This window comes from Bufo gargarizans, chromosome 1 (genome assembly GCF_014858855.1).
Source record: "Bufo gargarizans isolate SCDJY-AF-19 chromosome 1, ASM1485885v1, whole genome shotgun sequence".
NCBI lineage: Eukaryota > Metazoa > Chordata > Amphibia > Anura > Bufonidae > Bufo > Bufo gargarizans.
In genome coordinates, this window is record NC_058080.1 from 668,553,180 (window position 1) to 668,625,268 (window position 72,089).

Genomic DNA, 72,089 nt, shown 5'->3' on the forward strand with positions numbered 1-72,089 from the left:
GACTTGCAGCAGCCCTGTCACTGCCGCCATATTGATCACGCCGAGGGGCCCTATCCTCTCCGGGACTTATAAGGGGGCCCGCTGTTCCCGATCCAGCTCCCACGCTGCTCCCCGCCGCTGGTTGAGGGGACCTGGCTCGGCCACCTAGTGGCCTCCGCCTACATGTGGGATTCCTTCCGCGCCTGGGCATGCAGGAGGAAGCTTTCCCCACCACCTGCAGGCGTGAAGGGTCCTTGGAAGGGCTCCTTATGTGACGCTGAGCCCGGGGGGGTGATGACCGTTGGCTCAAGTGCGCCGGTAGGCGGGCCTGCCGCGGGCGGATTGCAGAGGGCTGAGGCGATACAGATGCCTCAGCCTCCCCCCTCAACAACTGTTGCACCTTTTCCTGTACTCAGCCAGATTGCAGAGGGCTGAGGCGATAAGGATGCCTCAGCTGCCCCCCTCAACAACTGTTGCACCTGCTCCTGTACCCAGCTGGAACCGCAAACCTCCGCTGCTGCCCTCAACTTTGGGGCTTTGGGGTTCCTAAGATGGACGGTGGCACTAAGAAGGTAATTTTTTGGGGGGACTGTAAAAAGTGTTTGCTTTCCTCTCCCTCTGAGTGCAAGTGGCTGTCTGAGACAGAGAAGCATTTGGCCCCTCTGTTTTGGGCAGCCCTCTACGGTCAGAGGTAGCCATAGCATAGAACCTGGATGCAGTATTTGAAGGCCAATTATATATTTTTTTCCTACAGAACTGCCAGCAGCACTCAGGTGCCTGACCCACCTCTTAAGGCGGACCCAGAACCCACTGCCACCCATAGCCCTCCTGTCGGTCATGCACCTGCTCAGGACAATCCCGGTCCCCTACCAGGTCCCTATGTTGAACAGAGGCTCTTAAATTTCTGCCAGAATTTGAGAGCCCTGTTGAACAGCCAGAGATCCGGTAGGAGCCGTCACAGTGATTTTGTGAACCTTGTAGAGATCGTGTCTGAATCTCTAGAAGATTTTGCAGAAGAAATAAAGTTAATGAGGGATGACTTAATAGTCCGCTGGGAGGGGTTGGAGTCGGTGTGTCAGCTCAGCCCTCACCTCACCACCTTTATGTGCTAACCTTAATCCCTGTGATGGACCAAATGTCTCCCGAGCAGGTGCATGAGTTCAAAAACATGGTTGAGAACGGGTCGTGGGAAATCGTGCACTGCCCCCCATCCCCTTTCTGACAAACCTTCCCATTCACGGCAACCTTCCCATTCCCGACCACCATAACCTTTCCCACCCCTCCGAGCATGTGTTCCCTTCTACGAAAAAGAGACAAGGGCGGCACTCACCAATACTTGCAGAAGTAGTTTCTTTATTCCATTTTGATATAAGGTAGGGAGCAGACTACATATGTGCGTGCATCAGCAGGATAAGGCAACGGCCGTTTCGCACCTCAGTGCTTCCTCTGGCCTATAATCAGGTGATAAATGTCACCTGCTTTTAAAAGACGCTGCTATGACGCGCCTCTCTCTGCGCCGCTCAAGCGCAGCGCTCACCTGGCGCTCACCTGGCGCTCACCTGTGCGTCACAGAGAGAGGGTCGTGTCACTGTGTGAAAGATACATTACATTAAAAATAATACAAATCAATCATGCGAACAATATTATGTGCGCAGAAAGGCACTTACAAAAAGATCCCCATATTGATCTTATCATTGAGAGCTAACGGACCCATTGCGCCTGCGCGCAAGATCCACTTGCTCTCTCTCCTGAGTAATTCCTTATGCCCTATCTCCCCCTTGTGGCAGACTGCGTATGACTTCTATTCCTGCAAAGCTAAGTGTCTGATAGCTTCCTTCATTTTCCTGTCTCATGTGTTCGATCAGGCGTGTGCAGCCCTTGCCAGTAGTGAGTGAGTTAATGTGTTCTCTAATCCTTTCTTGGAGACATCTAATTGTTTTCCCTATGTAGAACCTGCCAAATTTACATTTCAGCAAGTACACCACATATCTGCTTTTGCAAGTGATGAGAGTGTTAACCCTATGCTTGATTTCTCCAAAAACCAGGGTATCCCATTGCGGATTAAGTTTGCAACATGAGCAATGACCGCATCTGCGGTGGCCCCTGGGGCCCCAGTTTTGGAGCCATGTTTCATTTTTTTCTTCCTGGAATCTACTTCGGACCAATTTGTCCTTCAAGGTATGGCATTTTCTGAAGGCAACAATTGGTGCGATATTTTTTATCCCTGTCAGGGATTCATCTCTTTCAGGTATGTTCCAATTATTTGTAATGACCTTTTTTATATGAGGGGCCATTGGTCCAAACTTGAAAGAGAAAACAAAGGGGTTAAGATTTTGTTTTTCCTTTTTTTCTTCTTCCTGACCAGTCAAGGTCACTTTGGGATTTTTTGGGAGTCTTGTGAGTGCAGCCTTTCTCATGGCTTCATTAAGTAATTTTAAAGGATAACCCCTTGCTAGGAGCCTGTTTTTTAGGTCCAAAGCTTGTCTGTCATAATCTTCCTCAAGTTTATTAATACGTTTGAGTCTATCAAACTGACTGTAAGGTATGGCTCTTTTAACACTGGGGGCATGATAGCTTGAGTAGTGCAACAGTGAGTTGGTGGCCATGGGTTTACGGTATCCCTCAGTCACCAACTCGCCTTGTCTCACAGAGATGTCAACATCTAAAAATTCGAGGTGTGAACCTCCGAACTTATATGTACATAGCATATTAATATCATTCGATCATTCAGGTGTTGTACAAAGTGAGTGAAATCAACTTCTGTGCCTGTCCACACTATAAACACGCCATCAATGTATCTTAGCTACGTGTATATAAAAGGTAGGAAGGGATTGGAAAGCGCATAGATAAACTTGTCCTAAAAATTTGTTAGGTACAAATTTGCTAAAGTACATGCGACCGGTGTGCGCATGGCTGTGCCGAACTTCTGCCTGTACCACGTGTCCCTGAATCTAAAGGCATTGTTTTTGAGGATAAGTTCCAATGCATCATGAATAAAATTGGAGAAAGCCTCACTTTTGCCGGTGTTGGCCAAAATGTCAGTCACCACCTCAATGCCTCTATCTTGGGGGATACGCGTGTACAGGTTTTCAACATCCAGTGACACAAGTTGGAAACTCTCCTGCCACTGTATAGCATTCAGTGCCAGCAGGAAATTCGATGTGTTCTTCAGGTAAGAAGGTGCAAACCTGACCATAGGTCTGAGCAACCAGTCTACATAGCGTGACAGAGGTTCAGTCACTGATCCTACCCCAGACACTATGGGATGCAAGGGAGCTGGGTCAGTGACTTGTGCACCTTAGGTACAAAGTACCATGAGGGTTTTGAAGGAAACAATGGCAACAATTTTTCTGCAGTCTTCCGTGACAGAATGTTAAGCTCAAATTATTTATGGAGTAATCTCCGTATCAGGCCCTGTACATAATGTGTGGGGTCTGTCTGTAATATCTCATATACTTCTTTATTGTGAAGTTGTCGATGAGCCTCTGTCACGTAATACTGTGTGGTCATTAGGCCACATTGCCTCCCTTGTCTGCCGGCTTTATAACCATGTCATCGCGGGTTTGTAGCCACTTCAAGGCTTTTTCTTCCCCGATGTCTAAATACTTATTTGCTGTGGGGTACACTAGGGCTTTCACCCCTTCTAGCACTTTTTGTTGAAATATATAAATGGAACTGCCGGCAGACAAGGGAGGATTAAATGTGGACCTAACAACCCCCTGGAAACCACCACCGGTAGGTTGCTGGGTGGGAATATCGAGTGACGACTCCACTGGAGGCAGGCTACCTCCATAGGATCAAAGTTAGCTGTTGCACTAAACCCTAGAGGACCTATGAGTGCGGGTATTTCACCTTCCTTATTTTCCTTTTCTGTTGTGGGTTGGACTCTACTGAATAACTTATTCAGTGTCAATTTCCTAACGGCTTTGTACAGATCTATTTCAAACCCAACCGGGTCAAACTGCTCCACCAAACTGTAGTTGAGCCCCCTATTGAGGACCCTCATACAGTCTGGTGGTAGCATGGAGCCGGTCAGGTTAATGACCAAATTGTGTAAAAGGCTTAAAGCGGCTTGATCTGCTATTGTCTCCAAGACACTTGTTTCCTTTTGTATCCGTTTTGTATTTGTTTTTCCCTTTCCCCCTCCCCCTTCTGGTGTGTTTCCTAAAGGGGACGGGCTATACTGGTTGCTACCAGTATCTGCACTGCCCTGAGCCATAGCCTCATCAGAATCGCTGGAGTCCGAATCGGTAGTCCGGTAATCGCTTCTTTTGCGTTGTTGTCTGCGTTTCTTGGGTTCCAATTGACGATTCTATCTCCATCGAAGTCCTGTTTGTCCCGGAGAAATGTATCCCTCTTTTTTTCTTTTATGTCTCCTTGGATGGTGATTTCCTGCTGGCACTGAATGCTATACAGTGGCAGGAGGGTTTTCAACTTGTGTCACTGGATGTTGAAAACCTGTACACGCGTATCCCCCAAGATAGAGGCATTCAGGTGGTGACTGACATTTTGGCCAACACCGGCAAAAGTGTGGCTTGCTCCAATTTTATTCATGACGCATTGGAACTTATCCTCAAAAACAATGCCTTTAGATTCGGGGACACGTGGTACAGGCAGAAGTTCGACACAGCCATGGGCACACCGGTCGCATGTACTTTTGCAAATTTGTACCTAACAAATTTTGAGGACAAGTTTATCTATGCGCTTTCCAATCTCTTCCTACCTTTTATACACACGTATCTAAGATACATTTGTACAACACCTGAATACATCGAATAATATGAATATGCTATTTACATATACTGTAAGTTCGGAGGTTCACACCTCAAATTTTTTGATGTTGACATCTCTATGAGACAAGGTGAGTTGGTGACTGAGGGATACCGTAAACCCACGGCCACCAACTCACTGTTGTACTACTCAAGCTATCATGCCCTTAGTGTTAAAAGAGCCATACCTTACGGTCAGCTTGTTAGACTCAAACGTATTAATAAACTTGAGGAAGATTATGACAGACAAGCTTTGGACCTAAAAAACAGGCTCCTAGCAAGGGGTTATCCTTTAAAATTACTTAATGAAGCCATGAGAAAGGCTGCACTCACAAGACTCCCCAAAAATTCCAAAGTGACCTTGACTGGTCAGGAAGAAGAAAAAAAGGAAAAACAAAATCTTAACCCCTTTGTTTTCTCTTTCAAGTTTGGACCAATGGCCCCTCATATAAAAAAAGGTAATTAGAAATAATTGGAACATACTTGAAAGAGATGAATCCCTGACAGGGATAAAAAATATTGCACCAATCGTTGCCTTCAGAAAATGCCATACCTTGAAGGACAAAAAACATGGCTCCAAAACTGGGGCCCCAAGGGCAACCACAGATGCGGTCATTGCTCATGTTGCAAACTTAATCCGCAATGGGATACCCTGGTTTTTGGAGGAATCCAGCATAGGGTTAACACTCTAATCACTTGCAAAAGTAAATATGTGGTGTACTTGCTGAAATGTAAATGTGGCAGGTTCTACATAGGGAAAACAATTAGATGTCTCCAAGAAAGAATTAGAGAACACATTAACTCACTCACTACTGGCAAGGGCTGCACATGCCTGATCGAACACATGAGACAGGAACATGAAGTAAGCTATCAGACACTTAGCTTTGCAGGAATAGAAGTCATACACAGTCTGCCACAAGGGGGCGATAGGGCATAAGGAATTACTCAGGAGAGAGAGCAAGTGGATCTTGCGTGCAGGCGCAATGGGTCCGTTAGATCTCAATGATAAGATCGATATGGGGATCTTTTTGTGCCTTTCTGCTCACATAATATTGTTTGCATGATTGATTTGTATTATTTTTAATGTAATGTATCTTTCACACAGTGACGCGATCCTGTCTCTGTGACGCACAGGTGAGCGCCAGGTGAGCGCTGCGCCTGAGCGGCGTAGAGAGAGGCGCGTCACAGCAGGGTCTTTTAAAAGCAGGTGAAATTTATCACCTGATTATAGGCCAGATAAAGCACAGAGGTGCGAAACGGCCGTCGCCTTATCCTGCTGATGAAGGAAGCTATCAGACACTTAGCAAGTGACAAGCGCAAACTACAAAGGGTCATCAGCTCGGCGGAGAGAACTACCCGACTGCCACTACCACCCCTTGACTCTGTCTTCTCCGACAGACTGCGCTCCGGGGCTCTGAAAATATCCAATGACCACTCCCATCCGGGCCATCATCTCTTCAGACGTCTAAAGTCCGGCCGCAGGTATCAGGCCATCCCTGCAAGGACATCGAGGAGGCTGAACACTTTCTTCCTAACGGCCGCCAGACTGCTGAACTCACCACGCCCCATCACCCGCTCATAATCCTTCGCCCCTGTTGTGCCCATCGCAGAACCTTACTACCCCTCCCTCCCCGTGTTCCCCACCGCCTCTTGTCAACCACTAGTACTATGCCAGTACCTGGGCCTAACCCAATTCCGGGCAGGATCGATTGTGTCGTGTTTGGCGAATAAAGCTGATTCTGATTCTGATGCACGCACATATGTAGTCTGCTCCCTACCTTATATCGACATGGAATAAAGAAACTACTTCTGCAAGTTTGGTGAGTGCCGCCCTTGTCTCTTTTTCATACAAGTTATCGCAATAGTAACAATCTAGTTACATGTTGGGCTGAGCACCACTGTTAGCAGTATATGCTGCATATATCTCCGCCAAGTACTCTGGTGATGTTTTCTCCAAAATAAAGGGACTTACATCGTCAGTGCAGTGCCACTCCATCTACTCTACAGCTCCCATGTGTTCCCTTCTGCCTCATTCTTCTTCTCTTTCTCCTCCACACCATCTTCCTCCCACTTCTTTCCAAACTACCTCCTCCACACATGCTTGGGAACCCTCCAGTTCTGACCCTTCCTCTCTCCACACCCCACAAATTCGTCCTGTATTCTTTCCTGGGGCCCGTCATTTTTATTCAGCCTACACGGAGGACAGGGGGGCTAGCATTGCCAGAGAGTCCACACTTCGACAGTCCACCTCCCCTTCCAAGTTTCACCAGTTGTATTTTTTATTTTTTTTATATTTATCTATACATTGTTAGATTTTTCAGTAATAAAAAAAAAAATGTTTACTTGACTGTGTGTGTTTTAATTGTCCAGTACATGGGATCAGCAACCTTGGGCACTCCAGCTGCTGTGAAAGTAAAACTCCCATCGGCTCACTACTCTGCGTTTATTATAACGCCCTTGGGAGTTTTAGTTTCAAAATGGCAGTAGTGCTAAAGGTGGCTAAACCTTGAACATTACATGTTGCACAATCAATAACGGGCTTTCTTTTAGCTCCTTATTGATCATATTCCCTATGATTGGCACAAACAAGCAAATGCTTGTTCATTAGTCAATCTTGTGCCTTTTGTGGAAATCACGGTCCATGTGAATCAGCATCATCCCGAATTCATTAGCTACAGAGCGCTGAATTTCAATTTCGCTCTTCAGTTAGTGATTTCCAGATAACGCTCTCACATAAGTAGCGTGATTAGCACAAGGGACACGCTGCTGTTAAAGAATTAACTAGAATTTCACCCGGGCAGCTGCCTTGATGTTAGCAACAGAACATTTCAAACTCCAATGCTATCCCTTGCCCTGAGCAGGAACGGGCAGAACAATTCCTTTTTTCTTTACAATAACACACTGCTAGGCGGAGGCTAGTAAGGCTATGTCACCGATATAGGTGTAGGTCCCAGCGTTGGGACCCACACCTAAGTGGGGCATATACTAGCAATATGCGCCAATTGTCTAAGATGAGACAACCCCTTTAATAACCATATGTGTGGCTACTACCCTTCACGTTTATTTCACAAAAGCTAATGCCACCCATGAGGATTAGGACCATGTGCATGTTCACAGGAGTGATGCTACAACGTGAACTATGGCATGGGGTGGCATTAGCTTGTGTGAAAAAAATAAAATATTTCACTATTGCTGAGTACAAAAGAAGAAGAAGGTGGATACAAAAAAAAACTTTAAGAGAAGATCAGAAATAAACAGCATTAAACAACAGTATCCTGCCAACTCACTCTGCCCGCTTCAGAAACAAAGTAATCGGCGAAACTGTTTCTCATTTAGGCCACGGCAAGGGATGAACGATATCCCAGATGCTGCAGCCTGGTGAGTGTGCAATCAACCTCTTGGTTCCTCTGATAATCGATAGTTATGTAGAACTACACAAGCTTTGACTATATCATCTACAGTTTCAACCTTAAGATTAATGGCTCTGGTGAGAATACGCAACTTTGCAACTAAAATGCCAAAGGCGCACTCCACCAGTCGTTTAGCTTGTGTCAGTCTGTAGTTAAACACGGGCTTAGCTGTGTTCAAGTCACAGCTAGAGTACAGCTTGATGAGGTTCTCGCACACATTTGGAACGCCTCGTCCCCTACTACCACAAATGGCATTGGAGGTCCATCAGTACCTGGCAAAGGTCTCGGAGGTGGCAATCCAAAGTCCTTTGAATACAGGAGGTGTCCTATTGCTGAGTTTTTGAAAGCCATCAAGTCATTTGTCCACCCATAAGCTCCAATGTCAACAGCGACAAACCGATAATTGGCATCCACAATGGCCATCAAGATAATTGAAAAGTATTTATTGTAGATATAGAATTCAGAGCCGCTTCCGGAAGGTTTTATAATCCTTATGTGTTTCCCATCCACAGCTCCGACACAATTAGGGAATTGGCAGGTTTCCAGGAACTTGTCTGCAATCTGAAGCCACTGTTCTGTAGTTGGATATGGGATGTAATCCTCATGCAATACCTCCCACAAGGCACGACAAGTATAGTGGACTATACTGGAGATCGTCAAAATTCCCATCCGATACTGGTAATGCAGCGATGACAGACTTTCTCTCGTAGCAAGAAACCTGTGAAAAAATGAAAAAATATAAATAAATATAAAAAAAATCATATATACAGCTGTACCAAAAAACATTAGGACAATCCTTACCTTATTGTCAGCATTAGCCACTCTGCAGGAGAAAGTTGCCCTTCTGAAGCGGGTATCCTGTCTTTCGATGCGTGTAGAAATGCGCTGCAGTAGCTGGTCGTAACTCTCAACAGTCATGTGCATATAGTTTTCTGGATGCGCAAGAAGTTCCAAATACAGGACAGAAAGAATGCCTCTGGTCATCGGGTGGACCCAAGTTATCGGTTGGACCCAATCCCGGCATCTTCTTCTTTCCTGGGCACGTCTTCTCCATCTCGCTTTCAGGATTAGTAACATCAATCGCAGACATAAGTGTGCAGGCAACATGGTCCCAAAATACAAAGAGCCTAAATGGAGGTTTCCCTGCTTAAATACACTGTAAAAGTGGGTGTACACTTGGAGACACGCGTTCTCCTTAAAAAAGGATCCGCTAAACAGAAGCCAAAAATGGAAACAAACGTGATGAACGGATCTGCTTTACAGACGGATCCGTTCAAACGGATCCATTTAAATGGTTTTCGTTCACCTCCGTTATTTCATTTGTGCGACGGATCAATTTCAAACGGATCCGTAAAACGCTAGTGTGAAAGTTGCCTAAGTCAGTTCTACTTTACACCAGTTTGATAAATTACCCCGATAAAGTTTTCCACTTGCCTTGCTGTGCTGCCATGTGCTAATTAGGGAGATGACCTCTATGATTTTATTCACCTAAGGCCGAATGCACACGGCCGTGTTTCACGGCCGTGTGCGGGCCGTGGAACCGCGGCCTGGATCCCTGCTGAGAGCAGGAGCGCACGGCGTCATGGGTTGCTATGACGCCGTGCGCTCCCTGCTGCTGCCACAGTACAGTAATACACTGGTATAGATCATACCAGTGTATTACTGTATTGCGGCGGCAGCAGGGAGCGCACGGCGTCATAGCAACCAATGACGCCGTGCGCTCCTGCTCTCGGCAGGGATCCAGGCCGCGGTTCCACGGCCCGCACACGGCCGTGTGCATTCGGCCTAAGGAAGTCAACACCACCGGGGAGGAGACACCACATGACTTTCATGTATATACACTAGGCATTCACACTTGGATAGTGGATAAGCCATGAGGAAGGATGATGAGTTTTTAACCTCAAGTGCCAGAAGATTTGTCCACGATTTACAGCATTAGGCCCCTTGCAGACGAACGTGTCCGGATTAGGTCCGGATGTGTTGTGAATGCGTTCGGTGAAAAATGCACGATTTCACAGGCAAAGTCATTCGGTTTTTATTGCGCGGGTGCAATGCGATTTAATGCATTTTGCACGCGCGTGATAAAAAATACTGAAGGTATACAAACAACATCTCTTAGCAACCATCCGTGAAAAACGCATCGCATCCGATTTTCACGCAGCTGCATTCACTTCTATGGGGCCAGCGCTGCGTAAAAATCGCAGAATATAGAACATGCTGCTATTTTCACACAACGCACAAGTGATGCGTGAAAACCAACGCACATGTACACAGCAACATTGAAATGATTGGATCCAGTTTACGTGCAGGCGCAATGCGTTTGCATCACGCGTTGCACCCACTCGCTCGTGTGAAAGGGGCCTAAGGGGTGGACTGAACTGACACAGCCAAGCCTGGGTTCCTCTATCTCCTGTGGAGATCCAAGAGGTGCGGTACTGCTGTAAAAGGGTGAGCGATTACACGTCTATCTACTTTTTTTTTACTTTTCCAAGTAATGGCTGAAGGCGAACACTATGGGGGGAATTTATCATGAGGGAAATATTTGAAGTCAGTTTTGCTTGAGTCTGTGTTGGAGAACTTTATGACACATTTTTCAAATGTCACTTGTTTGATAAATTTGTCTCGTTATTAAACTCTAACACTTCTGTCTAGAAAAGCTGCTCCAGTTTTCCTACTCCACCCTCCTCCTGGAGTGAGATTGCGACTATTTTTAAAAGTCGCCATGATAAATCTGGACTGACGCTCATTAACATGGCTAACCACACCCACTTTCCCACCCATATTACAAAACTGGAGTAAGTGGTGTCAAAACGCAAAAAGTAGCAACATTTTGTCACAAGTACGTGTAAAAAGTCGCAAATTGTTGTGCAATGGCTTCAATTTTGAGCAAGTGAATGCAGAAAAGTCGCAAAAGCCCTATGGCCCTGATTTGGACCTTCATTCCAGAATTCTGGTGTCAAAAAGTTTAAGCGATTGCGCAACAATTTGTGACTTTTTTTGCATTTTTACACCACTCACTCCAGTTTTGTAATATGGGTGGAAAAGTGGGTGTGGCTAGCTATGTTAATGAATGTCAGTCCAGATTTATCATTGCGAGGATGGAGGAGGGTGGAGTGGGAAAACAGGAGAAGCTTTTCAAGACGTGGATTTATCAAACAAGAAGTAACATTTGATAAATGTGGCACAAAGTACAGTACACCAATGCAGACTCAAGCAAAACTGATGTAACACCCCATAGATTTTGTGCAATGATGATGTTTAATGCTAAACCTTTTCTTTCCCTCATTAGTTGCAGTGCACAGTTCTGCCCACTAGGGGTGCTCTTAGAAAAGATTGCTGCTTCACACTAGGAATCAAGTTTGGAGAGGACAGTTCCAGAGGAGGAGGGTTTTGTTGGGTGTGCGATGAAGGCTGGAAAGAAAGGATGCAGTGTATGCTGTTAAATATAGAGTTACTGGATTGTCTGGCCAGACAGAAGATCAAGCATTATACTGCACTGGGACCAGAGAGAGAGTGGATTGTTTCTTGGAAGGAGAAAGACTAAATGGTAGTGAGCTGCTGGCATTTTCTGCTCTCAGAGGTAACAGATCTGCACACCATATTAAAGTATTATGAACATTGCATCCAGGAGAGTGTGAGACCAACACAAACTAATACCCTGCATTCACCTCCAGCTGCAGTTATACAAGCTGTTTGTCTGGAAGACACTGTGTGGACTCTGCTAGTGTATATTTCTCATGCTGATATTGAAATCTTCACAAGACAAATGCTTAGAGCCTAAGGACCCCGTTCTGAATCATATAACTTAGTAAAGTGCAGGGAATCATAGGTTCTGGACTTGGACACCAGTTAAGGATTTTTCTGCACAAGTGAGCTACACTGTCCGCCACTGTTATAAATATTTAACCGAGAAGACGGGCCCCAACGCATGCAGCTGCCAACTATTTTCCCTTTTCTTTTCTGCTAACGCAGGGACTATATTTGTGTTTCCTTTGGGTATATTTAAGCGTTGGAAGCTTTATACAGGGTTTAATATACTCAGCTGTTGTATTCTTATATGATTAGAGTCAATATCTAACTTTTATTCTATTCTCACCATAGTTTATCTTAGCAGTGAAACTTGTTAGAGAGAGACACCCTGTGGAGAAAAGTGTAATTGATTGAGATTTTTGTGCAAGAAGCTGTTTGATCGCGCATTGCATGTAATACTGCAGTAATTTTATAACTAGTAATATTCTGTGCAAGTTTTACTGCTTACCAATATTATGTTTAGGGTCACATTGTTGAAAATAAACGGGCCCATTGTTAATATAAACTGTGTCTGAGCATTGGGGAAGAAAAAGGGAGTTCACCAGAGCAAAGGGAAATCTGAACCTGCTATTCCACTTCTAAGGCACACCCACGGGTGCGCTACACTGACTTCAAATATTCCCCTCATGATAAATTTCCCCCCCCCTATTTTGCGACTTTTTTGACAGCAGAATTCTGGAGTGAAGGTATATAATTGTGGTGTATAAATCAGGGCCTAAGCTGAGTAAACATTTCTGTGTGAGGTTCCCTCTCACCCTGGGCTCCATGGCAGCTGCGTGGTCTGCCTCCGTGGTCTGTATGCAACTGGATAGATGGATGTGTTCGATATATCTGGGTTAGAAAACGTTGTACTCAATCATTCACAATATCGTGCATATATCATTTTATTCACAAAGTAAAAAAAAGTAAGAATATAAATCACATTACAGGTTAGCTATAAGGTAATATTACCAACCATAGAATACTTTTGATATGTTTATGCCTGAGTCCAGGTTCACTACAAAATTGTAAACTGTGCAAGCAACCAACTGAAAAGGACAAGAAGGAGGAGCCTTCTGAGGATAGTAATGTCTGCTAGCAGCTCTCAGCCAATCAGAATAATTGAGAACAGCCCCCCTAAGTTATTGATTGGCTAGGAGTAGCTGATAGGGTTCTTCTTACAATGCTCCTCCCTTATGTCCTTTTCAGTTAGCTGCACACCCATTGCATGATATAAGAGCTACCTTTTACATTCTCCTCCATGTTAAATAGTATATTCTAAAAAAGAACAACACCCATGCAGTATTTTGTGGGCATGCACTTGGGCACTGAAAGTACAGTAATAATTCCAGTACCACATTTAAATCCATATATTCATGAAATATACATAGCAAAAACTTATAGCCAAATATTAAACTTCATTTACTTAAGAGGTGAACTTTCTGTAGATGAATCTTTGATTGCATGGGACTGACCGGTCTTTAGTTTATCGGACATCTTACAGCATAATAGGCTATATACATATTTCCGACACCTCGATGACACATAGTAATACATTAAAGGATCCAGACAAGTACTTATGCTGCTGATACAAACACACAGAATGTAGGCAAAATATAGAGAGTCAGAATGTCCAGAATGAAAGTGCAGATAATGCATTAAAAAGATGATATTTGTTGGGCCAAAGCAAATCATGAACACAGAAAGGACTATTATGGATAAGAGAATAGCTCTCTTCTTCTTAGAAGAAGAATTTTTAATGTTTTTGGGGTTTTCACTCAAGGCCCGAATAACCTCAGCGTAACAGAAGATTGTAATGATTAATGGAAAGAAGAAAAATATAGAAGAAAAGGCAGTGAAGTAGTACATGTAAAAGCTCTGCTGCTCTTTTAAGTCCAGTGCATCGTGGCAAGTTGTAATGTCCAATCCGTCAACGTAAAGAGTTTGATTGGTGATGAGAAGAGGCACAGTGCTAGCAATAGATACAAGCCAGATGAAGACACACACCAGCCAAGATCGTTTTTTTGTACGCCAGGTAAGAGAGTGAATTGGAAACACCACGGCCATGTATCTGTCCGCACTCATACTTGTCATGAGCAGGATGGAGCAGTACATGTTACAGTAAAATGCCGCAGTGGCAAAGCGGCACATTCCTTCTCCAATTTTCCAGTTGTTCCCTGAGAATCTATAAACAATGTTGAAAGGCAAGACGGCAACAAAAAGCACGTCTGCTATCGCCAAGTTCAGCATATATACCACCGCCGGCGTCTTGATTTTTATCTTTGATAGAAATATTACAATTGCCATCAGATTTAGAGGCAGAGCCACAGTGAACACCACGATGTAGATTGATGGTACAAACTTGGTCAACCACTGACTGTAGAGGTAGAATTTTGTGACTTCTTTTAAAGTGTAAACAACTAAAAAAAAAAATATTTATATATTTTTCAAAAGTTTGAATGTTTAGGACATGTAAATATAAATTTCTATCTTAAAGGGGTTGTCCAGCTTATTAAGTGGTAGCCTATGCTCAGGATACACACCCACCAATCACCCTCACCTCAGCTGTTTGGGTGTAGCTGCATGGATAGACGTCGGCACTGGAACCACACAGCACCTTCAACATTGTAGTGGAGGGAGCTAAATGCTACGGTGCTGCTCTCACTGAAGTCAAGTACACAACTGATGGTGCTGCGGATTTCTGGCACTGACATCCGGCGACGGAGCTAGACCTGAATAGCTGATAGGAAGGGGTGCAGCCTGTCAGACCCCGAGAATCAGCTACTGATGACCTACCCTAGGGATAGGCTATCACTTAATAAATGCTGGATAACGCCTTTCATTTTTTTAATATATGGCTCACCATGGTTTCAAAATGAAAAAGAAGCTTTGTTTACCCTCACCCAGGGGCGTAACTACCATAGCCACAGAATGTGCTACTGCTATGGGGCTCAGGGCAAGAGGGGGCCCAGTCTTAGTTGGAATTATCTCCTTTTCTACTGGGGGTGAAAAATTTGGTCAGGACTCTACTCTCTGAAGGAACAACTTTTAGCAAATGAAGCAAGGTCATTGTAAAGGGTTTAGGCAGAAACCCTTCTGTCCTGTGTGGGAGGCCTGGTTTGATCTTTGATATGGGGCCCTTACTTCTCTATGTACGCCACTGCCATCGCCAATTCCGTATCGCTGCTCTGCTGATGCTGCTCTTCATTTCCTGGTGCTGGCTTAACATACAAAAAATGCCAGGAAAAAGCCACTTAGCCAAAGCCTTGCTTAGGTGGGTCTCCCTTATTGGCTGAGCAGGCATTGCCTTTTTTTTTGGTTGTTGAGCTGGGACCACAAAGTGGAGAGGAGCACTGGAACAGCAGTAAGGTTGAGTATGGGTGAGTATAACTTTTTCATTTTTAGTCCACTGTGAGCCATAATGTATATAAAAAACACCACCATTATTTACAGAGAATCTCTACCTTTTAGGCCTCATGCACACGGCCGTTGTTTGGGTCCACATCCGATCCGCTGTTTTGGCGGCTCGGATGTGGACCCATTCACTTCAATGGGGCCGCAAAAGATGCAGACAGCACTCCGTGTGCTGTCCGCATCCGAGGCTCCGTTCCGCGGCCCCGCTAAAAAAATATAACATGTCCTATTCTTGTCCACGCTTTGCAGACAAGAATAGGCATTTATATTGCCGGCGCCCGTTCCGTTCCGCAAATTGCGTAAGGCAACACGGGCGGCTTCCGCTTTTTGCGGATCCGCAAGGCCTCATGCACACGGCCGTGTGCATGAGGCCTTAACCCCATAAAAACTGTCACATTGTTTTGTGTTTTTGTTTTGAGGGCCATAACTTTTTTCTCATACTGTAGCACTTTTTTTTGTGGGACAAGTTGTGTTTTCATTGTACAATTTGAATTAAGATCAGATCAAAGAAGGAGCATAAGAATAAAGGATATATTAGGGTAAAACCACACGTGCAGGATAATCTGCAGCAGGTCAGGCCAAAACTTGCAGTGGTATAATCTGCATGAAATCATAGGAATTTTGCTGTGAATTTAACCCTCCACATCCATGTCAGATATCCACAAACTTAAATTGACATGTTGAAGATTAAAAATTCACACAGTATGTATAGTTATGTTAAGATTTCAATGCATAGGACAAAGGAAAAAAATACTCTGCTTTTTGAGTAATGATTTTTAAAGGGTTTACATAGAAACATAGAATGTGTCGGCAGATAAGAACCATTTGGCCCATCTAGTCTGCCCAATATATCTGAATCCTATGAATAGCCCCGGCCCTATCTTATATGAAGGATGGCCTTATGCCTATCCCATGCATGCTTAAACTCCTTCACTGTATTTGCAGCTACCACTTCTGCAGGAAGGCTATTCCATGCATCCACTACCCTCTCAGTAAAGTAATACTTCCTTATATTACTTTTAAACCTTTGCCCCTCTAATTTAAAACTGTGTCCTCTTGTGGTAGTTTTTCTTCTTTTAAATATGCTCTCCTCCTTTACCGAGTTGATTCCCTTTATGTATTTAAAAGTTTCTATCATATCCCCTCGGTCTCTTCTTTCTTCCAAACTATACATATTAAGGTCTTTTAACCTTTCCTGGTAAGTTTTATCCTGCAATCCATGTACTAGTTTAGTAGCTCTTCTCTGAACTCTCTCTAGAGTATCTATATCCTTCTGGAGATATGGCCTCCAGTACTGCGCACAATACTCCAAGTGAGGTCTCACTAGTGATCTGTACAGCGGCATAAGCACTTCACTCGTTCTACTGCTTATACCTCTCCCTATACAGCCAAGCATTCTGCTTGCATTTCGTGCTGCTTTATTACATTGTCTTCCCACCTTTAAGTCTTCTGAAATAATTACTCCCAGTGGCGTAGCGTGGGTTGCCAGCACCCGGGGCGAGCCATGTATTGCGCCCCCCCCCCCCCTCCCAACCTGTGGACACGCCCCTTTTACAGCTAATGTAGCAGTCCTATGTAACACCACAGATAACATGGTGACAACGCTCTAAGTACAGATGATGTAGTAGATGGGTATAAGGCCCCAGAATTCAGAACACGCACAGTGTGACCTGAAGTCTGGGGCCAGGATGCAGCAGGGATGCGCCAAATTCTCAATCCACCCCCCCCCACCCCCGAACCCTACCGTATAACAAATATGTGTTTGGACATTACATACATCACTACAAAATATACAGTATAATACAGCACCACATACCTCATCCATCCAGTGACGTCTCCTGTGATGTAGACTTTCCTCAGCATCTTCATTCAGAGATAAGACCGCCATGACACCTTCTTTCAGCCACGTCACATCTCTGCAGAGTTTTATTAATATTAGTTATTATTATTATTATATATAATGCCCCACTCTGTATAATGACCCCTCTGTAATATTAGGATATATAATGGGCCATTATATATCCTAATAATACAGAGGGGGCCATTATATATAATAATTATCCAGAGGGTCCATTATATATCCTAATATTACAGAGGGGTCATTATATATAATAATTATACAGAGGGGCATTATATATATATAATATTAATACAGAGGGGGCCATTATATATCCTAATATTACAGAGGGGTCACTATATATAATATACAGAGAGGCCATTATATATTATAGTTATACAGAAGGGGCCATAATAAATAATAATTATACAAAGGAGCCATTATATATTATACAGAGGGGCCATTATATATTATAATAATACAGAGGGGCCATTATATATTATAGTTATACAGAAGGGGCCATAATAAATAATAATTATACAAAGGAGCCATTATATATTATACAGAGGGGCCATTATATATTATAATAATACAGAGGGGCCATTATATATCCTAATATTACAGAGGGGCCATTATATATTATAGTTATACAGAGAGGCTATTAATAATGGGCCCTCTGTATAATTATTATATATTATGGCCCCCTTGTATAATTCTAATATATAATGGCCCCTCTGTATTATTATAATATATAATGGCCCCTCTGTATTATTATAATGGCCCCTCTGTATAATATATAATGGCTCCTTTGTATAATTATTATTTATTATGGCCCCCTCTGTATAACTATAATATATAATGGCCTTCTGTATAATGTATCATGGCCCCTCTGTATAATATAAAACGGTACCCATTCTTTAAATATACTGGCCACCTCCATAGTGCCCCCAGTATGGCCCCCAGTACTTACATAAAAAAAAATAAAAAGTACTCACCTCTCTTCATCACCTCTTGCAGTCTTTGCTTGGGCGTCCCGGCGCAGGCAGTCAGGAACACATCACCGTGGCCTCCTGCGCCGCGTCATCGCGTCATCTCGCGAGACCCGGCGCAGGCAGTCAGGAACACATCACCGTGGCCTCCTGCGCCGCGTCATCGCGTCATCTCGCGAGACCCGGCGCAGGAGGTCACGGTCATATAATCACGATCTCCTGGACTCCTGCGCCGCTCTACTGCGTTTTAAAGCTTGATGCCAGGCGGAACGGAGGGGATGGGAGCCATAGGCTTCCATCACCCTCATTTTACTGCCTTCTGCCTGGCGCCCCCTACAATTTGGCGCCCGGGGCAACGGCCCCCCTGGCCCCCCCCCACGCTACGCCCCTGATTACTCCTAAATCCCTTTCCTCAGATACTGAGGTCAGGACTGTGTCGAATATTCTATATTCTGCCCTTGGGTTTTTACGCCCCAGGTGCATTATCTTGCACTTATCCACATTAAATTTCAGTTGCCAGAGTTCTGACCATTCTTCTAGTTTTCCTAAGTCCTTTTCCATTTGGCGTTTCCCTCCAGGAACATCAACCCTGTTACATATCTTTGTGTCATCAGCAAAAAGACAAACCTTACCATCGAGGCCTTTTGCAATGTCACTTATGAAGATATTAAACAAAATTGGTCCCAGTACAGATCCCTGTGGAATCCCACTGGTAACATGACCTTGTTTTGAATGTTCTCCATTGACTACAACCCTCTGTTGTCTGTCACTCAGCCACTGCCTAATCCACTCAACAATATGGGAGTCCATGCTCAATGACTGCAGTTTATTGATAAGTCTTCTATGTGGGACAGTGTCAAAAGCCTTACTAAAATCTAGATATGCGATGTCTACTGCACCTCCACCGTCTATTATTTTAGTCACCCAGTCAAAAAAATCTATAAGATTTGTTTGACATGATCTCCCTGAAGTAAACCCATGCTGTTTTTCATCTTGCAATCCATGGGATTTTAGATGTTCCACAATCCTATCCTTTAATAGGGTTTCCATTAATTTGCCTACTATTGATGTCAGACTCACTGGTCTATAGTTGCTCGATTCCTCCCTACTACCTTTCTTGTGAATGGGCACGACATTTGCCAATTTCCAATCTTCCGGGACGACTCCTGTTACTAATGATTGGTTAAATAAATCTGTTAACGGTTTTGCCAGCTCACCACTAAGCTCTTTTAATAATTTTGGGTGTATCTCATCAGGCCCCTGTGACTTATTTGTCTTCACTTTAGACAGCAAACTTAGAACATCTTCCTCTGTAAAGACACATGCATCAAACGATTTAATAGTCATCCTTTCTAGTGGAGGTCCTTCTCCTTCTTTTTCTTTTGTAAAAACTGAACAGAAGTATTCATTAAGGCAGTCGGCTAGCCCTTTATTCTCTTCTACATACCTTCCGTCCTTTGTTTTTAATTTAGTTATTCCTTGTTTTAATTTCCTTTTTTCATTTATATATCTGAAGAATGTCTTATCCCCTTTTTTCATAGACTGAGCTAGTTTTTCTTCTGCCTGCGCTTTAGAAGTTCTTATAAATTGCTTGGCCTCTTTCTGCCTAATCTTGTAGATTTCCTTATCTTCATTGCTCTGGTTTTTTTTATAATTACAAAATGCTAGCTTTTTATTTTTAATGATTTGGGCCACTTCTGCCGAGTACCACAGTGGTCTCTTCCTTTTTTTGCTTTTACTGACAAGTCTAATGCAATTTTCTGTTGCCTTCAATAATGCACCTTTTAAGTAGTCCCATTTCTCCTGGACTCCATGTAATCCGTTCCAGTCTGATAAGGACTCATTTATGACTAATTTCATTTTTGAAAAGTCTGTTTTTCTAAAATCTAAAACTTTTGTTTTTGTGTGGTGGGACTCTTTCACAGTTCTTATATTAAACCACACTGACTGGTGATCACTAGATCCCAAGGTTTCGCCTACAATGACATCATATACCGAATCCCCATTTGTGAATATCAAATCCAAAATGGCCTCCCTCCGGGTTGGCTCCTCAACCATTTGTTGTAGGGATAACCCCAGTAGGGAATTTAGAATATCTGTACTCCTGGTAGAACTTGCTATTTTGGTTTTCCAGTTTATATCTGGAAGATTGAAATCTCCCATAATGATAACTTTTCTGGGATTACTATAGATAGTAATCATATAGTTGCTTACCTCATGTACATCTTCCCTATGCTTTTTCTTTTTCAGTTTGGATTCTCCTCACCTGGTTTCACCATGTAAACCCATCACTCTGGTTTATTTCCATCCCATATGTTGCACTTCCTGATGCTGTATCCAACCAAACCCATGATGCACTTCTCCTTTCTCTACCAGAGCTCCAGCACCATGCCTAACAACACTCAACTAGTTTATAGCTTTTCCCACTCAGCTAGTAATGTAGACAATCCCCTATCAGCCCCTGGACACAGTTGACCTGGATGGGGCAAGTAAGATGACACCCTGCCAAGGTCCGGGAGATAGAGTTGTAGCTGCGAGGATTGAGCAAGAGCTTAACAACTGGTGGTTTCAACTCTTAACTTTGACCCTGGGTAGTGAGGCCAGTACATCTTTTGGACTGCATATGGTTATAGAAACAGTGCCTCTCCATGAGAACCAACAAGCATGTTGGCCTCTTAGTGAGTGAAAACACCATACTTACTGTACTTTTAAGGGACTGTGTGTTATGATGTGACATTCAAGTATCCATGCCCTCCTGAGGAGTGATTGTATGTAAATACCCATACAGTATCTAGACTAAGAAGGTGGACAAGAGAGTATTCCCATCCTATCAGAGTGAATTAAAGAGACTAGTTCTGTATGGAGACTTACTGGGAGTACTCCATGGTAAGAAGACTTATTGGCAATGCTCCATGGGAAACAAATATGCAAAGAGCTATATCCCAAGAAAGAAAACCATTTCACCATTACCACCTATTGGAAGTGCCTCCTTATGAGTCTTAGGGAGCCACTTCCAATAGATGGAGCTGGTGAGATGGTACTCCAACTTAACCAGGGAATTATTGTAATTTGTCTGTATCACTTTAACCCTTTCGTTACCAGGGACGTACATGTACGGCACTGGAGCTATAGGCAAACTTGGAGCCCAATCGCAATAATTAAAGCCTGTAGATGCCATGATCAATTGAGACCATGGCATCAAGTATCAAAAACCCGGAAGCTCGCGCTTCAGCAAATCCTACTGACACTCCTGGCGGCCAATGGGGACTGAGGAGACGCAGAGTATTAATATTTTGGCCACCAGATAGCAGGTCAACATAAGAAATGTACAATAGACAGTAATAAACTAGTTTTAAAAATACATGATTGTTCAAAATTTTAAATCAGATTTTTTAGGCTCATATGAGCTTGAAAACCATTACAGAAAATTAAAATGTTTTAAATATATTAAAAAATTTATAAATATAAAAGTTTAAATCGCCCGCCTTTCCGTATAATAAAAAAAAATCTAAATTGCAAAAATATAAACATTATGGGTATCACAGCAACTGAAAACGCCCGTACTATTAAACTATAAAAATATTTTTTCAATACGGCGAATGGCGTAACGGTAAAAAAGGGTCAAAATGGCCAATTTGCCATTTTTTCATTGCTTCTCTTACCCAAAAAATTTGATCATTTACACACACTCCAAAATGGTATCAATAAAAACTACAGATTGTCCCGCAAAAAATGAGCCACACACAGCTCAGTAGATATAACTATAAGCAAGCAAGCAACTCCAAGCAAAAGGGACCACCAGAGGACCAGGTAGCAGGTATATCAGACGTTGTTAACAAAACAGCGTCTGATATACCTTTCAGGGGTTAAAAATTGCATCTACCGCCTGCCAGCAAATGATCGCCGCTGGCAGGCTGGAGATCCACTGGTTTACCTTCGGTTCCTGTGAATGCGTGCTCCTGTGTGCGCGCGCGTTCACAGGAAATCTTGCCTCTCGCGAGATGACGCGGCGGCGCGTCTAGGAGGAATAACAGGGTTTCCGCCTGCGTGCAGCGGTCCTGGGATGGTTAAAGGGAGTCTTTCACCTAAACTGACCATTATAGAACACTAACCCCATGATCTGCATTATAGTCCCCATATTGGAATGCTTCTTACCGTATAGCTGTCCATTGCTTATTTTCGCAAAAAAAAAACACTTTTATTTGATATGTTAATTAGGTTCTGAAGGTACCCAGGGGTGCGTTCAAGCGGCCGGAGCCAGGCCCCTCATCGCTTTTCATATGAAACCCCTCCCCTTTTACCCCTCTGGCCCGCCCTAGGTTCTTCAGAAATCTTCAGAAATCCAGCGCTGTTCACAAGATTTGCCGCGCCTGCGCACTTCATCTCCCCTTATGGGCAGAGGCCTAAGAGCGTTTAATGCGCATGTGCCGGCCCGTACATCTAGCCGGACCATACATCTAGCCGGCCTTGTGCCTCTGCCCATAATGGGGAATGAAGTGCGCAGGCGCGGCGAATCTTGTGAACGACACTGGCGCTGGATTTTTGAAGAACCTAGGGCGGGCCAGAGGGGTGAAAAGGGAAAAGATTTTTATATGAAAAGCGACGAGGGGCCTGGCACTGGCCGTTTGAACGCACTCCTGGGCACCTTCAGAACCTAATTAAGATATCGAATAAAAGTGTTTTTTTTTGTGAAAATAAGCGACGGACAGCTATACGGTAAGTAGCATTCCAATATGGGGACTATAATGCAGATCATGGTGTTAGTGTTCTATAATGGTCAGTTTAGGTGAAAGACTCCCTTTAAACATGTGAACAAATTGGATAACTTTGAAGAATATACAGTCGTGGCCAAAAGTTTTGAGAATGAAATATTAGTTTTCACAAAGTTTGCTGCTAAACTTCTTTTAGATCTTTGTTTCAGTTGTTTCTGTGATGTAGTGAAATATAATTACATGCACTTCATACGTTTCAAAGGCTTTTATCGGCAATTACATGGCATTTATGCAAAGAGTCAGTATTTGCACTGTTGGCCCTTCTTTTTCAGGACCTCTGCAATTCGACTGGGCATGCTCTCAATCAACTTCTGGGCCAATTCCTGATTGATAGCAACCCATTCTTTCATAATCACTTCTTGGAGTTTGTCAGAATTAGTGGGTTTTTGTTTGTCCACCCGCCTCTTGAGGATTGACCACAAGTTCTCAATGGGATTAACATCTGGGGAGTTTCCAGGCCATGGACCCAAAATGTCAATGTTTTGGTCCCCGAGCCGCTTAGTTATCACTTTTGCCTTATGGCACGGTGCTCCATCGTACTGGAAAATGCATTGTTCTTCACCAAACTGTTATTGGATTGTTGGAATAAGTTGCCGTTGGAGGGTGTTTTGGTACCATTCTTTATTCATGGCTGTGTTTTTGGGCAAAATTGTGAGTGAGCCCACTCCCTTGGATGAGAAGCAACCCCACACATGAATGGTCTCAGGATGCTTTACTGTTGGCATGACACAGGACTGATAGTAGCGCTCACCTTTTCTTCTCCGGACAAGCCTTTTTCCTGATACCCCAAACAATTGGAAAGAGGCTTCATCGGAGAATATGACTTTGCCCCAGTCCTCAGCAGTCCATTCACCATATTTTCTGCAGAAGATCAATCTGTCCCTGATGTTTTTTTGGGAGAGAAGTGGCTTATTTGTTGCCCTTCTTGACACCAGGCTATCTTCCAAAAGTCTTCGCCTCAGTGTGCTTGCAGATGCGCTCACACCTGCCTGCTGCCATTCCTGAGACAGCTCTGCACTGGTGGCACTCCGATCCTGCAGCTAAATCCTCTTTAGGAGACTATCCTGGCGCTTGCTGGACATTCTTGGACGCCTTGAAGCCTTCTTAACAAGAATTGAACCTCTTTCCTTGAAGTTCTTGATGATCCTATGAATTGTTGATTGAGGTGCAATCTTAGTAGCCACAATATGCTTGCCTGTGAAGCCATTTTTATGCAACGCAATGATGGCTGCACGCGTTTCTTTGCAGGTCACCATGGTTAACAATGGAAGAACAATGATTTCAAGCATCACCCTCCTTTTAACAGGTCAAGTCTGCCATTTTAACCCAATCAGCCTGACATAATGATCTCCAGCCTGGTGCTAGTCAACATTCTCACCTGAGTTAACAAGACGATTACTGAAATGATCTCAGCAGGTCCTTTAATGACAGCAATGAAATGCAGTGGAAATGTTATTTTGGGATTAAGTTAATTTTCATGACAAAGAAGGACTATGCAATTCATCTGATCACTCTTCATAACATTCTGGAGTATATGCAAATTGCTATTATAAAAACTTAAGCCGCAACTTTTCCAATTTCCAATATTTATGTAATTCTTAAAACTTTTGGCCACGACTGTACATATATTTATAGTAAAAGCTTTTTGACATACCTGTGTTATTATTGTATCGTTTAAAGCTGACAAAAACATCAGAACGCTCACCTGCAACATAAATTAAATAAATACACAAAATAATTATATTAATAAAAATGATCAAAAACAGAACACATAGAAACCTTATCCCATAAGTATAAAGCTTTATTTCAACAGGCAAACAAACACAATCCTGGCTAAAACATCCGTGCTTCATGGGTCGCTGAAAAGGTACATGTACCTTTTTCTGGGATTGCCACGTGGATGTCACCCTATTGAAATCAATGGGGCCGCGCGGCAATCATTGTGTGCAATAAAAAAACCAAAAAACTATTATCTATTAGCTTGAATGTCTTTTTGCCAGAAAATTGCATGGGGGGGGGGGTCTAGCCCCCTTATTTAATACCACCTAATATCTGTGTTTTCATGTGAAATATCTCTGTAATTATATGAGATCTAATGTTAAAACCACTTGATCTTACCAGATCTAGCGAAGGCCTATATTAGCCTGAATCAGGGCTTTTTTTCTCAGAGAAAAGGTGGTGGAACTCACCCCCCCCCCTCCCCTGGCCACGCCCCTACCCACCCCTAGGACCGCCCCCTAAAACCACCTCTTTATAGAACAGGGATGCAAGTAAAATATGGGGGGTGCTATAAAAGTCCAGCCCAGCAAAGAAACCCCCCAGATGGGGATGGCACTGTTAATGGTCGATCCGGGGATGGCACTGTTATGGGGTGGAGGATCTGTGGATGGCTCCACAGATCCCCCATCCTATAACAGTGCCATCCACAGACCCCCCCATCCTATAACAGTGCCATCCACAGACCCCCCCACCCCATAACAGTGCCATCCACAGACGCCCCCTTAACAGTGCCATCCACAGACACCCCCCACCCCATAACAGTGCCATCCACAGACCCCCCCCCTTAACAGTGTCATCCACAGACCCCCCATTGCCGCTCCAGTACAGTTATAAAATGTGTAATTCAATTAATAATGATTCATGCTGCCCCCTCTGTAGTATAACATTCAATATATCCTACTCACAGGGCTACTGTTATATTGTAATGCAGGCCGGCCGGGCAGACGAGTGGCAGCGTGACTGACTGACGTCACGTGCCTGCGCTGCCTGCTTCATTCATAAAGTAGGCTGGGCAGGCACGTGACGTCAGTCAGTCACGCTGCCGCTCGTCTGCCCGGCCGGCCTGCATTACGATATAACAGTAGCCCTGTGAGTAGGATAGATTGAATGTTATACTACAGAGGGGGCAGCATGAATCATTATTAATTGAATTACACATTTTATAACTGTACTGGAGCGGCGGGGCCGGAGCACAGTGAACGCACCGGCCCCCAGCTCCTCCTCCCAGTTCCTCCCCGCTGATACATCGCAGCCTGCGATGCTGGAGCATGGCAGGCTGCGATGTCAAAAGGTGGCGGAACGCCGTTACGGTGCGTTCCGCCAGAAAAAAAGCCCCGGCCTGAATGAAATTTTACCAGAAAATGTATGTAATACCAAATATCCATAATATCTCTGTAATTATATGAGATCTAACGTTGAAACCACTTGATCTTAGCGGGTCTAATGCAGATCTATTAGCCTGAGTGAAATTTTACCAGAAAATTGCATGGGGGGGGGGGGCTAATACTACCTAATATCTGTGTTTTAAAGTGAAATATCTCTGTAATTATATGAGCTCTAATGTTGAAACCACTTGATCTTACCAGATCTAACGAATGCCTATTAGTCTGCATCACATTTTACCTGAAAATTGCATGTGGGCGCTAGCCCCCCCTCATTAATCACTTAATAAGTCTGCAATTATGTGACAACTAACAAAACAACTAGTTGATCATACCGGATCTTCCAAAATAGCTAATTGTTTGGTCAATTTTTTGATAAGGAGGGGCTGATGACGGGTTAGCCCCCCCTTCCCCACAAATGACTGTTAATATCTCTACTTCTGTGTGAGATCTAAAGCAAACAACAATTGATCTAACCTGATCTAACTAAGATCTAACCAACTGCATATGTTTTGTTTGATTTTGATATGGGGGCGCTAACACGGCTGAGGTCAATATAGCGAATATTCGAAAAAAAAAATAATATAGAGCAATTTAGCTAATATAGTGATAGAATCTTTGTCTCAGATTGGAAAAAAATGAAAAGATTATAGCTAGGGATGAGCGAACTCGAACTGTATAGTTCGGGTTCGTACCGAATTTTGGGGTGTCCGTGACACGGACCCGAACCCGGACATTTTCGTAAAAGTCTGGGTTCGGGTTCGGTGTTCGTCGCTTTCTTGGTGCTTTTGTGACGCTTTCTTGGCGCTTTTTGAAAGGCTGCAAAGCAGCCAATCAACAAGCGTCATACTACTTGCCCCAAGAGGCCGTCACAGCCATGCCTACTATTGGCATGGCTGTGATTGGCCAGAGCACCCTGTGACCCAGCCTCTATTTAAGCTGGAGTCACATAGCGCCGCCCGTCACTCTGCTCTGATTAGCGTAGGGAGAGGTTGCGGCTGCGACAGTAGGGCGAGATTAGGCAGATTAACTCCTCCAAAGGACTTGATTAATCGATCAATCTGCAGCTGTGCATCATTGAGCTGCTGAAATTCAATTGCTCACTGTTTTTAGGCTGCCCAGACCGTTTGTCAGTCACTTTTTTCTGGGGTGATCGGCGGCCATTTTGTGTCTTGTGGTGCGCCAGCACAAGCTGCGACCAAGTGCATTTAACCCTCAATGGTGTGGTTGTTTTTTGGCTAAAGCCTACATCAGGGTGAAGCTGTCACACCAAGTGCATTTAACCAGCAATAGTCTGTTTATTTTTTGGCCATATACTACATCAGGGGCAAGCTGCGCCCGTCACCAAGTGCATTTAACCCTCAGTAGTGTGGTTGGTCAAGCTGTCACACCAAGTGCATTTAACCAGCAATAGTCTGTTTATTTTTTGGCCATATACTACATCAGGGGCAAGCTGCGCCTGTCACCAAGTGCATTTAACCCTCAATGGTGTGGTTGTTTTTTGGCTAAAGCCTACATCAGGGTGAAGCTGTCACACCAAGTGCATTTAACCAGCAATAGTCTGTTTATTTTTTGGCCATATACTACATCAGGGGCAAGCTGCGCCCGTCACCAAGTGCATTTAACCCTCAGTAGTGTGGTTGTTCAAGATGTCACACCAAGTGGATTTAACCAGCAATAGTCTGTTCATTTTTTGGCCATATACTACATCAGGGGCAAGCTGCGCCTGTCACCAAGTGCATTTAACCCTCAATGGTGTGGTTGTTTTTTGGCTAAAGCCTACATCAGGGTGAAGCTGTCACACCAAGTGCATTTAACCAGCAATAGTCTGTTCATGTTTTGGCCATATACTACATCAGGGGCAAGCTGCGCCTGTCACCAAGTGCATTTAACCCTCAGTAGTGTGGTTGGTCAAGCTGTCACACCAAGTGCATTTAACCAGCAATAGTGTGGTTATTTTTTGGCCATATCCCAGTCTAATTCTGTCAGTAAATCCATACCGGTCACCCAGCGCCTAAATACTAGGCCTCAAATTTATATCCCGCTAAATCTGTCGTTACCGCTGTAGCTGGGCAAGTTATTTAGTGTCCGTCAAAGCACATTTTTTGTTCTGGGTTAAAATACAATTCCCAATTTAGCAATTTCATAATTTAGTGGTTTCTGCTGTATCAGAGCTATTTGAAATCTATCCCTAAAAGGGTATATAATATTCAAGGTGCACATAGGGTCATTCAGAATAACTTCACACACACGCTACTGTGCATTTCCAAGTTTAATTCTGTCAGTAAATCCATACCGGTCACCCAGCGCCTAAATACTAGGCCTCAAATTTATATCCCGCTAAATCTGTCGTTACCGCTGTACTGTTCTGGCTGGGCAAGTTATTTAGTGTCCGTCAAAGCACATTTTTTGTTCTGGGTTGAAATACAATTCCCAATTTAGCAATTTCATAATTTAGTGGTTTCTGCTGTATCAGAGCTATTTGAAATCTATCCCTAAAAGGGTATATAATATTCAAGGTGCACATAGGGTCATTCAGAATAACTTCACACAAATGCTACTGTGCATTTCCAAGTTTAATTCTGTCAGTAAATCCATACCGGTCACCCAGCGCCTAAATACTAGGCCTCAAATTTATATCCTGCTAAATCTGTCGTTCCTGCTGTACTGTTCTGGCTGGGCAAGTTATTTAGTGTCCGTCAAAGCACATTTTTTGTTCTGGGTTAAAATACAATTCCCAATTTAGCAATTTCATAATTTAGTGGTTTCTGCTGTATCAGAGCTATTTGAAATCTATCCCTAAAAGGGTATATAATATTCAAGGTGCACATAGGGTCATTCAGAATAACTTCACACACACGCTACTGTGCATTTCCAAGTCTAATTCTGTCAGTAAATCTATACCGGTCACCCAGCGCCTAAATACTAGGCCTCAAATTTATATTCAGCTGAATTTGAATACAATACATTGGGCCAAATAATATTTTTGTTGTTGTGGTGAACGATAACAATGAGGAAAACATCTATTAAGGGACGCGGACGTGGACATGGTCGTGGTGGTGTTAGTGGACCATCTGGTGCTGGGAGAGGACGTGGCTGTTCTGCCACATCCACACGTCCTAGTGTACCAACTACCTCAGGTCCCAGTAGCCGCCAGAATTTACAGCGATATATGGTGGGGCCCAATGCCGTTCTAAGGATGGTAAGGCCTGAGCAGGTGCAGGCATTAGTCAATTGGGTGGCCGACAGTGGATCCAGCACGTTCACATTATCTCCCACCCAGTCTTCTGCAGAAAGCGCACAGATGGCGCCTGAAAACCAACCCCATCAGTCTGTCACATCACCCCCATGCATATCAGGGAAACTGTCTGAGCCTCAAGTTATGCTGCAGTCTCTTATGCTGTTTGAAGACTCTGCTGGCAGGGTTTCCCAAGGGCATCCACCTAGCCCTTCCCCAGCGGTGGAAGACATAGACTGCACTGACGCACAACCACTTATGTTTCCTGATGATGAGGACATGGGAATACCACCTCAGCATGTCTCTGATGATGACGAAACACAGGTGCCAACTGCTGCGTCTTTCTGCAGTGTGCAGACTGAACAGGAGGTCAGGGATCAAGACTGGGTGGAAGACGATGCAGGGGACGATGAGGTCCTAGACCCCACATGGAATGAAGGTCGTGCCACTGACTTTCACAGTTCGGAGGAAGAGGCAGTGGTGAGACCGAGCCAACAGCGTAGCAAAAGAGGGAGCAGTGGGCAAAAGCAGAACACCCGCCGCCAAGAGACTCCGCCTGCTACTGACCGCCGCCATCTGGGACCGAGCACCCCAAAGGCAGCTTCAAGGAGTTCCCTGGCATGGCACTTCTTCAAACAATGTGCTGACGACAAGACCCGAGTGGTTTGCACGCTGTGCCATCAGAGCCTGAAGCGACGCATTAATGTTCTGAACCTTAGCACAACCTGCATGACCAGGCACCTGCATGCAAAGCATGAACTGCAGTGGAGTAAACACCTTAAAACCAAGGAAGTCGCTCAGGCTCCCCCTGCTACCTCTTCTGCTGCTGCCGCTTCGGCCTCTTCTGCTGCTGCCGCCTCGGCCTCTTCTGCTGCTGCCGCCTCGGCCTCTTCCTCCGCCTCTGGAGGAACGTTGGCACCTGCCGCCCAGCAAACAGGGGATGTACCACCAACACCACCACCACCTCCGTCACCAAGCGTCTCAACCATGTCACACGGCAGCGTTCAGCTCTCCATCTCACAAACATTTGAGAGAAAGCGTAAATTCCCACCTAGCCACCCTCGATCCCTGGCCCTGAATGCCAGCATTTCTAAACTACTGGCCTATGAAATGCTGTCATTTAGGCTGGTGGACACAGACAGCTTCAAACAGCTCATGTCGCTTGCTGGCCCACAGTATGTTGTTCCCAGCCGCCACTACTTCTCCAAGAGAGCCGTGCCTTCCCTGCACAACCAAGTATCCGATAAAATCAAGTGTGCACTGCGCAACGCCATCTGTAGCAAGGTCCACCTAACCACAGATACGTGGACCAGTAAGCACGGCCAGGGACGCTATATCTCTCTAACTGCACACTGGGTAAATGTAGTGGCAGCTGGGCCCCAGGCGGAGAGCTGTTTGGCGCACGTCCTTCCGCCGCTAAGGATCGCAGGGCAACATTCTTTGCCTCCTGTTGCCACCTCCTCCTTCTCGGCTTCCTCCTCCTCTTCTTCCACCTGCTCATCCAGTCAGCCACACACCTTCACCACCAACTTCAGCACAGCCCGGGGTAAACGTCAGCAGGCCATTCTGAAACTCATATGTTTGGGGGACAGGCCCCACACCGCACAGGAGTTGTGGCGGGGTATAGAACAACAGACCGACGAGTGGTTGCTGCTGGTGAGCCTCAAGCCCGGCCTGGTGGTGTGCGATAATGGGCGAAATCTCGTTGCAGCTCTGGGACTAGCCAGTTTGACGCACATCCCTTGCCTGGCGCATGTGCTGAATTTGGTGGTGCAGAAGTTCATTCACAACTACCCCGACATGTCAGAGCTGCTGCATAAAGTGCGGGCCGTCTGTTCGCGCTTCCGGCGTTCACATCCTGCCGCTGCTCGCCTGTCTGCGCTACAGCGTAACTTCGTCCTTCCCGCTCACCGCCTCATATGCGACGTGCCCACCAGGTGGAACTCCACCTTGCACATGCTGGACAGACTGTACGAGCAACAGCAGGCCATAGTGGAGATTCAGCTGCAGCACGCACGGGTCAGTCGCACTGCGGAACAGCACCACTTCACCACCAATGACTGGGCCTCCATGCGAGACCTGTGTGCCCTGTTGCGCTGTTTCGAGAACTCCACCAACATGGCCAGTGGCGATGACGCCGTTATCAGCGTTACAATACCACTTCTATGTCTCCTTGAGAAAACACTTAGGGCGATGATGGAAGAGGAGGTGGCCCAGGAGGAGGAGGAGGAGGAAGAGGGGTCATTTTTAGCACTTTCAGGCCAGTCTCTTCGAAGTGACTCAGAGGGAGGTTTTTTGCAACAGCAGAGGCCAGGTACAAATGTGGCCAGCCAGGGCCCACTACTGGAGGACGAGGAGGACAAGGATGAGGAGGAGGTGGAGGAGGATGAGGATGAAGCATGGTCACAGCGGGGTGGCACCCAACGCAGCTCGGGCCCATCACTGGTGCGTGGCTGGGGGGAAAGGCAGGACGATGATGATACGCCTCCCACAGAGGACAGCTTGTCCTTACCCCTGGGCAGCCTGGCACACATGAGCGACTACATGCTGCAGTGCCTGCGCAACGACAGCAGAGTTGCCCACATTTTAACCTGTGCGGACTACTGGGTTGCCACCCTGCTGGATCCACGCTACAAAGACAATGTGCCCACCTTACTTCCTGCACTGGAGCGTGATAGGAAGATGCGCGAGTACAAGCGCACGTTGGTAGACGCGCTACTGAGAGCATTCCCAAATGTCACAGGGGAACAAGTGGAAGCCCAAGGCCAAGGCAGAGGAGGAGCAAGAGGTCGCCAAGGCAGCTGTGTCACGGCCAGCTCTTCTGAGGGCAGGGTTAGCATGGCAGAGATGTGGAAAACTTTTGTCAACACGCCACAGCTAACTGCACCACCACCTGATACGCAACATGTTAGCAGGAGGCAACATTTCACTAACATGGTGGAACAGTACTTGTGCACACCCCTCCACGTACTGACTGATGGTTCGGCCCCATTCAACTTCTGGGTCTCTAAATTGTCCACGTGGCCAGAGCTAGCCTTTTATGCCTTGGAGGTGCTGGCCTGCCCGGTGGCCAGCGTTTTGTCTGAACGTGTATTCAGCACGGCAGGGGGCGTCATTACAGACAAACGCAGCCGCCTGTCTACAGCCAATGTGGACAAGCTGACGTTCATAAAAATGAACCAGGCATGGATCCCACAGGACCTGTCCGTCCCTTGTCCAGATTACACATTAACTACCTCCCCTTAACCATATATTATTGTACTCCAGGGCACTTCCTCATTCAATCCTATTTTTATTTTCATTTTACCATTATATTGCGAGGCTACCCAAAGTTGAATGAACCTCTCCTCTGTCTGGGTGCCGGGGCCTAAATATATGCCAATGGACTGTTCCAATGTTGGGTGACGTGAAGCCTGATTCTCTGCTATGACATGCAGACTAATTCTCAGCTGACATGAAGCCTGATTGTCTTTTACGGGACCTCTCTCCTCTGCCTGGGTGCTGGGCCTAAATATCTGACAATGGACTGTTGCAGTGGTGGCTGACGTGAAGCCTGATTTTCTGCTATGACATGCAGACTGATTCTCTGCTGACATGAAGCCAGATCCTCTGTTACGGGACCTCTCTCCTCTGCCTGGGTGCTGGGCCTAAATATCTGACAATGGACTGTTGCAGTGGTGGCTGACGTGAAGCCTGATTTTCTGCTATTACATGCAGACTGATTCTCTGCTGACATGAAGCCAGATCCTCTGTTACGGGACCTCTCTCCTCTGCCTGTGTGCTGGGCCTAAATATATGCCAATGGACTGTTGCAGTGGTGGCTGACGTGAAGCCTGATTCTCTGCTATGACATGCAGACTAATTCTCTGCTGAAATGAAGCCAGATTGTCTGTTACGGGACCTCTCTCCTCTGCCTGGGTGCTGGGCCTAAATTTATGAAAATGGACTGTTGCAGTGGTGGGTGACGTGAAGCCTGATTCTCTGCTATGACATGAAGACTGATTCTCTGCTGACATGAAGCCAGATTGTCTGTTACGGGACCTCTCTCCTCTGCCTGGGTGCTGGGCCTAAATATCTGACAATGGACTGTTGCATTGGTGGCTGACGTGAAGCCTGATTCTCTGCTATGACATGCAGACTGATTCTCTGCTGACATGAAGCCAGATCCTCTGTTACGGGACCTCTCTCCTCTGCCTGGGTGCTGGGCCTAAATATCTGACAATGGACTGTTGCATTGGTGGCTGACGTGAAGCCTGATTCTCTGCTATGATATGAAGACTGATTCTCTGCTGACATGAAGCCAGATTGTCTGTTACGGGACCTCTCTCCTCTGCCTGGGTGCTGGGCCTAAATATCTGACAATGGACTGTTGCAGTGGTGGCTGACGTGAAGCCTGATTTTCTGCTATGACATGCAGACTGATTCTCTGCTGACATGAAACCAGATCCTCTGTTACGGGACCTCTCTCCTCTGCCTGTGTGCTGGGCCTAAATATATGCCAATGGACTGTTGCAGTGGTGGCTGACGTGAAGCCTGATTCTGTGCTATGACATGCAGACTAATTCTCTACTGACATGAAGCCAGATTGTCTGTTACGGGACCTCTCTCCTCTGCCTGGGTGCTGGGCCTAAATTTATGAAAATGGACTCTTACAGTGGTGGGTGACGTGAAGCCTGATTCTCTGCTATGACATGAAGACTGATTCTCTGCTGACATGAAGCCAGATTGTCTGTTACGGGACCTCTCTCCTCTGCCTGGGTGCTGGGCCTAAATATCTGACAATGGACTGTTGCATTGGTGGCTGACGTGAAGCCTGATTCTCTGCTATGATATGAAGACTGATTCTCTGCTGACATGAAGCCAGATTGTCTGTTACGGGACCTCTCTCCTCTGCCTGGGTGCTGGGCCTAAATATCTGACAATGGACTGTTGCAGTGGTGGCTGACGTGAAGCCTGATTTTCTGCTATGACATGCAGACTGATTCTCTGCTGACATGAAGCCAGATCCTCTGTTACGGGACCTCTCTCCTCTGCCTGGGTGCTGGGCCTAAATATCTGACAATGGACTCTTACAGTGGTGGGTGACGTGAAGCCTGATTCTCTGCTATGATATGAAGACTGATTCTCTGCTGACATGAAGCCAGATTGTCTGTTACGGGACCTCTCTCCTCTGCCTGGGTGCTGGGCCTAAATTTATGAAAATGGACTCTTACAGTGGTGGGTGACGTGAAGCCTGATTCTCTGCTATGATATGAAGACTGATTCTCTGCTGACATGAAGCCAGATTGTCTGTTACGGGACCTCTCTCCTCTGCCTGGGTGCTGGGCCTAAATTTATGAAAATGGACTCTTACAGTGGTGGGTGACGTGAAGCCTGATTCTCTGCTATGATATGAAGACTGATTCTCTGCTGACATGAAGCCAGATTGTCTGTTACGGGACCTCTCTCCTCTGCCTGGGTGCTTGGCCTAAATTTATGACAATGGACTGTTGCAGTGGTGGCTGACGTGAAGCCTGATTCTCTGCTATGACATGCAGACTGATTCTCTGCTGACATGAAGACAGATTCTCTGTTACGGGACCTCTCTCCTCTGCCTGGGTGCCGGGGCCTAAATATCTGAGAATGGACTGTTCCAGTGGTGGGTGACGTGAAGCCAGATTCTCTGCTATGGGACCTCTCTCCAATTGATTTTGGTTAATTTTTATTTATTTAATTTTTATTTTAATTCATTTCCCTATCCACATTTGTTTGCAGGGGATTTACCTACATGTTGCTGTCTTTTGCAGCCCTCTAGCCCTTTCCTGGGCTGTTTTACAGCCTTTTTAGTACCGAAAAGTTTGGGTCCCCATTGACTTCAATGGGGTACGGGTTCGGGTTCGGGACGAAGTTCGGATCGGGTTCGGATCCCGAACCCGAACATTTCCGGGACGTTCGGCCGAACTTCTCGAACCCGAACATTCAGGTGTTCGCTCAACTCTAATTATAGCACTATATTAGCTAAATTGCTCTACATTCGTTTTTTCGAATATTCACTTTATTGCTATATATTCTTGTTTTAGAATATTACGAGTATTCTAAAAAACGAATATATAGCTCTATATCGAATATATTTGTTTTTTAGAATATTCGTCTTTTTTTTCCATCTGAAGTCATGATTCCTCCCTGCTTAAGTTGCTTGTGGGCCAATGACTCATTGGCCAACAACATGAAGCAGGGAGGAATCATGTTTTTACTCGGCAATTCGCATTACGAAAATTCGCAATGTACACTATCATGACTTCAGATGGAAAAAAATACGAATATTCTAAAAAACTAATAAATAGGACTAAATTCTATAGTGCCATATATTCATTTTTGACCTACATCTGTATTGATTGCGCAATATTCGAATATTGCGCGATCATTACCATGCTGATTTTTGGATTTAAAAAAAATTGTAGAATATAACGAATATTCGAATTCGCAAATATTCGACGAATTTTCTACAAAATATTCGCTAAATATTGCGAATTCGAATATGAACACCGCCCACTCATCACTAATTATAGGTCAGAAGTTAAATCTTCTATTAAAGCACTCGGTCGAAGTTGCCCAAGGTCCCCTGGATCTTTAATAGAAGATTTAACTTCTGACTATACCAACGCCTTAATATTTTTAGATAAGCTGTGAGACTCTTCCATAACCAGTGGTTTAATGTAAGAGGCTGCTAAAGCTACTCTACATCCTCCACATTCTTTATGTTTAGTCTTTCCGGATGATTTCTTTGTTGTTTTCGCTACCTATAACAATAAATCAAAAATAACACCCAAAATTAATTAGGAGATGATAAATCTCACCCATAGTAGAGTCAAGCTTCCCCGCTCCTCAGGACCAATACCAGGCTTGTGGGCCTCGAGGGATCCAGGGGGTCGTTGCGTCTGCGTCACCTGGTTCTGACATGCTGGTGGAAACCCAGATCCTGCACAGCACTGTGCCACAAGGCTGGCTGCCTTCTCCTGCTGCTGATTTGTAAAGAGCGCCTCAGCTCCTTTTAACCCCTAGGCCCAAAAATGCCTAATTCAATAAGGGAGGATGCCCACACCCCTTCCGGAGATGACATCAATGAGCCAGAAGGGGCCATTCCGGCGTGAATGCGCAGAACATAGGAGAAGCGCACGCCGCCATCTTGGAAGCAAGATGCCGGGCATGCCACTGCAATGGACCGGGAGCCGTCTAAACACGGCCACAGCGGCACCCCACAGAGGCTTGGGAGGAGGCAGGAAGAAGAGCAGGCTCAGGCAGCGGCTTCCCAAGGAGACTGACGCCGCCAGGGATGGGTCCCTTTACGGTATAGTAGACCCGGACCTCCCAGGCCTCCTGAGGTGAGAACCAAAATCACGGCAGGAGCCAGAGCTCCTCAGGTACCTCCTATCAGGAGGACAGGAAACCTGAACTGAGGTGTGGTGGGGGTGTGAACCATTTTATCTCTTCAGGTTTCCTGTCCTAGATGGGAGGTCCTAGTCGCATGGGTGCAGTCATGGGTGAGGGGAAAAATTAAGTGTTAATATATGAAAATGAGAATAAGCCCCTAGGAGCAACTGGGAGTTGTTGTTACACCTAGAGGATCAGCTCTCTCTGCAACTGCTGCACCCAGGGCTGCACCACCAATTAGGCGAGGTGAGGTGATTAACTTAGGCAGTGCAGCCCTGGGGACAAGTGGGAAGAGGGCGGCAGGGCAGTAAGAGATGAGCGCTTCCATTGTGGCAAACAAGAAAAGCAACTATATAAGCCTAAAGTGTTGTCTAACAAACAACAAATGGATGCCCAATATATTTAAAAATATATATTTTGTTTGAAGAGTCAGCAGAAAACCCCGGATGCTGCAGTCCCCCTGACGGTGTCTCTGTAACCCACCAAAAGATGGAGCACATGTCAGGTGTGTATAGAGTATGCAGTATGGTGATTCACAGAAAAAAAGGGGGTATGTATATATACGGACCACTAGAAAATAATACTCACTGTGATCATCACCTTAGTGCATAGCCGCAGGATGAGTCTCAAGCGCCGGATCCTAATGTTTCACAAATGGGAATATAGACAAAAGATAATGTCCATATGGGATTCTCAAAATAAATGAATAAATGAGACCCCTATACCAGACCTTCATGAGCTGTAAGCAAAAAAACTCAACCGTGGATATCTGATGGAAAATCACAACATACCATAGAACATGATAGAGGGAGAGACAGCAGGCACAGGACCGGCAAAGGACCCTGACGCGCGTTTCGTCTCAGCTTCGTCATCATGTCCTATGGTATGTTGTGTCTTCTTATGTACCACAAGAGTCTTAGGGCCCCCTCAGGCTCCTGGGTCCAGAAGTGACAGCTACCTCTGCACCCCCTATAGCTACGCCCCTGAATGAACCCCTAATGCAAGTCAATGATAGATGGGAAATTGTAATTTTGTATCAGTTTGGGTTGTGTTTCTCCACTCCACTCTTTCCACAGGAAGGTTCTAGTTCAGCTAGAAACTTTATATAAAGAGAGCAGTAAGAGCCCCTAGTTTTCCGCAGTTAAGGATCAGTGCATAGAAGAAGAGATTCTGCCAGATTACTTGAGTGACCAGAAGACGCTGAGATGGTGATACTCTGCCACAGACCCTGGATAACCAGCCTTTGTCCAAGGTACCAGCCTTCTGAGGAAGAGAAAGAGCTGCACGGTTTTGCACTTCAGTTCCTCCAGCAAAGAAGCACACTGGTTAACTGCAGACCCCGACTCTCTGGATTAGGGTGCACCACATTTAACCATTCCTTCTGTAGAGCAGCAACACATGGTGACACTGTCATGGTGGGGAGTGGGGGAAACCCCCACCGTACAATGTCAGGGAAGAAGGGAATGCCACCAGACCTGCAACCAAGGATAAGGAAGCAGGTCACCTCCTATAGCGTCCCTAATCCTCGCCCTAACTCCTCACCGTTTGAGCAGACCTGGATGGTATCATGGCTCATACCCAGGAAACCTAGAGCCCTACTAACCCTAATGATCCCTGGTAGTAAGGTAAGGGCCAGAGACGACCTGTTCTTCTAAGACACTGAAGAGCAGGAGTCTCTGCAGGCCTAACAGCAAGGAGTGGAGCAGACAGTAAGCAGAGGACAAACTCGACAGGTAAGTGTCCTGTGGCAGAATGACAACAGACTACAGGACCACAATGTCACTTACCTGCCCACAACAACTAAAAGGAACGAGTCGTCCACACCACAACCACTGGATCCTGCTAAAAGAACTGAAGCCCAAACACACAAATCTGGACTCAGTACCAACACCAAACACAGGAGCAGTAGTAACTGCCTGGACCACCAAGGCAAGATGCATGGCAGACCCAGACAGCGCTGCTTAACTGAGTTGTAGTTCCCCCTCTGGGGAACCCCAGGGACCCCCTTCCGGAGGTACAGACACACAGGGGAAATGTCAAACAACCATGCTGGACTACAAACACCAAATGAACCAGATATGGAGCACCAACAACAAGCACCCTGTACATAATACACCATACTCAAAACAACAAGTGAGGATAGGTAAAGGAAAAGAAACAAAGGGAAGACAAGGGGATGACATCGCAGATGACATCAATGTCAAACTAGGATGGCCCACAGATAGCATCCAAGAAAAGAGCAAGCTCCTTCTCATACAAAGGCAGACATAACAATAATATCAGTCTCACAGCAACAGTGCCCCTTACTTTAATTTGCACTGGGTACAACTATACAAATGTTTATTTTGTTTGTACAGTAATTATAACTTGGTGTCCAAATGTAGATCTCTAGACTGAAATGCTCTTTATATGTTTTGTCATTACCTGTTGGAATTTTACCGTAAGGCAACATATTTAAAGTCCGGTTTCCTGCTGAAAAATTACCTGTTAAAAAAAAAAGAGAGACTCTAAAGATAGGTGTATTGTTCACAATAGAGATTTATTGTGCAAAATGGAAAACTGCATGGGGAACAAATGATTGCTGCTACGAAAGTTGGTTCCTTATGTAATTAACATTATGTCAGCAGCACATGTCATGTAGCGTAGAACTGAAGTTCCCAGGGCCCACTTTTTGGGGGATATTTATCAAACTGGTGTAAAGTAGAACTGGTTTAGTTGCCCATACCAACCAATCAAATTCCACCTTTCATTTTCCAAAGGAGCTGTCAAAAATGAAAAGGTGGAATTTGATTGCTTGCAATGGGAAACTGAGCCAGTTGTACTTTAAACCAGTTCGATAAATATCCCCCTTTGTTCATACCTAACAAGTGCACTCCCACTTTTAGGTGAATAGTCATCACCAAAGTTCAGCTCCAAATGAAATTATCCTCTGCTAAACCTTATGTGGTAAGTTCTATTAGGGCTCTTTCACATAAGGCCTCTTTCACACTTGCGTTGTCCGGATCCGGCGTGTACTCCACTTGCCGGAATTACACGCCGGATCCGGAAAAACGCAAGTGAACTGAAAGCATTTGAAGACGGATTCGTTCAGTGTTACTATGGCAGCCAGGACGCTATTAAAGTCCTGGTTGCCATAGTAGGAGCGGGGAGCAGCATACTTACAGTCCATGCGACTCCCGGGGCGCTCCAGAATGACGTCAGAGCGCCCCATGCGCATGGATGATGTGCCATGCGATCACGTCATCCATGCGCCTGGGGCGCCCTGACGTCACTCTGGAGCGCCCCGGGAGCCGCACGGACGGTAAGTATGCTGCTCCCCCGCTCCCCACTACACTTTACCATGGCTGCCAGGACTTTAGCGTCCCGGCAGCCATGGTAACCATTCAGAAAAAGCTAAATGTCGGATCCGGCTATGCGCCGAAACGACGTTTAGCTTAAGGCCGGATCCGGATCAATGCCTTTCAATGGGCATTAATTCCGGATCCGGCCTTGCGGCAAGTCTTCAGGATTTTTGGCCGGAGCAAAAAGCGCAGCATGCTGCGGTATTTTCTCCAGCCAGAAAACGTTCCGGTCCGGAACTGGAGACATCCTGATGCATCCTGAACGGATTTCACTCCATTCAGAATGCATTAGGATAAAACTGATCAGGATTCTTCCGGCATAGAGCCCCGACGACGGAACTCTATGCCGGAAGAAAAGAACGCAGGTGTGAAAGAGCCCTAAGCGGATCCTGTGCGTAGAATCCGCTGCATGAAAGAGAGCCAAGCCCGGTTTCCAGACAGCAGAGACACAGAGCATTAATATGATTGATAATGCTCCGTGCCTCTCTGTGACCTTTTTACTACAAAATCACAGTGACAACTTTATCTCAATGTGATTTTGTAGTAAAAAGGCCACAGAGAGGCAAAGAGCATTATCAATCATGTAATGCTCCATGTCTCTGCTGTCCAGAGCGGGGCTTGCCTCTCTTTCACACAGCGGATTACCCACACGGCATCCGCTTGTGTGAAAGAGCCCTTAGGGATCCTTTATCGTGTCAGAGCTTGGGCCCACTGGAGGAGCCTCTGATACTCCGGTGGGCTAGTCTGACCCAGATCCCGTGTTTATATGGGGAGATATGCTGCTGCTGACCAGTGAACATTTTTTAGCCTGCATAAAAGTTCTGATCAACCAATTTCCCCCACACTGGCCCATATAATAATTTACACCACACTGCCCCATATAGTAATTTCCCCCACACTGCCCCATGAAGTAATTTGCCCCCACACTGCACTCCCATGAATTAATTTGCCCCCACACGGCCCCCCAATAAGTAATTTGCCCCCACACTGCACTCCCATGAATACATTTCCCCCCACTCTGCCCCCAATAAGTAATTTGCCCCCACACTGCACCCTCTGAAGTAATTTGCCCCCACACTGCCCCATGAAGTCATTGTGTCCAACGAACAAGCTCAGAAGCTTACATTTATTGAGAAATTATGTGGCAAAATAGAGAGAAATTGACCACTGTGGATCCTGAACATCTCGACAATGATCAGATTTTAGAATCCTGGTGCACAGAGCGTTTGTCTTTTCATTAAAATAAACTGATTCCATATAAATTAAATCAATACCTTGATCATAGTACATTCTGTCGTTGAAGAAATCACTTATATTCACAATGGATGTAACACCTAAAAAAAAAAAAAAAAAAAGCATATGAAATCTGAGAAAGTATTTGTGATTAAAGGGCATCTTCCATCAGATTTGTACCTAGGAAACTGTCTGACCTGTTGCATGCTGCACAATTTTATTGTTGTTTTATTGTTATTGTTTGATTGTTGTTCACCCCTTGCTGACATCTGCTGTACATGTACCGTGCAGTGCGAAGTGACTTCCCTTCAGTTGCCATACAGGTAAGGACAGGTAAGGGAGGGTTCGCACTAGCATTATGCCATTCCATTATAGGTTCCGTTTATAACGGAATGGCCAGATGGAATGCAAAACGGCAGCCTTTAAGAGGCATTCCGTTTTGCTCCGTCCTAATAAAAGTCTATGGGCAAGCATAACGGATCCGTCTGCTTTCCGTTATGGAGGACGGAAAACAAAATCCTGTCAATTGGTCCTTTAAAAAGTGGATTTTGGAATTTGAAAATTTGCTTCTAAAAATCTAAGCCTACTAACATCCTAAAAACATAAAATTACATTCCCAAAATGTTGAAAATATATAGTAGACGTATGGTGAATGTTAAGTAATAACTATTTTATGAAGTATCCATATTAAAAACAGAGAAATTCAAATTTAGAAAATAGCAACATTTTCCAAATTTTCCATAAATGTTATAAATAAAGGTGCAAAACACTACTGCCTAACTGGCTACTAACCACTCTTGTCCCAAGCAATACCCCTGGGGTAGTGTAGGGGAAATTACTGTATGGGGCAGTGTAGGGGAAATTATTATATGGGGGCAGTGTGGGGGAAATTATTATATGGGGGCAGTGTGGGGGAAATTACTATATGGGTGCTGTGTGGGGGAAATTACTATTAGGGGACATTATTTTTGGGGACACTATACAGGCATTATTACCTGGAGCACAATATAGGGTGTTATTATTACTGGGGGCACTCTAGGGGACATTATAACTGCTGTAGACAGGGACCTTTGGGATAATTTATCAAACTGGTGTAAAGTAGAACTGGTTAAGTAGCCCATAGCAACTAATCAGATTCCACCTTTCATTTTTGACAGCTTCTTTGGAAAATGAAAGGTGGAATCTGATTCGTTGCTATGGGCAACTAAGCCAGTTCTACTTTATACCAGTTTGATAAAAGACCCCAATTATGAGAAATCGAATGTGTTTGTGTAACAAACTCTGCAAAGATGAGATGCGGCGGAAATAATTTGTCATAGTGGTCTGGGTCAAACAGAGGAGAAGAGGAAAAAGAAGGTCTACATGACAGGAGATGTCCCAGGAGGTAAGAGGTATGTTGTGCTGTATTCTCCTATATCTAGAGCGGGCTAAGATTTTAATTTGTAGATGTCACCTACAGTCCTATGTAACAGCCCAGATAACATTGCTAACTTTCTGTGTGCAGATAATGTAGTAGATGTTCCCTGCAGTCCTATGTAACACCCCACATAACACAATAATTCACTGTATTATGTGGGGTGTTACATAGGACTGCAGGTAACATCTATGACATCAGTACAGAGAGTTAGGAGATTGGTGGGGGTCAGACTCCTGGCACCCCCGACAATCAGCTGTTTGAGGAGACCGCGATATTTCAGAGCGCCGCAGCCTCTTTGCTCCTTAACAAGCACAGCGCTGTCATTTAATAGCACTGCACTTGGTATTGCAGCTCAGCCCCAATCACTCAGATGGGATTGAACCTCACCTAGACCACGTGAATGATGAATATGATGTCATATGGCCTAGGAAGAGACCCCCCCCCCCCCCCCGTAAGCAATCTGACTGCTAGCATCCCCCCCTCGTCGGCGATTTGTCTGCTAGCACCTCCAATTCACCCCGTCGGCAATCTGTCTGCTTAGCCCCCCACGTCAGCGGTCTGTTTACTATCCAACCCCCCCCCCCCCCCCCCCCCCGCCTGTTACCGCTTGGGTCGGTCGACAGACTCAGTGAAGGAGGTGAAGGGACGTCAGCGGCGCTGCCACGGCAGGGCGGAGCTTGATGGACATCCCCTACGTGACTCATCCGCACAGAACACGATGGCCACACAAAGAAGCGGTCACCAGAAGAAATTGAACAGCATTTGGTGTCTCGGTCAGCCAGCCAGCAAAAGTGGGGTGCACCTGATATAGGTGAGCTGCTGCCAGGGGGGAAAGGGGGTGCTGGGGCTCTAAGCTTTGGGGGGGGGGGGGTGACACCAGCACTAGCAACGCCACTGCACCTCTGCTAACCAGCTGTTTGTAAGTAGCTTTGGCGCTGGTTACTGCAGCGCTGCTCCCACTTCAATGTTCCAGTGCCTACTTCCGGCAGATCAGCAGGTGCACGGTGTCAGACCCTGAAAAACCTGATATTGATGACTAGCGATGAGTGAAGCGACCTTCCGATCTTAGAACTTTGGTTTCCGACTGGTACCTCGGAACCTGAAGCTGAGTTCGGATCCTAGTTTTAAAATGTTTTTTTCAGTTTAAAAATGAAATACCAAAGTTATTCACCGCAGTCTCGCAAGACTTTGGGAATAACTCACTTTGCCCAGTCGGGGGCTGTACATTTTTAATGCTGTACGGAGATGGCATTTATATTTCTTACCACAAACTCAGATTACCAAGCACAGTCATATACGGTACATCATGCATAGTTTGCCAAATATCATGCAGCGCTGGCCATTTTTGTTCTGTTGGTGGTGGCTTTTTTGTGGCGAATGTATTTTTGCTCACCCGATACAAAAAGGACATTATTTTCACAGATGGCAGGTCCTTGGCAAGCTTGGCACATACTGAACGAGCAATGTGTGCATAGATGGGTCACACACTTTATATTACAGCAAACACTAGGGTTCAGGAAGCTTTGTCTGCTCAGCATTTGTTCTCTGATCCACAAGCCATGGAAAATGGTGCTAATTGACTTTGATGAACAGAAGCTTTGTACTTTAGACCACATTCCAGGAGAAGGAACATACAGAGGTGGAAGAAGGTGTGCACCACATCTGCTGGACGTTTGTTCCAAGCATCTACAACTCTTTCAGTAAAATAACTTTGATTTGCTCAACACTAATTAATATATGGTATTAACTTGGTTCAGGTTCTGGTGATTGTCCCAAGCATGACACATTCCTGATATATAGTAAGCTAATTATACTGGTGCCATTAAGTCTTCTGACAATATATAGTAATAAAGAAGTGATGAGTGTCTTCCAAATAAATTCAGTCTTCCCACAGCTCACTTCTTAACAGTGCCTGGCTGATAATCAGTTCTATAATGTAGTTTCACAATGTCCTACCTGATGATGGATCATCACAGAGCACTGCACACAGGTTGCTAAATGCTCCGAGAAGGTAGAGTGGTAGCAGGGCTGAGGTCCTCATGGCTGGATTCTTATTTCTTCCTGTTCTCTGCTCTCTATGAAGATTGTGCACACTGTCATCAGTACAGTGAATGTTACAGGACTGATGGTATCAGGCAGCTTCTCACAGGCTGGGTGTAGCCTTCCTGCTCTTTAATGGGGGAGGTAGTGGGGGTGTACATTACAACTCCACCTCTGTCCATCACTTGGCTCTCCTGAAATTTCATGAATGCATTGGTGAAGTGATACATTCTTTGGCAATACTCTTTTAAATACACACTATTTTTGCAGAATTTGTAAACTCTCATAAAATATGCATTTTAACATTTTTCATTGTGTTTTAAACAAGTTGTTGCGTGCAAGTTCTATTGAGAATCCTATGGAGAAAAAAAATGCTATATCCAGCTGTGTTCAAACACCAAACCCAGAATTGCTTTGTGTGGAGTGCATTTGTAACTCCCCAGAGTGGCATTACCACCTTTTGTGGTCCTATACTATCACCTATGGTTGATGCTGTGCTATCATGTGTATTTATTGCCAGGTCCTGCATAATGTGAATCTGTATTTCTGATTTTGTAACTGTTAAAGTGTAACATACCTGGTTCACCAGCAGATGGCGGCATCTATGGCAGAGCTAGTTTGCCTCGAATGGAACCTTCTCTCTATTCTGGCCCTCTCTAGAGAGGGAGGAGTTTGAGTTAGTGAAGGTCAGTCTAGAGCAGTGTTTCCCAACCAGTGTGCCTCCGGCTGTTGCAAAACTACAACTCCCAGCATGCCTGGACAGCCTTTGGCTCTGCGGGCATGCTGGGAGTTGTAGTTTTGCAACAGCTGGAGGCACACTGGTTGGGAAACACTGGTCTAGAGTACCCCCTGCAAGGGGAAGGGTGTGCAAGCCTCACAAGCCAGGAGTAAAGTTCCCTGGATAAAGATAAAGACAGACCAGACTACAGAAAGTAAAGTACAGCAGAAAGAAAGGTTTTTATTTAATCTGACAGCACATCAGAGCTAAAGAGGTTCAGATGTAGCAGTGCTGAATGTGTTTGCCTGCCAAAACCTATGCCAAAGCTTGCTGGTGACCAAGATAAAGTTGGAAGATTGTTCTTTGCTGCAAGTTTATTCAAGTAAAGCCGTTTTCAATGTGGACTCAATAATTTCTACAAATCCCTCAACTATTCCCCCTGTTTGCACTGCTTCGGACGACACCACCTGGGGTTCCAGGATATCCAGGTAGGAGCGTCGTGAGACGTGCACAGCCACAACACCTAAAAGGACATTATGGGCTACCCTGCCCCACTCTGGCATTTCTACATCTGGGTACCTCCTTTCACCAACACCATACTTAAGGGGACTCTGTCCCCTATTGCTGAAATGCAACTGACGTCACGACAGAACAAAACTCTTGAAGGGACCCCTGGTAGTACCCTGTCCGTTGCACATTTTCTGTTTTAGTGTAGACTGAAAGGGAGTCTGTCACCTACTTTGGACATCAGGGCGGATTGGGAACTTAAAGTGGCCCTGGGAAAAAAAAACAATACCATAGTGCAAAATACCATATAGCACTGTGCAGCACAGTGTATTGCCCCAAAAGCTGTAATTTTCTGTTCTCCTCCTCCTCCAGTTGTCTTTGAATCAGATATGGAGCAGCGGGGTTAGGATGTGAGATCGGGGCCATTGTTGAATTCGGGAGGACATGTGCGGTCACTGGCTGGGTACATGAGTACTTGATTCTCGCAGCATTAATTATTGCTGAGAGCTCATTATGTACCCGGCCAGCGGCAGAGAGGGGGGCTTGAGTGTCTCCCTGGGCATCGGCCCACCGGGAAATTTCCCTGTAAGGTCTATGGCCAATCCGTCCCTGTTGGGTATATTAAACTGTTATCACTGTCCTGTAGCCATAAACCGTTAACAGATCGTACCTTTCTTTGTGATTTCTGTATCTTTGATATTGAATAAACAAAGTTTGAAGATATATGCAAATGGAATGCAAGTGACGAGAGGCGTTCCTCTCCGAATTCAAGTCCCCATGTCCTCCTGAGAATGCCGTTATCGCTCCTCCCATGTTTCAATGTAAGCCAGCTCAGTGCCCTGACATCATAGACTCTGCTCTCTGACATCCCGCGGCAGTGCCAGGACGCGCCAGAGATGGTTGAGTGTCTCACTCAGCCTTCCACTTCTGCACCCTCCTCATTCTCTCTACCTGCACCCTCTTCACTCTCTGCTGTATGCACCCCCAAAGACACCACCACCACCATATCCCCTCCGCTCGAGTCAGAGGAATTATTTTCCCATCTATTACAAGACCTTACCGATGCACAGCTATTCTTGGCATCGGATCAGGAAGAGTAGGTATCAACGGTCGCGACCCAGCAGTCTGACGACAGTACCCAGATCAGCCCAAGGAGGGTGGTCCCCGCTGTTGCTGCCTACTCCGAAATCTCTAATGTCAGTAGTGGCAAAGGGGACGATGATGACGTGTCTATGGACGTCAAGTGGGTGCCCACAAGAGAGGAAGAGGAGGGGAATTCAGAGGGAGAGACGGAGGAGCAGATAGGGAGGAGAAGGAGGAGAAGCAGGCAGAACTTACAGTGCACAGGAGGCAAAAAGCAGACTGCTAATGTATCTGGAACAAGCCATCCACCATGCACGGTCACATCTGGTGCTCCCAGGATGCCGGCACATGGCTCAGCGGTTGTTGTTTGACCGTGACGCGGTTGCCATGCAACGTGTTGTTGTCGGTTTGCACGTGCATTTCCCCTTTAAGGTGTGTCTTCTTGCGGTTTGGTGAGCGAGGGGTTATTCCTCTAGCTAGTGGGGATTTAAGTGCTGCCATGCACCTTGCGACATGGGGGTCCTGGCGGAGTCTGGTGTGCTGGTTAACTGTGTGAGTTGCTGGTACATTGTCCTTTTTGGTGTTAGGGCTCCGGTACATATGCACTGGTTCCAGTAATGGAGACTTCGGCAGGTGAGTGTCTTGTCTTGTGTTCTTACCTGTCGATCCTCTTGCTGTGTATGGTGTCTCCTTTTCCCCGCTATTAGGTCATTAGAAACTCTTGTTCTTCCGTGTCTTGGATGAACAGGACCACAGAAAAAAAATGTTCCTTTAGACCTAAAGGTTCCTAACAGGGGCGTAGCTAGAAATGACTGGGCCCCATAGCAATTTTTTTTTATGGGCCCCCCCTCCCGGATCTCCCACCCCCACATACCTCTCAGACCCCAACCCCTTCCAGAGCTCCCACCCACCCTTCCAGGACCTACCACCCCAACATCCCCACACCCCTCCTAGACCTCCCACCCCCACCCTAAATCTCCCACCGCCAGTCCCCAGATATAATGGTCCAGACATCAAGTGTCCTGCTCCCCCCCTCCTGCCTACATAATGGTCCAGACCGCCAGGTTCATGCTTCCCCCAACTCCCCATATATAATGTTCAAGACCTCCAGGATCCTGCTTCCCCCTACTCCCCATATATAATGATCCAGACCTCCAGGATCCTGCTTCCCCCTACTCCCAATATATAATGGTTCAGACCTCCAAGGTCCTGCTCCTCCCTATATAATGGTCCAGACCTCCAGGGTCCTGCTCCCCCTAAATAGAATGGTCCAGACCTCCAGTGTCCTGTTCCCCCCTATATAATGGTCCAGACCTCCAGGATCCTGCTCCCCCCTTCTCCTTAAATATAATGATCCAGACCTCCAGGGTCCTGCTTCCCCCTTCTTAAATATAATGGTCCAGACCTCCAGAGTCCTGATCCCCCCCCTTCTCCTTAAATATAATGATCCAGACCTCCAGGGTCCTGCTTCCCCCTTCTTAAATATAATGGTCCAGACCTCCAGAGTCCTGATCCCCCCCTTTCTCCTTAAATATAACGGTCCAGACCTCCAGGATCCTGCTTCCCCCTACTCCCCATATATAATGGTCCAGACCTCCAGGATCCTGCTTCCCCCTACTCCCAATATATAATGGTCCAGACCTCCAAGGTCCTGCTCCTCCCTATATAATGGTCCAGACTTCCAGGGTCCTGCTCCCCCTAAATAGAATGGTCCAGACCTCCAGTGTCCTGTTCCCCCCTATATAATGGTCCAGACCTCCAGGATCCTGCTCCCCCTTCTCCTTAAATATAATGGTCCAGACCTCCAGGGTCCTGATCCCCCCCCCTTCTCCTTAAATATAATGGTCCAGACCTCCAGGATCCTGCTTCCCCCTACTCCCAATATATAGGTGGTTCAGACCTCCAGGGTCCTGCTCCCCCCTCCTCCCTATATAATGGTCCAGACCTCCAGGGTCCTGCTCCCCCTAAATAGAATGGTCCAGACCTCCAGTGTCCCGTCCCCCCCCATATAATGGTCCAGACCTCCAGGATCCTGCTTCCCCCTACTCCCAATATATAATTGGTTCAGACCTCCAGTGTCCTGTCCCCCCCCCCCCTATATAATGGTCCAGACCTCCAGGGTCCTGATCCCCCCTTCTCCTTAAATATAATGGTCCAGACCTCCAGGATCCTGCTTTCCCCTACTCCCAATATATAATTGGTCCAGACCTCCAGGGTCCTGCTCCCCCTTCTTAAATATAATGGTCCAGACCTCCAGGGTCCTGATCCCCCCTTTTCCTTAAATATAATGGTCCAGACCTCCAGGGTCCTGCTCCCCCCTTCTTAAATATAATGATCCAGACCTCCAGGGTCCTGATCCCCTCTTCTCCTTAAATATAATGGTCCAGACCTCCAGGGTCCTGCTCCCCCTCCTCCCCAGATATAATGGTCCAGACCTCCAGTGTCCTGTTCCCACCTATATAATGGTCCAGACCAAACCTCCAGGGTCCTGCTCTCCCCTTCTCCTTAAATGTACTGGTCCAGACCTCCAGGGTCCTGCTCCCCCCTTCTCCTTAAATGTACTGGTCCAGACCTCCAGGCTGCTGCTCCCCCCTCCTCCCCAGATATAATGGTCCAGGACTCCAGAGTAAGTTTTACCAGTCCCAGAGTCAGCCAGCCCTCACCTCGCAGCCACTTGAACGTCTGCGCGCCCACACTCCAGCAGCGCTGCCAGGCCCAGCAGCTTCGCTGTACGCTCTGCATCCTCCACTTTCGGCCACTTTGACTGCCGCCCAGACTGGGAGCGGGACCGCTCCATCTCCTCATTGCAGGTATGCCTCTCTGCCTCCGGCCGTGCCCTATCGCACCGCCCACAGCCTGCAGATAGTGCTTTCTCTGTCTGTCCTGGAGGGGCGTGCGACCGCTGTAGCTACGCCACATGAATTAAAAAATATATATAATCCTCAGCCGGCAGCCCGGGCCCCCAGTGGCGTAGGGCCCCATAGCCATTGCTATGGCTGCTATGGTGATCCCTACGCCCATGGTTCCTAACACAAATATACAAAATTTGTATATAAAATTTGTCCCAAACCACAAAGTCCCTTGGAGCGCAGCAGGTCTGTAGTGAAGTAGGTTCCAATTCACACTCAGTCCTTTGTACAAAAAAAGACCACGCAGCTCAAACGCTTTCCATAGGAGCATGGATGAATAAAGTAGGTGGATGGTATCTTTAGATGCACTCGATCACTGGATTTAGAGAGGACCTTTCACTAGTTTAACCACTTCAACCCCGCTAGCTGAAACCCCCTTAATGACCAGGCCACTTTTTACACTTCTGCACTACACTACTTTCACCGTTTATTGCTCGGTCATGCAACTTACCACCCAAATGAATTTTACCTCCTTTTCTTCTCACTAATAGAGCTTTCATTTGGTGGTATTTCCTTGCTGCTGACATTTTTACTTTTTTTGTTATTAATCGAAATTTAACGTTTTTTTTGCAAAAAAATGACATTTTTCACTTTCAGTTGTAAAATTTTGCAAAAAAAAACAACATCCATATATAAATTTTTCACTAAATTTATTGTTCTACATGTCTTTGATAAAAAAAAATGTTTGGGTAAAAAAAAAAAAATGGTTTGGGTAAAAGTTATAGCGTTTACAAACTATGGTACAAAAATGTGAATTTACACTTTTTGAAACAGCTCTGACTTTCTGAGCACCTGTCATGTTTCCTGAGGTTCTACAATGCCCAGACAGTACAAACACCCCACAAATGACCCCATTTCGGAAAGTAGACACCCTAAGGTATTCACTGATGGGCATAGTGAGTTCATAGAACTTTTTATTTTTTGTCACAAGTTAGCGGAAAATGATGATTTATTTTTTATTTTATTTTTTTCTTACAAAATCTCATATTCCACTAACTTGTGACAAAAAATAAAAAATTCTAGGAACTTGCCATGCCCCTCACGGAATACCCTGAGGTGTCTTCTTTCCAAAATGGGGTCACTTGTGGGGTAGTTATACTGCCCTGGCATTTTAGGGGCCCATATGCGTGAGAAGTAGTTTGCAATCAAAATCTGTAAAAAATGTCCGGTGAAATCCGAAAGGTGCTCTTTGGAATGTGTGCCCCTTTGCCCACCTAGGCTGCAAAAAAGTGTCACACATCTGGTATCGCCGTACTCAGGAGAAGTTGGGGAATGTGTTTTGGGGTGTCATTTTGCATATACCCATGCTGGGTGAGATAAATATCTTGGTCAAATGCCAACTTTGTATAAAAAAATGGGAAATGTTGTCTTATACCAAGATATTTCTCTCACCCAGCATGGGTATATGTAAAATGACACCCCAAAACACATTCCCCAACTTCTCCCGAGTACTACGATACCAGATGTGTGACACTTTTTTGCAGCCTAGATGGGCAAAGGGGCACACATTCCAAAGAGCACCTTTCGGATTTCACCGGTCATTTTTTACAGATTTTGATTGCAAACTACTTCTCACGCATATGGGCCCCTAGAATGCCAGGGCAGTATAACTACCCCACAAGTGACCCCATTTTGGAAAGAAGACACCCCAGGGTGTTCCGTGAGGGGCATGGCGAGTTCCTAGAATTTTTTATTTTTTGTCACAAGTTAGTGGAATATGAGACTTTATAAGAAAAAAAATAAAAATAATAATTCATCATTTTCCGCTAACTTGTGACAAAAAATAAAAAATTCTAGGAACTCGCCATGCCCCTCATGGAATACCTTGGGGTGTCTTCTTTCCAAAATGGGGTCACTTGTGGGGTAGTTATACTGCCCTGGCATTCTAGGGGCCCTAATGTGTGGTAAGTAGTTTGAAATCAAAATATGTAAAAAATGACCTGTAAAATCCTAAAGGTGCTCTTTGGAATGTGTGCCCCTTTGCCCACCTAGGCGGCAAAAAAGTGTCACACATGTGGTATCGCCGTACTCAGGAGAAGTTGGGGAATGTGTTTTGGTGTGGCATTTTACATATACCCATGCTGGGTGAGAGAAATATCTTGGCAAAAGACAACTTTTCCCATTTTTTTTATACAAAGTTGGCATTTGACCAAGATATTTATCTCACCCAGCATGGGTATATGTAAAATGACACCCCAAAACACATTCCCCAACTTCTTCTGAGTACGGCGATACCACATGTGTGACACTTTTTTGCAGCCTAGATGCGCAAAGCGGCCCAAATTCCTTTTAGGAGGGCATTTTTAGACATTTGGATCCCACACTTCTTCTCACGCTTTAGGGCCCCTAAAAAGACAGGGCAGTATAAATACCCCACATGTGACCCCATTTTGGAAAGAAGACACCTCAAGGTATTCAATGAGGGGCATGGCGAGTTCATAGAAATTTTTTTTTTGGGCACAAGTTAGCGGAAATTGATTATCTTTTTTTTTTTCTCACAAAGTCTCCCTTTCCGCTAACTTGGGACAAAAATGTAAATCTTTCATGGACTCAATATGCCCCTCACGGAATACCTTGGGGTGTCTTCTTTCCTAAATGGGGTCACATGTGGGGTATTTATACTGCCCTGGCATTTTAGGCGCCCTAAAGCGTGAGAAGAAGTCTGGAATATAAATGTCTAAAAAAATTTACGCATTTGGATTCCGTGAGGGGTATTGTGAGCTCATGTCAGATTTTATTTTTTGACACAAGTTAGTGGAATATGAGACTTTGTAAGAAAAAAAAAAAAAAATTTCCGCTAACTTGGGCCAAAAAAAGTCTGAATGGACCCTTACAGGGGGGGTGATCAATGACAGGGGGGTGATCACCCATATAGACTCCCTGATCACCCCCCTGTCATTGATCACCCCCCTGTCATTGATCACCCCCCTGTTAGGCTCCATTCAGACGTCCGTATGATTTTTACGGATCCACGGATACATGGATCGGATCCGCAAAACACATACGGACGTCTGAATGGAGCCTTACAGGGGGGTGATCAATGACAGAGGGGTGATCACCCATATAGACTCCCTGATCACCCCCGTCATTGATCACCCCCCTGTAAGGCTCCATTCAGACGTCCGTATGATTTTTACGGATCTACGGATACATGGATCGGATCCGCAAAACACATACGGACGTCTGAATGGAGCCTTACAGGGGGGTGATCAATGACAGGGGGGTGATCAATGACAGGGGGTGATCAGGGAGTGTATATGAGGTGATCACCCCCCTGTCATTGATCACCCCCCTGTAAGGCTCCATTCAGACGTCGGTATGTGTTTTGCGGATCCGATCCATGTATCCGTGGATCCGTAAAAATCATACGGACGTCTGAATGGAGCCTTACAGGGGGGTGATCAGGGAGTCTATATGGGTGATCACCCCTCTGTCATTGATCACCCCCCTGTAAGGCTCCATTCAGACGTCCGTATGCGTTTTGAGGATCCGATCCATGTATCCTTGGATCCGTAAAAATCATACGGACGTCTGAATGGAGCCTTACAGGGGGGTGATCAATGACGGGGGTGATCAGGGAGTCTATATGGGTGATCACCCCTCTGTCATTAATCACCCCCCTGTAAGGCTCCATTCAGACGTCCGTATGCGTTTTGCGGATCCGATCCATGTATCCGTGGATCCGTAAAAATCATACGGACCTCTGAATGGAGCCTTACAGGGGGGTGATCAATGACAGGGGGGTGATCAGGGAGTCTATATGGGGTGATCAGGGGTGATCAGTGGTTCATAAAGGGTTAATAAGTGACAGGGGGGGGTGTAGTGTAGTGGTGTTTGGTGCTACTTTACACAGCTACCTGTGTCCTCTGGTGGTCGATCCAAAAAAAGGGACCACCAGAGGACCAGGTAGCAGGTATATTAGACGCTGTTATCAAAACAGTGTCTAATATACCTGTTAGGGGTTAAAAAAAAATCACATCTCCAGCCTGCCAGTGAACGATCGCCGCTGGCAGGCTGGAGATCCACTCGCTTACCTTCCGTTCCTGTGAACACGCGCGCCTGTGTGCGCGCGTTCACAGGAAATCTCGGCTATCGCGAGATGACGCACGGATGCGTCAAGGAGGAATGAATCAACCACCTTCCGGACGCATCCGTGCGTTAGGCGGTCCGGAGGTGGTTAAAAACTAAAAACGAACTATATCTGTGGGCAGAGCGGTGCCCAGGGGTCCCCCTGCACTTACTAGTATGTCTGGGCGCCGCTCCGTTCGCCCGGTTTAGGCTCCGGTGTCTGCTGCTCCCTCTGGTGTACTGGGCGGAGTTTTTGTATTAGGCGTGTCCCTTGCTGCAGCGCTGGCCAATCGCAGCGCACAGCTCATAGCCTGTTCAGGCGTGTCCCTTGCAGCAAGGGACACGCCTGAACATAGTGAGGTACCGCAACAATTCATTAAACAATTGGTTTTATTATACTCACATAGGTAAAATGTCTCATGCATATAAAAGTATAAAATGATGCTCAGAATCGCATGCCCGACCCGGGTTTCGCCTTCGCTTGCTTCGTCAGGGGCTGCTCTGAATGCACTTATTCTCCCCACCCTTTCATATTCAGGTGAGTACTAATTAAATAGACCATTTAAACAATTCCAAAAGTGCAACTCCAAAAAATTCACAATTTCTAATAAGGCAAATAAATAGTTTTTCTTCTACCTCACAGTTTACATAGCAGCAAAAAACTCATTCCTCTTCTCTAGCCCTATTCACATACAAAAACACACATGTTCATAAAACCGAAATTTTTTAATTTTTTTTAATTAATTTTTTATCCTAAAACCCCTTCAGACATATCTTGATATTAGCTTGCAATACGGATATCACCGCATTCCTCTTCTCCAGCATTATTCACATGAAAAGCACACATACTTTACAACCATGTTGATGGAACCGTAGTTGTTTTGGGTATCTTTCATCACCCCTTCAGGCATGTCTTAATATCAAATTCTATATTTAACCCATCGGGTTGCAGTGTATCCAGACGATAAATCCATTTGACCTCCTTTTTACTTTTATTTTTTATCGGATCCTCCCCTCTCCAATTCATCTGAACCCTTTCCAACCCCACAAACTTTAACCCCTGTGGGGTTTTATTATATGCTTTCTTGAAGTGAGCTGAAACACTGTGTGTCCACTCCTTTTTTGATGTTTCTTAAATGCTCCTGTAAGCGAGTTTTCAACTTCCTAAAAGTCCGTCCAACATACTGGAGGCCACATGGGCACTCCAGCATGTAGATGACCCCCATACTTTCACAAGTTAATTCTCCTTGCACAGTGTAGGTTACTCCCTTGCTGTTTGAAGTCACCTCTTCAGTTCTAATTTGTCTGTTTTCTCTTGTGCGCACCTTGCAAACCCCACAGAAACCGCACCAAGGGAATCAATGTTTTTTACTTTTTTGTTGATGTATAGGCAAACAGCTGTGAACCAATTTGTCTTTAATATTTGGTGCTTTCTTATATACTACAGTTGGCTTATCTGGCGAAACCCGGGTCGGGCATGCGATTCTGAGCATCATTTTATACTTTTATATGCATGAGACTTTTTATCTTATGTGAGTATAATAAAACCAATTGTTTAGTGAATTGTTGCAGTACCTCACTATGTTCAGTCCTCTAATTTAACATCCAGGAGGTGAGAAATCTGAATGTGAAGGGACCTTAAATCCAGTGATCGAGTGCATCTAAAGATACCATCGACCTACTTTATTCATCCACGCTCCTATGGAAAGCGTTTGAGCTGCGCGGTCTTTTTTTTGTACAAAGGACTGAGTGTGAATTGGAACCTACTTCACTACAGACCTGCTGCGCTCCAAGGGACTTTGTGGTTTGGGACAAATTTCATATACAAATGTTGTATATTTGTGTTAGGAACTTTTATTGCTTGGTGGGTTCTTGTCCTTGCCACATTGAATATGGATATATTTGAGTTTAGAGCCAATTTTAAAAAATTTATTAAAGTAGCTAATGACTATAAGAGAGAGAAAGAATATAAATGGAAATCAAAACCAGGGGAGTATAGTGATCGAGTAGGGAACATCGAAGGAGATGCAGTCGTGGCTCATAGAGAGGGATCTACTGGTAATGGAGAAATAAGCTATAATAAGAGAGATACTCAAGAGAGGCCATATTTAAAATACGGAAAAGGCAACCAGCAGAGATATAGAAACCCCTATCCACAGAGAGGTTACAATGGGCAAAATAATTATAGAAGCCCATATCAACAGAGATATCATCGGGGATACAGACATTACCAATCTAGATACCATGTGAATAATTACTATCTGCAACAACAATATAGCCCTAGTCCTAAAGATGAAGGGAAAATAGTAACTAATATAGATATACAGCAAGAAATTTTTTCCCATCAAAGGCATTCAGAGGGAGGAGAAGCAGACAAGGGAGCATATAACCAGCGCTCCAGAAAAAATTAGAACTCCCCAAAAAAGAAATCGAACAGAGGGTGCAGAGGAAAAAGAAACAAGCAGCCCCAAAGGAAAGAAAGTGAAGGAGTAATAAACGGGATATATAACCTCAGCACACACAAACTGAATGAAAATGAAATAGCGGCGTTGACAAAAGGGTTAAAATATGCACCATCGAAAAAAAAAGAACAAATTTGAAACATTTTTAGATGTTCATCGGTATATCAGGAAACTGAATATCGCCAAATACAATATATGATAACAAACCAGAAGCAGGAAGTAGTAGAGACCAAACAATGATATTCTACACACTAACGTAAAAGAAAAATCTATTTTTTTTCCTCATTTGAAAAATAATGAGTGCATTGATGCATTCAAGACAGGGTTATTGCGAGAGCTGGAAAAAATTGATACAAAACCAAAATGTATTAATCTTACTTATGGGGATAACAGGGTTTAAAGTCTTTAGAAGCCAATAAAAAAAAAATTGTGATAAGGGGGGTGGGGGGGGGGGGGGAATTGGTTTTTTGGACAAAGAAAAGTATGAGGAGACAATGCAAAGTATGCTACAGGATGAGGGAACATATAAAAAATTTAAAAAAGACCCGACCGCTGACTTCAAGAGGGATCTAAGCGTGCTTTTAAGTGAGGGGAAAGAAAAAGGAATTTTCAATAAAAAAGAACATGAATATTTGAATATTAAATATCCAGTTATTCTCGTTATATACTGCCTCCCGAAAATTCATAAAAGTATTACAAATCCCCCCGGAAGACCGATTGTCTCCGGTATCAATTCCCTCACCAATTGTGTATCAGAATATATTGACTTCTATTTACAAAACTATGTGGCAAGGGTCCCATCGTACTTGAAAGATACAGAGGACACTATTAAGCACCTGGAAAGTTTGGGGTTTTTAGAAGGTGACATTCTTTTGGCAACTGTCGATGTGACATCATTGTATACAGTAATCCCAATTGAAAAAGGGATTGCTGCAGTAGATTGTGTGCTGGAAAAAGATGTGGAAATGTCAGAGGAGCAAAGGAAGTTTTTATTACAGTGTTTGAAGTTCTGTTTAATGCATAATTATTTTTAGTTTGACGGCAGCTATTACTTACAATGCACCGGGTCGGCGATGGGGGTGAAATTCGCCCCCAGTTTCGCCAACCTGTATATGGCCATATGGGAGGAGTCCTTTATTGCCCGTAAAATACAGAAAAATACAACAGAGGATGGCCAATTGTCATGGCAAAGATATATAGACGATTGTTTGCTTGTATGGACAGGAAATGCACATGATTTGGGAAACTTTCTGCATTATTTAAATGACAACAGCTGGAATCTCCAGCACTATAAGTGCAACCTCTGTTGACTTTTTAGACCTCATGATCTCCCTAGAGGGGGGTAGTTTTAAGACCACTACCTTTTTTAAGCCCACAGATGTTAACACCTATATTAAGACCACGAGTTGCCATTATAAACCTTGGCTGACCAATATTCCTAAAAGTCAGTTTAAAAGAGTACCTTGTAATTGTACAAAAATTGATGACTACTATAGGCAAAGTGAACTGATTGAGCAGAGATTTTTAGAAAAAGGCTATAAAGAAAGTTGCTTGAGGGAGTGTAAAGATGCAGTTGCAAAAGAAAGCAGACAAAAGATAAAAGAACAGGAAGATGACAACGTTACCTCCAAGAAAAATAATGAGAAAATGAGGCTAGCGTTTATCCCTCAGTTTAGTGATAGTGCTGGCTTGATAAAAAAATGCAGTAAGAAAAAACTGGGCGGTTTTAAAGAACAACCCGGTTCTTGGAGGGTTAATTCCAGATAAGCCAACTGTAGTATATAAGAAAGCACTAAATATTAAAGACAAATTGGTTCACAGCTGTTTGCCTATACATCAACAAAAAAGTAAAAACCATTGATTCCCTTGGTGCGGTTTCTGTGGGGTTTGCAAGGTGCGCACAAGAGAAAACAGACAAATTAGAACTGAAGAGGTGACTTCAAACAGCAAGGGAGTAACCTACACTGTGCAAGGAGAATTAACTTGTGAAAGTATGGGGGTCATCTACATGCTGGAGTGCCCATGTGGCCTCCAGTATGTTGGACGGTCTTTTCAGAAGTTGAAAACTCGCTTACAGGAGCATTTAAGAAACATCAAAAAAGGAGTTGACACACATTAGTGTTTCAGCTCACTTCAAGAAAGCATATAATAAAACCCCACAGGGGTTAAAGTTTGTGGGGTTGGAAAGGGTTCAGATGAATTGGAGAGGGGAGAATCTGATTAAAAAATAAATAAAAAGGAGGTTGAATGGATTTACCGTCTGGGTACACTGCAACCCGATGGGTTAAATATAGAATTTGATATCAAGACATGCCTGGAGGGGTGATGAAAGATACCCAAAACAACTACGGTTCCATCAACATGGTTGTAAAGTAAAAGTGCTTTTCATGTGAATAATGCTGGAGAAGAGGAATGCGGTTTTATCCGTATTGCAAGCTAATATCAAGATATGTTTTTGTATGTGAATAGGGCTAGAGAAGAGGAATGCGTTTTTTTTTTTGCTGCTATGTAAACTGCGAGATAGAAGAAAAACAATTTTTTTACCTTTTTAGAAAATGTGTTGATTGAGGATGATTTTATATTAGACTTGTTTGTATTGCCGATTTTATGGTGTTTTTTGGAGATGCACTTTTAGGATTGTTTAAATGGTCTATTTAATTAGTACTCACCTGAATATGAAAGGGTGGGGAGAATAAGTGCATCCAGAGCAGCCCCTGACGAAGCAAGTAAAGGCGAAACCCGGGTCGGGCATGCGGTTCTGAGCAGTATAATAACACCAATTGTTTAGTGAATTGTTGCGGTACCTCACTGTGTTCAGTCCTCTAATTTAACATCCAGGAGGTGAGAAATCTGAATGTGAAGGGAACCTTAAATCCAGTGATCGAGTGCATCTAAAGATACCATCCACCTACCTTATTCATCCACGCTCCTATGGAAAGCGTTTGAGCTGCGCAGTTTTCTTTTGTACAAAGGTCCTTTAGACCTATCTACATCTGTTTAACATTTGCTATTAGAATTAAAACTTCACTTTTATTTGTATTATTCTTAAAATTATTTGTTCAGAATGGTAACATACGGAAAAAACTGTGCATTTTAAGATTATCAGGTGCGTCAGGCTTATTATTGCTCCATACTCAGAGCCCTTTTACAGGCCTGCCTACACAGCAGTATCCTGGATATCAATGTGTTAATGTCTTTTAAGCACTTGCTGCCACGGTGCACACTCTCTCTAGCATCTACCATATCACTGTCAGTTTGTGGGAGCTTTATTCAGCTCCGTACTGCTGTACGTTTGCTTACTCGGCACACTTCTGGGCATCAGTGGGTTAATGTGTTTGGCCACTCACTGCCACGCGCACACTCAGGCACCCAATTACAACTGCTATCTTGCTGACACTTTGCTCTCCTTTGAGGGGCTCCCTGCCTGACTGCCGCTGTATTAAAAACGTTCACACACAGAATCCCTGCATCCCGACATGTTTCGCCGGTAACCCAGCGTCTTCAGGGGATGATTGCAGGTACGGGTGTTGGGGACGGGGATCACTATTTAACTCCTCGGTATGCCTTAATGTCATTTTCATGAACTCTCACATCCTTTCCTACATGTTGTTACTTGCTGCATAGCCCTATCAGGATCTCTATCAGGCTTACCTGCTCGTAGGGCAAGCAAGTAACATGTAGCAAAGGATGTGATAGTTCATGAAAATTACATCAAGGCATACCGAGGAGTTAAATTGTGTTTGAAGCGGGACCCCCGTATAAAAAGCATAAAGGGCAAGGACCAGTATTGGGTGGCAACGTATTCAGACCCCCGGTACAAACACAAAATGGCGGACATGTTACCAGGATCACAGAGGGCTGGCATGGAGGCACATCGCACCCTCCTCATAAAAACTTACTAACAATAAATAAGACATCACAATCTGGGTTGGATAAACAATGGCCGCAATGCTTTATTATGGGTTACCTTAATTAATTTAACATCAGAATAAATTATCGTAAATAATTAAATAATTATAAATACTTCTCCAATAAATAATTAATTCAATAACCCATAAGCATAATCAACTAATTAGAACTACATCCACCCAGCTACACTGAGTGATTCTGCCCCACTAACTTAGCAAAGCGACAAAACTTATTTTTTTTAAAGGGGGGAGGGCAGGGCGATGCTCCTCTTGACTCTTCAGACCGGCCACGAACCACCGGAGCAGCTGCAATATAAAGGGGACAAGATTCCCGCCACAATCAGCAGAACAAATCAAATCTCCGGAATTCTCCCCCAGCAACCGCTCTCCACCAATCAGCTTCCAGGATTCTTCAGCCCGCCAACATCCCAGAACAGGAAAAAAACTGTTACCTCAGAACACCTTTACAGGTACCCTAAAACAAAAGAGCAGGAAAAGAGAGAGGGGGGGGAGTGAAGGCACTACCTATACATATATATATATATATATATATATATATATACATTTATCTCACACATATATGTGTATATATATATATATATATATATATATACCGTACAGACCAAAAGTTTGGACACACCTTCTCATTCAAAGAGTTTTCTTTATTTTCATGACTATGAAAATTGTAGATTCACACTGAAGGCATCAAAACTATGAATTAACACATGTGGAATTATATACATAACTAAAAAGTGTGAAACAACTAAAAATATGTCATATTCTAGGTTCTTCAAAGTAGCCACCTTTTCCTTTGATTACTGCTTTGCACACTCTTGGCATTCTCTTGATGAGCTTCAAGAGGTAGTCACCTGAAATGGTTTTCACTTCACAGGTGTGCCCTGTCAGGTTTAATAAGTGGGATTTCTTGCCTTATAAATGGGGTTGGGACCATCAGTTGCCTTGTGGAGAAGTCAGGTGGATACACAGCTGATAGTCCTACTGAATAGACTGTTAGCTGTTTTTTCTTGCCATAATACAAATTCTAAGTAAAGAAAAACGAGTGGCCATCATTACTTTAAGAAATGAAGGTCAGTCAGTCCAAAAAATTGGGAAAACTTTGAAAGTGTCCCCAAGTGCAGTCACAAAAACCATCAAGCGCTACAAAGAAACTGGCTCACATGCGGACCGCCCCAGGAAAGGAAGACCAAGAGGATAAGTTCATCCGAGTCACCAGCCTCAGAAATCGCAGGTTAACAGCAGCTCAGATTAGAGACCAGGTCAATGCCACATAGAGTTCTAGCAGCAGACACATCTCTAGAACAACTGTTAAGAGGAGACTGTGTGAATCAGGCCTTCATGGTAGAATATCTGCTAGGAAACCACTGCTAAGGACAGGCAACAAGCAGAAAAGACTTGTTTGGGCTAAAGAACACAAGGAATGGACCTTAGACTAGTGGAAATCTGTGCTCTGGTCTGATGAGTCCAAATTTGAGATCTTTGGTTCCAACCACCGTGTCTTTGTGCGATGCAGAAAAGGTGAACAGATGGACTCTACATGCCTGGTTCCCACCGTGAAGCATGGAGGAGGAGGTGTGATGGTGTGGGGGTGCTGTGCTGGTGACACTGTTGGGGATTTATGCAAAATTGAAGGCATACTGAACCAGCATGGCTACCACAGCATCTTGCAGCGGCATGCTATTCCATACGGTTTGCGTTTAGTTGGACTATCATTTATTTTTCAACAGGACAATGACCCCAAACACACCTCCAGGCTGTGTAAGGGCTATTTGACCATGAAGGAGAGTGATGGGGTGCTGTGCCAGATGACCTGGCCTCCACCTGAACCGGACCTGAACCCAATCGAGATGGTTTGGGGTGAGTTGGACCGCAGAGTGTGACGACCACCCGCCAATCCCGTCGTACTATGCCACAGTTGCCATACAGGTCTCGTCAACTAGAGACTCCTGGAGGCGAATCCACTGTGAGCACAGAAGACGTTTAAGATTGGTTGGTGGGCCCAGAAAGGATGCAATCACGATTGTATGTACAATCGGTAAAAATAAAATGACTGATTTCACGCTGGAAATCAAATTAATTTGCTGCCACCACTCTTCGTATTGAATCGGGGCGAAGAGACCCCGGCTAGCTAATCCTAAAGGGACGAAACGGTTATTTGCAACCTAGCTAGTACATTAACAATTTATAAAAATAAAACAATTTGGTAGTATGTCTTCTGAGGACAGAGCTCTTAGCATAGATCAGGTCATCAAGTAACAAGGGCAAAACTGGAACGATGAAATCGTTAGTTTTTATTCTAAAACTACACACAAAAATATATATATTAAAGCTGACAGATAAATATACCTGCCAGGTGAACAGATTGGTTTGGATAGAAATAGTTAGAGGTGGAAGGGAATAGAATGTCTGTAAGTTCAGAATTACCGTGGTAGTGTCCAGTAATAGGCAAAGTCTTTGAAATAATAATCCAAGATGGTGGGGTGCCCGTGTCCCTGCGGGCGGTCGAGATGTTAGACGACGTCAGATGGTAGATGAAGGACCCAGGACCTGAGTGTGTCACTGTTTTTACCTACTCTGAAGCGGGGAGTGGTTATGACACGTTCAGGTCCAGCCTTGGGTAATTGGAACAGGGGCAGTCCTTTGCCCCATAGGGAGAAAACCTGGCAGCATCTTTGCTTTGCCCATTTCTCCATATCCCGTAAGTCCAATCAAGAAATATAGTAGATATTGATAATCAGTACAATTTTACGCATCATCTGATAACAAATACGACTAGAAGATAATACAGGGTGCCCGAGAACCTTTATATCTCAGAGCGGGAATCTCTGATTTGTCCGCGGGTTTCCTAGAAGGTGGGTTAGGAGAACCAAAACCATCTCTGAAAAGATGGTTCCTTTCCCATTTCCATAACCCATGAAATATTAGGAAAATATGGGAAGAATATGAAGCTTATGGATTGGAGGTGACTTTCAGGTCATTTTCCCTCCTGTACCAGCCAGCTGTGTGATAAGGATCTGTCCTTTTCTTCTGAAGCTCGCTGCCCAGGCTAAAGGTGTGAGACCCCTGCTGGTATTGGAGACACTATGGCTGCAGAGAGACAGTTTTTTATGAGGTTCTGTCAAGAGAATACCAGATTGATGGGTACTTAAACCTGGCATGGGGCAGGAAGATTCTTTAGCAAGAAGGTGCTAATTGTACCTCTGATCTGTGAGTTACTCCTTTAGTGAAAGAGAAGATTCTTAGTGAAGGCTCTTTTGTCTTTGTGATTGAGAAATATGGCGCATTTGTGATTTCCTAGTATCGCTGTGGATCGCAAAGCGTCACACCTCCCCCCTTTGGAAGATTGGGGAAGGAGTGGTCAGCAAGACTGGGACTGAAGCAATCCCAACTCCCTATTTGAGCTAGTTACAGCGGGAAAGTCCGTCAGCATTCTGATGGCGACTTCCCGGTTTGTGCTGAATCGTGAAATCGTACTGTTGGAGCGCTAAGCTCCAGCGGAGAAGTTTTCCGTTGGTACCAGAAGTACGTTTCAGCCAGCTGAGAGGGTTGTGATCTGTGATGACCATGAAGGATCGTCCGTATAGGTACGATTGAAGTTTCTGTAGGGCCCATACGATCGCTAGGCACTCTTTCTCAGTGGTGCAGTATGCGGTTTCCCGCGGGAGTAGTTTTCGGCTCAGGTAGAGGACAGGGTGCTCATGCCCGGTTGCGTCCACCTGACTAAGGACGGCTCCCAGACCGTGGTCTGAGGCGTCAGTTTGTACTAGGAACTGACGGGAGAAGTCGGGAGCTTGAAGGACAGGAGCGCTAGCTAGCGCTTCCTTCAGGGCCCGAAATGCCTGTTCTAGTTCCGAGTTCCATGTGACCGTGTTGGGTTGTTTTTTGCCCGTTGCATCGGTCAGCGGTTTAGCCAGAGTACTATAGGATGGAACAAACTTCCTATAGTACCCTGCCGTTCCCAGAAATGCCTGTATTTGTTTTTTGGTGTTAGGCCGTGGCCATGCTACAATGGCATCGACCTTCCCTATCTGAGGTTTCAGGGTCTGGCTGCCTACTCTGTGTCCTAAGTACTGAACCTCTGTCATGGCAATCTGACATTTGTTGGGCTTAATGGTCAGATTGGCAGCGGACAGTCTTCCCAATACCTGTGACAGATGATCAAGGTGATCTTCCCAGGTTGGACTATATATGGCTATATCGTCCAGATAGGCTAGGGCATAACCTTGCATTCCTTCCAACAGTTCATTCATGGCCCGCTGAAAGGTGGCGGGCGCATTCTTCATCCCAAAGGGCATACGAGTAAACTCATAGAGGCCAAAAGGGGTGATGAATGCGGATTTCGCTCTCGCCTCTGGCGCAAGCGGAATCTGCCAGTATCCACGGCTCAAGTCCATGATTGTTAGATAGCTGGCGGACGCCAGCTGATCCAGCAATTCATCAATTCGAGGCATGGGATACGCATCGGTTATGGTGATGTCATTCAGTCTCCGATAGTCGACACAGAACCGGGTTGTCTTGTCCTTTTTGGGGACTAAAACAACCGGGGCGGCCCATGGACTAGAGGATTTCTGGATGACCATTAACTGTAGCATCTCATCAATCTCTCGTTTGATTTCAGCCTGCACTTCGGGTGAGGTGCGATAGGGGCCCTGCCGTAAGGGCTTGTGGGTCCCTGTATCAACTCGGTGAGCTGCTAGGTTGGTTTGGCCAGGGATGCCTGAGAATGTGGCGCTGTGCGCACTCAGGAGAGTGGTGAGCTGAAGCTTCTGTGGGTACGAGAGGTGGGGGTTGATGTTCCAATCATCTGCCACGTCTCGTAGCTCTGCTAGCAAGTCTATCAGTGGATCTGGCTCTTCGGGTTCTAGCTGGCTACACACTGCTAATACATACTGCTCCCTTTCCTCGTGTGCTTTTAACATGTTCACGTGGAACAGTTTCTGTCGCTTACCCCCGAGACTCACTAGGTAAGTGACTGGGTTCACCTGTTTCAGAATGGTGTATGGCCCGTCCCAGGCAGCCTGCAATTTGTTCTGCCTGACAGGGAGTAGGGCGTATACCTTCTGACCTGCTGCGTATGACCGCTCTCTGGCATGCTGATCATACCAAGCCTTCTGTTTGGCCTGTGCCTTTGCAAGGTTTCCCGTCACTATGGTCATGAGGGACTCCATCTTGTCCCGAAATTTTAGGACATATTCAACCACAGAGACTTCTGAGGGGTCACCTTTTCCCTCCCAGGTCTCCCGAATCAGTTTTAAGGGCCCTCGAACGTCTCGTCCATATAGGAGTTCAAAGGGCGAGAACCCAGTGGACTCCTGTGGCACTTCTCTGTAAGCGAACAGCAAATGAGGCAGGTGCCGCTCCCAGTCCTTCCCCTGCGATTCCACGAACGTGGCCAGCATTTGCTTTAACGTTCCGTTGAAACGTTCGCAAAGGCCGTTGGTTTGCGGGTGATACGCACTGGAAGTGGTGTGCTTGATTTGCATCCTCTCACAGAGGGCTTCCATTAGCTCCGACATGAAGCAGGAGCCCTGATCAGAGATCATCTCGGCGGGGAAACCTACACGCGAGAAAATCCCGATCAAGGCGTCCGCCACCGTGGCCGACCTAAGGGAAGACAGTGCTACTGCCTCTGGGTAACGGGTGGCATAGTCCACGACCGTTAAGATGTAGCGCTTGCCAGAACTGCTAGGAATGGGAAGGGGACCAATTATATCCACTGCCACTCTCTGGAAGGGCTCTGTGATCACGGGCAGTGGCTGCAAAGGGGCTTTGCGGGGTCCTCCAGCCTTCTTAACCCTCTGGCAAGTGGTACACGATCGGCAGTACTTCGTTATGTCCGTTCCCATCGTGGGCCAGTAAAAATGGTTCTGAACACGTTTGTGGGTCTTTCTGATACCCAAATGTCCTGCAAGTGGAATGTCGTGGGCTGCTTTGAGCACCTGTGCCCGAAATTCCCTAGGGAGTACCAGCTGTCTCGTGTTCTCACCTGCGCCACCTTTTGTAGGCTGTACAGCTTCACAGTACAGTCGGTCGTTCTCCCAATAGATTTTATATGGAGTGCCCTCACCTGGAGGCTGGCCAGCTCGGGCCCTAAGTGCCTCCAGACTAGGGTCACCCTTTAAGGCCTGCACGAATGCAGCGCCACCGGTCTCCTCCAGCTGACCAGTGACGTATGAGGTCAGCTGTGGAGAGTTACCTTCAATGCTGGGGTCAGAGGTGGGTGGAGGGACGGCTGGTTCTGTCCCCGCAGCCCCATCTGAGCCCAGGTTACTGGCGACACTGGAAGCGTCTACCAGCGCAGTGACACAATCATCATCATCATCACATGAAAAGGTCTTTCTCGCATTGTTATCCACCTGAGGGTCAGAATCGCCCGAGGGGGTCCCTTCGGTCGGTTCTGAGTTCAGGCGGCTGGCCATAGAACGTGTAATGGCCAGAACAGGTACAGCATCATTTATATCACCATTGCTAACACTAACACACGCATTCGGATCAACAATGACAGGTGCAGAAGTAGGCAAATGACATTCGGTTGCTTGTACATTTAAATCTGATACCTCCCTAGGTGCGTTAGGGACAGTAGAAATAGCAGGCAAGGTGTCCCCGTCTCCCTGTTTCCCCAAAGGGCTGTACAGTACCTGGTTTTGGTCAGGGAGTCCTGCTTGGGCCTCCTGCGCGCTTGCAGGGTATTCGTAATGGGAAACAAGGGTGCCCAAATCAGTGCCAAGCACTGTGGCAACGGGAATATCATCCAGGACCCCAACAACTCGCTTTTGCCGTCCCATTCCCCAATCAATGGTGACTTGGGCTTGGGCCACATGAGTGCGAGTGCCCCCAACTCCGGTCAGAGCGAGGTACTTTCCTGGAAGGATATCCTTCTCCGTAACAAGATGTGAACGGACCAAGGTTACATCTGCACCGGTATCACGGAATCCGATGACAGTCTGGCCGTTCACAGTGACAGGCTGGTGATTCTGGGATCCGCGGTGCACCTCGGGTCCTCCGACCAGCAATACAGCAGATGAGGTAGGTGAGGAAGCGTTGGCCCCCTTAGGGCTTGGCGTCGTCGCGATGCTAGGAGGTTGGGCCGGCTTCCCTGCGTAACAGGTTTGCTTGGTGTGACCGGGCCTGCGACACAGCTCACACCAGGGCCTGGTTGTCTCACGGTTCACAGGGCCAGTGGGCCTGCCTTCTCTCCAGTTCTGGGACATGGCTCTGTCCTGGTTGGGTACTGGAGTTTTGCGGCTGTCAGGTACCAGGGGTTTGCGGATGTCTGATACCACCGGCCTGCGGATGTCCGTCATCACAGGTTTGCGAATGTCCGGTACCCGGGTTGCGACAAACATGTCTGCCAGCTCAGCAGCTTCTTTCACAGACTGGGGCTTGCGCTCCAGCACAAACTGTCTCACATCTGTAGGGCATATCGCAAGGAGTTGGTCATGGATCATCAAATCCTCAAGGGTAGCATAAGTCTTTTCTTTAAGAATTCTAGTCCATTGGCGGAATGTGGTGCATAAGCGGCTAGCCACATCCGCGTAAGAGTCTGTGGATCCTTTCAGGATGGCACGGAACTTTCTCCGGTAAACCTCAGGGGTTAACTGGAACTTAGCAATTATGGCATCCTTGATAGTCTGATAATCGCAATCTTGGTCTGTGGGTAGTTCCGCAAAAGCATCCAGCGCTTTACCAGTCAGCTGAGGCGTCAGGTGTAGAGCCCACTGATCCTCAGGGATGCAGAACTGGCGGCACGCTCTCTCAAACGAGCGTAAATATAAATCAATGTCCCCGTTTTTCTCCATAACTGGAAACCTTGCTTTGGGGACCCCGGGTAGAGGAATGCCTCCTGCAGCAGGAGTGTTAGGAGAGGCAGACCGCTCGGCCTGTCTCACTTGGGCCAGTTCTAGTGCACGCTGGTGCTGCAGCACTTCTCTCTGAAGCTGGAACTGCCGCTCCTCTCTTTGCTGCTGTTGCTGTATCTCCAGGTAAAAACGTAAATCCGCGCCAGTCAGGCCTGGCATCAACTGCTGGCTCATAGGGCCCAAGGCAGTGAAGTTCAGTCCAGAGCTGCTTGTTCCTTGCTGAGGGTTAGCAGGAGCTGTGGACATAGCGTAATCCAGGGTATCCACATCACCCGGAGCTAAAGTAGCAACATCAGCACTCCCATAGCTGGCGATGCTGGGTGACGTTGAACGAAGGGGCAGCGAAGCCTCCCGCACGGGATTGGAATCCTCCATCGCTTGGCCGTCTCTCTCCGTCAAAGCTTTGATCAGCTGTGATCGATTTTTGTTCAGAATGGCAATGCCTTGCGACTCACACACGGCTTGTAAGTCGGCGACAGACCAACTTAGGTAATTTGGAACTGAATCAGACATTCAGAAAAGAAGAGAAAAAGAATAGGATATAGCAAGGAAAAGGTGGAAAATGTAAACCAATCTATTCCTATCAATGTGTACCGTTTTGCACCCGGAACTCAAGTTCCGCAGGACAGGATACTAAGTAACCACTGTCCTATTGTTATGATTGCGCAAAAAGCTGCACTTGTCAGTTCTTTGTGCTCTGATCTCCCAAAAGCTGACTTCTGCCTGGTTTTGGGTTCTGCTATCCCACTAGCTGCCAACAATGTGACGACCACCCGCCAATCCCGTCGTACTATGCCACAGTTGCCATACAGGTCTCGTCAACTAGAGACTCCTGGAGGCGAATCCACTGTGAGCACAGAAGACGTTTAAGATTGGTTGGTGGGCCCAGAAAGGATGCAATCACGATTGTATGTACAATCGGTAAAAATAAAATGACTGATTTCACGCTGGAAATCAAATTAATTTGCTGCCACCACTCTTCGTATTGAATCGGGGCGAAGAGACCCCGGCTAGCTAATCCTAAAGGGACGAAACGGTTATTTGCAACCTAGCTAGTACATTAACAATTTATAAAAATAAAACAATTTGGTAGTATGTCTTCTGAGGACAGAGCTCTTAGCATAGATCAGGTCATCAAGTAACAAGGGCAAAACTGGAACGATGAAATCGTTAGTTTTTATTCTAAAACTACACACAAAAATATATATATTAAAGCTGACAGATAAATATACCTGCCAGGTGAACAGATTGGTTTGGATAGAAATAGTTAGAGGTGGAAGGGAATAGAATGTCTGTAAGTTCAGAATTACCGTGGTAGTGTCCAGTAATAGGCAAAGTCTTTGAAATAATAATCCAAGATGGTGGGGTGCCCGTGTCCCTGCGGGCGGTCGAGATGTTAGACGACGTCAGATGGTAGATGAAGGACCCAGGACCTGAGTGTGTCACTGTTTTTACCTACTCTGAAGCGGGGAGTGGTTATGACACGTTCAGGTCCAGCCTTGGGTAATTGGAACAGGGGCAGTCCTTTGCCCCATAGGGAGAAAACCTGGCAGCATCTTTGCTTTGCCCATTTCTCCATATCCCGTAAGTCCAATCAAGAAATATAGTAGATATTGATAATCAGTACAATTTTACGCATCATCTGATAACAAATACGACTAGAAGATAATACAGGGTGCCCGAGAACCTTTATATCTCAGAGCGGGAATCTCTGATTTGTCCGCGGGTTTCCTAGAAGGTGGGTTAGGAGAACCAAAACCATCTCTGAAAAGATGGTTCCTTTCCCATTTCCATAACCCATGAAATATTAGGAAAATATGGGAAGAATATGAAGCTTATGGATTGGAGGTGACTTTCAGGTCATTTTCCCTCCTGTACCAGCCAGCTGTGTGATAAGGATCTGTCCTTTTCTTCTGAAGCTCGCTGCCCAGGCTAAAGGTGTGAGACCCCTGCTGGTATTGGAGACACTATGGCTGCAGAGAGACAGTTTTTTATGAGGTTCTGTCAAGAGAATACCAGATTGATGGGTACTTAAACCTGGCATGGGGCAGGAAGATTCTTTAGCAAGAAGGTGCTAATTGTACCTCTGATCTGTGAGTTACTCCTTTAGTGAAAGAGAAGATTCTTAGTGAAGGCTCTTTTGTCTTTGTGATTGAGAAATATGGCGCATTTGTGATTTCCTAGTATCGCTGTGGATCGCAAAGCGTCACACAGAGTGAAGGCAAAAGGGCCAACAAGCGCTAAGCATCTCTGGGAACTCCTTCAACACTGTTGGAAGACCATTTCAGGTGACTACCTCTTGAAGCTCATCAAGAGAATGCCAAGAGTGTGCAAAGCAGTAATCAAAGCAAAAGGTGGCTACTTTGAAGAACCTAGAATATGACATATTTTCAGTTGTTTCACACTTTTTTGTTATGTATATAATTCCACATGTGTTAATTCATAGTTTTGGTGCCTTCAGTGTGAATCTACAATTTTCATAGTCATGAAAATAAAGAAAACTCTTTGAATGAGAAGGTGTGTCCAAACTTTTGGTCTGTACTGTATATATATATATATATATATATATATACACACATATATATATACCCACTCATATAAACACATAAAAACGTACATTTATATACCTAGCCTACATATATAACTGAGGTGCCTGTGCCCCCATGTGCCCCCCAAGCTAAACGCTCTGGGGGGCTTATTCAGAATGCAGCACTTCCAAGCCTTGCTTTGAGAAATGCTGCATTCTGGTTTTGCAGGCAATGGCAGAGGAATTTCCACTCTCAGAGAAACTGTTGCGGGTACCAATTCAACAGCGCATGCAAGAAGAGGGCGGTTTGAAGATGTGTTGGTCACTTCAGATATGAGATCATTCTTGCAGCCAACCCATCAAAAGCCGCCCTCCAGATCCAGCCTCAGGGAACGCCTAGACCGACAGGTGTCCGACTACATTGGGTTAACACCCGATGTGGACGCTCTGAGAAGCGTGGAACCCCTGGACTACTGGGTGTGCAGGCTTGACCTGTGGCCAGAGCTGGCACAATTTGCCATGCAACTCTTGGCTTACCCCTCATCCTGTGTCCTGTCCGAAAGGATGTTCAGCACAGCAGGGGGGATCGTGACCGATAAGCGCACTTGCCTATCTCATGATAGTGTTGACTACCTCACATTTCTAAAAATGAATGAGGCATGGATCTCGGAGGAATTCAACACCTGTGACGACAGTTTGTTAATCTGACCTGGAATAGTGTGGGTATTTTTCCTGCAGATGGATTAACACACCTGTTGATTAATTAATGATACTGGATAACTGAACTTGAGGTGTGTATACACACTCACCATTTAAACCTGAGGTGGAAATATATACCAAACATTGTTGATTCTGCTTATTCGAGTAATTCATCCCCTTGATGTGGGAATATATTGCAGACTAACGTTACATTTGGTTTATTTGCATCCATTCAATGCAGAGTATATTTTAGGACTTATATGTCAGTATATGTCATTATATGTCAGTTTATAGTTGATTTTTATTGTATGTGCCTTGCAGGGAATAAATAATTGTAATATTTTTTATATTTTAACATATCACCTGGTACATATGTAGTATTCCAGTTTTTGAGTGCTCAGCCCAGCTTTTACCTTTTTATCTTTATAGAATTTCTTTTATGTCAGGTTAATGCCTAATTTTTAAGGCCCGTATTTCCGTGGCTTCCAATAGGGCACATTTCAGAGAATTTCCCTTTAAGACACATAAAAAT

General features: G+C 45.4%; 1 protein-coding gene across 1 annotated transcript; it reads right to left on the bottom strand.

Moving 5' to 3' along the window:
• Positions 1 to 3,488: 3,488 nt before the first annotated feature.
• LOC122929491 (proteinase-activated receptor 1-like) lies at positions 3,489 to 39,222 on the bottom strand. Its single transcript, XM_044283095.1, has 6 exons — positions 39,193 to 39,222; positions 24,614 to 24,664; positions 13,423 to 14,367; positions 8,960 to 9,090; positions 8,806 to 8,876; positions 3,489 to 3,654 (listed from the first exon to the last, which is right to left on the bottom strand). Exons 1-6 carry the CDS (start codon positions 39,218 to 39,220, stop codon positions 3,489 to 3,491), a joined length of 1,392 nt encoding a protein of 463 aa, XP_044139030.1. The 5' UTR covers positions 39,221 to 39,222.
• Positions 39,223 to 72,089: the final 32,867 nt, after the last annotated feature.

Excerpts from the sequence above, each read along its gene's own strand:
- LOC122929491 (XM_044283095.1), bottom strand. The coding sequence starts at position 39,220 with ATGTTGCCTTACGGTAAAATTCCAACAG. Across the intron at positions 14,368-24,613 it reads ACGATACAATAATAACACAG|TTGTTTACACTTTAAAAGAA; the intron begins GTATGTCAAAAA and ends TTTTTTTTTTAG. Across the intron at positions 3,655-8,805 it reads GGGAATTTTGACGATCTCCA|TTCCATTTATATATTTCAAC; the intron begins GTATAGTCCACT and ends GTCTGCCGGCAG.